The sequence below is a fragment of the Nelumbo lutea genome, chromosome 7 (assembly GCF_056320005.1).
Source record: "Nelumbo lutea isolate HS-2025 chromosome 7, American lotus-T2T, whole genome shotgun sequence".
Classification (NCBI taxonomy): domain Eukaryota; kingdom Viridiplantae; phylum Streptophyta; class Magnoliopsida; order Proteales; family Nelumbonaceae; genus Nelumbo; species Nelumbo lutea.
The window spans coordinates 34,153,256-34,225,344 of NC_142690.1; the positions used below are offsets into that span (position 1 = coordinate 34,153,256).

The window sequence follows — 72,089 nt, forward strand, 5'->3', positions numbered from 1 at the left end:
CCCTGAGTTTTCTGACAATTGACAAAATCCTCCTTGACATTAACTTTCATTAACAAAAAATTGAAAAAGACTATTTTACCCATTATTCTCCTCCAAATTTTCAAAATGAAACATTAACTTCATTAGATTCAAACCTCTACGGTTCAACAACATCAACTGATAGAATCGTTGCTATAGTTGTCACTGGCTACGTTCATTGAGAGAACGGAATCGCGTCTTGAATATGAACAAACCCTAAAATAGAGTTTGTTCTAATTTCAAACCATCACCCACTAGACAAATTCTAAATCGTGGTTGTAGATCATCAGTGTTACCCAACCACAACATACACTTAGCCTAAACAAATGGGTCAACACGGCCATCTAATCTCACTGCATCTACTACCAAGAGTGTTTCCACTAGCAGCACTTCTAGAGGAAAGGAATGTAACAAGGTTTCTCGAGGTTGAACTGTGCCTCGTGGAATCAATGTCCTTGCAAGGGTTTTGCAGGATACAAATAGAGAATTATGGCATTTGCAAGACCCCAGTTTGCCATTGTCGATAAATACTGGCTCAAGAACAACAACCTCTTCCAAACTCATTCCATCTAAGAAATCGGGAAGTGATAGTCCCATATCGTCTCCTCAAACAATCCAAGTGGCAGTAGCAAGGCATTGTCACCAGCTCTTTGGGGGCACATTAGGCTTGCATCCCCTAGTAAGCTTATGACAAATTCAACCTCTTCTCCATTAAAGAGAATGTCGGTTTGTCACAGATGAGGAATGTAGCAACAACCCCATTGAGTGGTCATTACATTAGCACGTCTTCAATTCTTAGTTTTCTATTGATGTTAGGAGAGGGAAGATGGGGGAAAACTGGATTGTTGATACACATCTCTTGAGGCTTTTGTATAACCGCCTAGAGGTGTAAATTAAACGGTCATGCCAGGCCAGCACGGCATGGCCTGTGGGTGACCCGTGCAAAGTATGGGCTATGTCGTTCTGGCCCATAGGACATCCTGGTCGTGCTGCCTTCCCTAGGGATAACTTGGGGTTTGACCTGGCACAGCCCACGACCCAAGCCCGTGCAGGCCCATGTTGTGTCAATGCCAGGCCACGGGCCTAGGCCGGGCCAGGCTGCAAGCTGTGCCGCGTGCCTAGGTTGTGCCAGGTTGGGCAACAGGTCAAGCCTTGGGTGTAGGCCAAACTGGGCCAAACAGGTTTTCTACCTATTTTTTGTTTCTTTTTTGAAAATTTTGATTTTTTTTTCTTTCTTTGCTAAGTAAAAGAGTAAAACTAAAATATTTAACTTTCCTTTAGTCTTTGGGAACTATTTGAAAAAATAAGAAATGAGAAATCTAACAAATAAATTAAAAAATACTTAACCAAATAAGAATGGAGTAATAAATTGGAAGAAAAATAGGAATTTTATTTCATTTAAATTTGAATGATACAAATTACAGAGCATGCAATGGTTGGATACATGGATGAAAGAAATATGAAAATTAGAAAATGGAATAAATTAATAAAATATAAAAATACGATATAGTTACTAATTGAAAATACAAAATTACATTGTTAAAAAATAGCAAATAAATTAAATAAAATTAAAAAAAATTACAATAATTTGAAAAAATGTTATACAACTATTGTTCATGAATCATGACTTTTATCATCTGCTTCAAGTGAAATATCGGGCTTAGTGTCATGCCCTCATTTGTCTTGTAATATGTCTTCAACATCCAGCAAATCTTTAAAGTAGATGCACATCTCTATACTTTCATCATTCACACAGCTTCTCTTGTTGTCCAACACCCTAGTACCTGCACTAAAACGGGACTCTGATGGAACTATAGAGACCGAAGGGGCTAGTAGATCACGTGCCATGGCGATGAGAACTGGATAATTTTTTGAATGTTCACTCCACCAGGCTAAAATATCAAATTTATTTGTTCCCCCACCTAAAGTAGAAAAAAAAATGCTTGTAAATAAAAATTAAGTTCAATAAATGAACTTGTTGTTGAGTTAGTAGATTTCTTCCTTCTACTTATTAAATAAAAAAGTTTTTCTCTTCTACTACTAGGCTCAAGTTAAGAAGTAGAAGATGCAACTATACAAATTGTAGAATTATTTTCTATTACTTCAAATTCATGTAAACTGTACATTTTAAATAATAAACTATTAATTTCTTCTTTTTTATTTTCAATCTCAACATTCATATTTTTACAATATATTTCAAGTAAAATATCTAAACCATCTTTCCTAATCCTATGATCTAATATTGTAGCTAAGCAATAAAGAGAAGAAATGCTCTCCCAATATTTTTTAAAGTTATTTTCCATTATTTCAACAATACTTTTAAATTGTGGATTAGTTCTATACTTTGCAAAACAATCACTAATCATTATTAATTGATAAGGTAAATTACAAATAGTTGGATAATAAATGTCAGATAATTCATTAGTTGCATCATAAAAATGTTATAAAAAAATCTCTTATACAAATTTCCATTTCTCAGTCTTCCTCAAATATAATATCATTAGGTATTTTTGCATTATAAAATTCAGTAAGAACTTATTTATTAGAAATACAACTTTCTAACATAGCATAGGTAGAATTCCATTTATGTTTAACATCTAATATAAAATGTTTATATTTTAAACCATAATTTTGACATAAATATTTAAATTCTTGTTTTCTTGCTCTAGAACTTTTAATATATATATATATATATATATATATATATATATATATGAGTAGAAATAATATTTAAAGCATCCTGAATACATAAATTTAAGATGTGACATGCACATCTAATATGAAATAATTTACCATTTAACATGGTTTTAATTGAGATTTTAAAAGATTTATTGCATAATCATTATTATTAGCATTATCAAAACTATTAGAAAATAATTTATTCTCAATTCCATAAGCATGTAAAGTATTTAAAATGCTTGCAGCAATAGCTGGGTTAGTATGTGTCGATTTAAGCCTAGTAAAACTTAAAATTCTTTTATTTAAAAGTCATTATTCATCAATAAAATGATCAGTAACACAAATATAACTTATGTTAAATTTAAAAGTCCAAACATAAAAAATAATTGCAACTTTAGAATTAAGATTCGATAACATATAAATTAAATTTTGTTTATATGAATAAAAAATTTAAAGCATCTAATCGAATAGTATTCCTACAAACTTTTTTATATTGTGGATTTACAGAATTACGTAACCATTTGTCAAGTTTAATATCTTTAGCTAACAAAAATGGTTGTTCAATATGTACAATGTATTTTGTTAATTATTGCCTCATTTATTCTTGAGAATATTTAAATGTACCAACCCCCCGCCCCCCTCCCAATTTGTGTTTGTGTTGTTTCACTCTCTTCTTCTTCTTTCTCATGGATGAGCAAATGTCTGACCAAATGGTCAATGCCACCCTTGCTACAATAGTTAAAGTATTTCCTATATTTTTGGCAAATAGCTCTTTTTCCCTTCCCCTCAACTTCCTCTACTTTAAATATTTTCCAAACCGAGCTAATCAACTTAGAGCCCTCTTTTTCTTTCCCCTAGTATCAATACTAGGAGTAGAAGTTCCATCAATATTAATAGCATCCATTTCAATGCTAACACTATCATGATATAACTGAATATCGTCGACATTGAACATGTTGGGGAATTGGTTACGAGAGGAGCAGGCCATTTTTTTTAATTATAAAAATAAAAATTAATTTAATTGGACTTACCTGGATTGGTGGTTCGGAATCCCAACTTGATTTCAATGATTGAAGCCTTTCAACTTCAAGAGTCCAAGCCTCCCAAATTTCTAATTGACTTCAGATACTTGAGATGGTTGAGCAAGCCTTCTTCTTGTTGAATCTTCAATAAAGTTAAGAATTGGAGAATCAATCAATCAGAGTTCAAATCACTTCAGACTTCAGATAATGTACGAGAAAAGATTTTAAGAGAATTGTTGAATTGGTATGATCAGAATGGTGGAGGATATGGATATTTATATGAATTAAAAATAATTCAATTGCCTAAAATACCCTAAAAACTAGCCATTTTTTAGTTGTTGGAAGGGGTATTTTGGTCATTGTAAAGTTATTTATCACTTTACCCAAAACGCCCCCATAAAATAGTTGGTATATAGCTATTGGATGCATTTGTGTCATTTTTCTCCCCCTCCCCTAACCAAAATACATAAATACTCTTTATAGTTGTTTATAGCTATTGGGGGGTATTTCTGTAAAATAAACCCAAAAAGCTAGAACTAGCCATTGGGAGGTATTTCTGTAAAAAAAAAAAAAAAAAAAAAACCCAAAAATCTATAACTAGCCGCTGGGGGTTTTTGGGTGGGCCGAGTATGGGCCCACTGCCATACCAGTCCGTGGACTCCGAACCCCAGGCCTAGCACGACACATACCATCATGCCATGCTTGGCATGGCCCGCATGCCATTGTGCCATGATGCATCATGCAAATCCAAAGTCGGGCTGGGCCGCGGGCGGTATGGCCCAATTTACACCTCTATAACCGCCATTTTGCAATGGCACTTTGTAAATGCAAGAATACATGCTACCTTGTTGTTGCAAAGGCAATATACCCTTTCTATCCTTCAGAATTTTGTTACATGGAAGACAATGATCTAAATAAAGGTAGAAAGATATTTTTGGAATTTTTGAAAAAAAAAAAGTATCGGTCACGTGATTTCACATGTGACAAAGTGTGATGCAAAGTTAATGGCAGGGGAGGTTTTAGGCAATTGCCAAAAAACTTAGGAGTACCCAAAGACAATATTTAAACAATAAGGATAGAATTAGTCAATTAACTAAACTATAAAAATAATTTAAGAAAGTTTCCCTTAATTAAATAAGTTAATACTTTTCACACTATTATTTAATGTTTATACAAATGCAGGGAAGTATTACCTTGTAGATTCTAGATTTGCTAGCGTCGCTAGGTCTCTTACTCCCTATCACCAAAGTGATATCATTTGAGCAAGATTTAGCACCAAGTTGATAGAGTTAAGAAAAAGGAGGATTTATTCAACTTTATCCATTCTTCACCATGCAATGTCATCAATCAATGTTTTGGGGATGAAGGGAAAGTTTTCCACCTTAAAGAATATGCCACCTTATGAATTGAAGTTTCAATTGTACATAGTGGCAGCCTACTTTATCACTTACTATTTCATCAAGAGTAAAGCACGATGTGATTCAGAATTAGAAAGATGGGAAGCTGATAACCTAATAGTTTGTTAAGATGAAACTAGTTCAAATGATGAAGCAAATGAACCAGGAAGCTCTACAGGTACCCTGAGAGATGTCTACCCTCATAGAGAATATTACCAATGCCTTGTGGTAGGATTACTAATGTCGTCGTCAGCATTAATGTTCCACATGTTATATGTGTTTTAATGATATTACCTTTGGAACTTTTATCTTAATTATTTATTTATTTTGTTGAGAAAGTTTGAACACTTGTTAGTGAACAAAAGTTTGAACACTTATTGTAATGGCTATTATTATTAGCACTGAGATTACATGTGGACCTTCCAGGTTTAAGTATGCTTAAATTTCATGGAGAACTCCATTATGGTTCTATAATATATGTGCATATCTCATATACATGATGGTTTTCAAATTGTAATATGAAGCTTCCAAATGATTCAATTAAGACTCTTATTTATTATTGTGGAAGGGGGTCAAACCTACACATGGCAAGGATTGAATTAAATTATGGCAGATGGTTTTTTCGTTGCCCACTGAGAACAGACCATAAAGAATCATTTGTATGGGTTGATCAATACTTAGGGCAGCCATCACCAATAAGAAAGAATAAGCAAACTATCATCTCATCTAATGGCATCAATGGCCATGAAGCCACAAAGAACCTAGTTGAATTGGTTTGTTGTGTGTGTAATGTACTTTATTTCATATTTTGGATACTACTTGGAGTTATCCTCTTCATCTTCAAGTAACCCAAATAGATAATTACTTGACACATGCAATCAACTAAAATAGCAACAACAGTAATGGCCATTTTTATTTTTTAATCCCTTTTTGACAATATGTTACTATATTTTGTTTTTAGAAACATTTTTATTTTTTTTTAATTTTCAATAAATTTGTATGTGTATATATATATATATATATTTAAATCTAGATTTTCCTAAAAAATCTAGGGTTTTAATCATTATTTCAATGTATAATAGCTTTTTAATAATATTTGTAATAAAATACATGTATTTTATTGAATAATATTGAAAGGATTTCAATATTTTTGGGATGTCCTAAATCTATGGTTGTTGGATTAGAATAATGTTTATGCATCGTATGCACATGCATTGCATGGAACAATGTCAACAAAAAAACGATAAAGAGAAATGCCATGCACTTCAAATGCATTTTTAGGAAAACATCTCTTGTTTGATTAGTCATTTTTCCAAAAAAAAACGTTTTTTCATACCATGCCTTGAAAATTGAGGAAGGTGTGGTTTGAGAAAATGTCTTTTTTATATTTTCAGTTTTTTCTACGCTAACTTGGCATTGAAAAACGCCTATGTGGCAACAACATCAATGGTACCAAATAGAAAAGTTGAGTTTTCTAAGAAAACATCATGCTTATGTAGCACCATTTTCTGAGAAAATGTCTCTCAAGAAACAACATTGGTTCTAAACGGATCGAGGGTTAAGGGCGAAACCCCCCCCCCCAGGATGGCTCACGCGCGTTAACGATTTTCAAATTTTTTAATTTTTGAACGGGCGCGCCAAACAATTCTGAATTTTCGAACGTGCGCTCCAAAGTGTATTTTCGTCGGGAGTGCGCAGCTAACTTTGCGAGGAGCCATTGGATGGTTCCGATCTTGGCCATTGATGCGCGGGTACAGTGGCTTTAAATAGTGGAGGGATGCCCAGTCACTTTCCTCTGTTATCCTTCAGCGTTTGTTCCTTGAGCTCGCGTCCAAGCCGGCCAGCTCGCGTCACTCGTCCGTAGTTCGGTCACTCGTCCGTAGTTTCGGTAGTCCTCAGCCTTCTTTGTTTTCGATGTCTAGTTTTAGTAGCACGGATAGCCCTCTGGGGGGGTCAGACGCTGGTTCTACGAACCGAGCTGCTGCCCCCGATGGCCTTAGTGAGTCCGAGGCGGGGCCCAAGGTAGAGCTCAAGGAAGAGGTCGAGTTTGAGCCCGCAGGCCAAGTCACCTCAGGTAGTTTGGCATCCACCTCTCGTCGAGGTCAGGTGCCAGACAAGTTCGGACCCTCTACTATGACGTTCGAAAGTCTTTGGTCCCTTATCGTCCAGTACAACCTGCCCGGGGAGTACACTTACTTTTTACCCTCTAGCAACTTTCCTTGGGAGCACGATCCAGATGAGATCGTGATATTCCGGGAGCAGTTTGTTGTCGGGTTGCGCCTTCCCTTCCATCCCCTAATCGTCGAGGTTATGAACCACTTCGACATTACTATAGGTCAGCTTCACCCGAACTCTATCCGCAACCTTGTCAGGACCATCTCCCTTTTCTGTGAGCACTGCCTTCCTTTGGACTTAGAAATTTTTTCCGCTATTCTCATGCTTAAGAAACAAGTGGGTCCCCTGCCCGAGCGTAGGAGGGCAAACTACTTGTCACCTTGCTCGAGCTTCAAGCTCTTACACGATCTCCCAAACAAGGTCCCGGCGTGGAAGCAGGACTACTTCGTGGTTCAGAGTGCTACGGGGTGGCCGTTTCCTACTAAGTGGGGTTTGGCCGCTCCTGACCCTGGTGTTGTTTTAGATGAAGATACAGTGAAGTGCCTCCGGGACTAGGCCCGGCTAGGGCTAAAATGCGAAGCCTATCTGACGAAGGATAAACTCATTCAGGCCGATCTGAGTTCGGGTAGGTTTCTTACTCAGATAAAGATACTTTTGTTTCTGTTTTTATTCCCATCTTCTGACGCCGAGCTCCTTTTTGCAGGTGTTATGGAGGCAAACAAGACTCGAGGTGCGAACTTGTTTGCTGGCATGAAGTGGAAGAAGCGAGCTGCTAAGCGAGTTCACACCGAACCTTCCTAGGTGGCAGAGCCCGAGGTACCGAGGACGGAGCCTCTTGAGGAGCCCGAGGTGCCCCCTTCAGTTCAGGAGGCGGCAGGGGCTCCCTATGCCCGGGCTGCACCTTCGGGCTCAGGGAGCCACAGTGGGATTGGGAGTGTGCTGACGCCGGGCTACGCTCTCCGAAAAAGCAAGGCTGGCACTTTTCCTGAGGAGGTCGCGCAGTGGGCCGATCTCCCTACCAATCTCATAGGTGCTCGGGCTGCAACTCACGCCATGGCGGTAAGTCGGAGTGGTTTTTTTTTCTGAGCTGATTTGTCCTCGTTCTGGCAGGTGAACTCCTCTATCCACGCCTTGGCGATCCAGGCGGAGAGACGCTTGAGACGGGTAGAAGCTGCCGAGGCTAAGCTATCGAGGTCTCAAAGAGACAAAGAGGCCTTAGGAATGGTGGTGAGGCATATGGCCGATCTAAAGTTGGACCTGGAGCACCAGGTCGAGTACCTTCAGGAAGACATTAGGGAGAAGACGCAGATCTTTTCTCAGGCTATTGAGGAGGCGAAGGCATAAGCCGTTGAGGATTATATCGCCTCGCCACGCTTTGATGACATGATGGTGGGCTCGTACAGACAGGGTTTCAAGTTGAGCCAATGGATGATAAGGAACACGTACCTCAACCTCGATACCAGCACCATAACCACCTCGCGCACCACTGAGGAGATGGCTTCTGTAGCTGATGACGATGCGGATTCTGAAGATGAAGCGGGTCCTTCAGGTGTTGTCGAAGTCCCTTCTGAAGGCGAGGAAGATTGACCTCTAGGCTTGTGAGCTCGTTTGTGTTTTCTGTTTTTTTTTTAAACACTATAAAGCAAACATTTAGCAATGAAGTATTTTTTCTGTTCAAATATGTTGTGCAAGTATTCTCCATTTGCCGAAACGACTATACCCAAGCTGCTAGACATGCTCCGAGGCGAGTTAACATAGTAAGGCTATGTGCCCGATCTATTCTCCGCCCCAGATTGCTTTCATCGATGATGTGTCGAGGTCATCTTTGGCTCGGTATTCTGCCCCTTTTGGTGGTCCTTGTTAGCTCAGCATTCTGGGCCTTAGGGTGCCGAGGTTTTTGCTAGCTCAACAATGGCTCATGGTCTGCTTAGTTTGTTAACTTATAAGTAAAACCGTCTTAAGTTGACGATGTTCCATGCCCGGGGTATCCGCTTACCTTCCAAGGTCTCGAGCTCGTACGCTCCCCCGAGTACTCTCTTCACTCGGTAGGGTCCTTCCCAGTTTGCCCGAGTTTGCCAACGTCAGGCTCAGGTACCATGATTTTGCGGAGGACCAGGTCGCCAACGTGAAAGTTTCGTATCTTAACTCTAGCGTTGTAGTACCGAGTTACCCTTTGCTGGTTTGCTGCGGTTCTGATGTATGCGAGGTCCCTTACCTCGTCAAATAGGTCGAGGTTGGTACATAGCTCATCGTTATTAGTATTGTCACTGTATGCTTCTAACCGAAGTGAGGGGATTTCGATTTCGGCTAGGATGACTGCCTCCGTGCCATAGGTGAGGTTGAAGGGAGTTTCTCCAGTGGCGATCTTCTCTATAGTCGGTATGCCCATAGGACGCTGGGCAGCTCGTCTGCCCATAACCCTTTAGCTCGGTGTAGCCTGGCTTTTAGTCCGCGGAGGATAGCTCTGTTTGTGACTTCTGCCTGACCGTTTGCTTGTGTGTGCACAACTGACGTGAAGTTTTGCCGGATCCCCATGCCTTGGCACCACTCTTGGAATTTGATGTCTTCGAACTGCTTTCCGTTATCGGAGATCAGCACCCGAGGTAGCCCAAAGCGGCACATTATGTTCTTCCAGAAGAAGTTCTGGACGTTTCGAGTTGTGATGGTTACGAGAGTCTCGGCTTCAACCCACTTGGTGAAGTAGTCTACTGCAATTATTAGGAAATTCCTTCCTCCTGTTGCTGGCGGGAATGCCCCGAGTAGGTCGATACCCCATTGTGCAAAGGGCCATGGGCTGGTGAGGTACTTGAGGTCGGCGGCAGGCTAATGGTGAATATTGGCGTGCTTCTAGCACTTCTGCTTTCATTGTTGGCCAATAGTACCCCTGTCATAGTGCCTTATGAGCAACGACCCTGCCCCCAAGTGTCCGCCACATAGGCCTTCATGAATGTCGCGGAGTACGAGCTCGGCTTCGGGAGGTCGCAAACAGCGCAGGTAGGGGAGTGTGTAGGATCTTCCGTATAGCCGTCCGTCTATCATGATGTACTTGGCTGCCTGACGCTCTACCCTCCTAGCAGCGTTGCATCCCGCGGGGAGGGTTCCATGTAGCAGGAAGCTCGCGAGTGGATCAATCCAGCTCGGTTCTGCTTGGGCGACAGGAGCGACCTCCTCTGCCCCCTGGAGAATGCTAGGCCGAGGTAACTCCTCTATGTACACATTTCTCATGGTGTTGTCACTGGTGCTAGCTATCCGGGATAGGGTGTCGGCCTCAGTGTTCTCTGACCTCAGGATTTGCTTAATGAAGTGTGGCTGGAAGCTAAGCAGTGCCTCTCTTACCTTTGCCAAGTAGGCGATCATAGTCGGCTCGTGGGCTTCGTATTCCCTTGTAACTTGGTTGACTACGAACTGGGAATCGCTGCAGATAACTATGTGTTTTCCCTTCACCTCTTGCGCCAGAGCTAGCCTTGCTATCAACGCCTCGTATTCTGCCTCATTGTTGGATGCCGCAAACTCAAAGCGTAGTGCGTACTCTAGTTTCGTGCCACTCGGACCGTTGATAACTACACCGGCTCCGCTGCCTTGCTAGTTTGAGGAGCCATTTACGTGAAGGATCCAGGAAAGATACCGAACTGGGTGCGACCTCACGGGGCTCGGACTCAGCCGACCTGGGATCACCGAGCTCACCCGAACTGGGAGCCCTGTGCTCAACCGAGCCAAGGTCCTCGGAGCAGAACGTGCATTCTGCAACGAAATCTTCCAAGGCTTGGGCTTTGATGGCGGTCCAGGGCTTGTACTGGAGGTCGTACTCAGTGAGTTTGATGGCCCACTTTGTCAATCATCCAGAGACCTCGGGCCTGAGTAATACTTGCCTCAGGTGTTTGTCGGTGAGGACAGTGATGGTATGAGCTTGGAAATACGGGTGGAGTTTACTGGCCGCAATGACCAGCGCATAGGCCAGTTTTTCTATCTCTGGATATCTCGTTTCTGCTCTTTGCAATATCTTACTAACATAGTAGATGGGTCGTTGGACCCGATCTGCTTCCTTTATTAGTACCGAACTGACCACTTTGTCGTTTGCCAAAAGGTATAGTTCTAAAACATCGCCCTCTTCGGGCCGGGTCAACACTGGAATGCTAGCGAGGTATTTCTTGAGCTCATCAAATGCAAGCTGGCAGTTCGGGTTCTACTCGAACCCTTTGCCTTTTATTGCATTGAAGAAGGGCAGGCAACGGTCTACTGACTTAGACATGAAGTGACTTAGAGCGGCTATCCTGCCATTTAGCCTCTGAACCTCTTTTACTTTTCGGGGTGGTCTCATATCTATGATGGCCTTTATTTTGTCTGGGTTGGCCTCAATACCGCGCCGGTTGACGATGTACCCTAGGAACTTACCCGAGGTGACACCGAAGACACACTTGTTTGGGTTTAGTTTCATACTAAATTTACGCAAAATTTGGAAGACAGAGTGCAAGTCTTGTATTGATTCATGTGAAAACTGTGTCTTGACGACCATGTCGTCTACATAACATTCTATCTTCGTGCCAATTAAGGGCTGAAATAGCTTATTCACGAGTCAATGGAAAGTCGCCCCAGCATTTTTCAATCCGAAGGGCATGACCTAGTAGCAGTACAGGCCGAACTCGGTTATGAAGGTGGTTTTTTTCTCGTCGGACGGGTCCATCCTGATTTGGTTGTAGCCCGAGTAGGCATCCAGGAAGCTTAGCAACTCATGTCCCGAGGTCGCGTCCACTAGGCGGTTAATCCTGGGGAGGGGGAAGCAATCTTTCAGGCAAGCTCAGTTTAGGTCGGTGTAGTCGGCGCACATGCGCCACTTGCCGTTTGCCTTTTTACCAGAACTAGGTTGGCTACCCAGCTCGGGTAATGAACTTCCCTTACGAAGTCTACTGCGAGGAGCTTCTCGACCTCCTCATCGACCACCCTCTAGCGTTCTGGGGCTAAGTTGCGTTTCTTCTGTCTAACGGGTTTGACTACAGGGTCAATACTGAGCTTGTGAGTTATGAGCATAGGGTCTATGTCGGGCATTTCTGCTGCGGACCAAGCGAAAACATCTAAGTTACAGAGTAAGAAGCGTACCAGTTCGAATCGCAGGGGTTCTTCAAGGGATGCTCCGACCTGAAGTAGTCTGGCGGGGTCCTCTACCGAGACAGAAATGGGAACAGTTTCCTCTGTTGGTGCAGCTCGCTCCTCCTTCTGTTCCGTAGGTCACTCCAGTTCGAGGTCGCTGGTTATCTTGGCCTTTCCCTTGAGGGCGGCAACGTAGCACTTGCGGGACTCAAGCTGGTCGCCCCGCACTACCCCGATGCTGAAGTCCGTTGGGAACTTCATGGCCAAATAGTAAGTGGACACCACAACTTTTAAAGCGTGGGTGATCGGCAAACCTACTATGGCGTTGTAGGGGAAGGGGGTCACGACCACCAGAAAATCGTGATTGAGTCTTACCGTGCTAGGCCACGTGCCGACTTCCACAGGTATTGTGACCTTTCCCAGAGGTCTGACCTCTTCTCCACTGAAGCCGACCAGCGGGGTGTTTGTGGGCTTTAAGTCACTCTCTCGGAGCTGGAGCTTGTCGAAGGCCGCTTTAAAGAGGATGCCTGCCGAACTGTCGGAGTCAATGAGTACCCGTCGGACTTCGAAGTCGTTGATCTTCATCTTTATGACAAATGCATCATCGTGGGGGTAGTGGACCCGTGCACATCGTCTTTGGTGAAGAATATAGGGTCTTCCATCCTAGGCCGCTTCGAGGGATTTCGTTCTTCTCTGGCGGCTTCCCGGGTTGACGCGCGAGTTGCTGCCAAGGTGCACCCTGCCACGACCGATCCTCCAACGATCACGTGGATTGTTCCCCAAACTGGTCTTTCCTCTGGGGGCTGCTTCTGTGGTTCTGCTGGCCAGCTGCTGGACTCGAGAGCTTCTTTTTTGTGCTCTCCCTACCGACCTGGCTTATTACTATTATTATTATTATTATTGTGTTGTACAAAATTTCGTAGATATCCGCGACGGATAAGTTCCTCTATCTCGTCGTGGAGATTATTACAATGTTCGATGCTATGACCGTGATCCCTATGGAAAATGCAGTACAAGTTTTTATTCCTCTCGTTCGGGTTTCCCTTCAGACGAGGTGGCCACTTCATATATGGGGCATCTTTAGTCGTCATTAAGATCTCGCCCCGCTTCACGTTTAAGGGTGTGTAGTCCATTCGAGCTGCTAAGGGAGCTCGGAACAGCTGGCTTGGCTTCGTCTCCCGAGCTGGGTCTTTCCTTCTTCTGTCATCTGGGTTGGAGGGCTCGCCTTCCCTCTTCCTTTTCTCGATCCCGTTTTCAGTCCTTTGGTTGATCTCCTCCTCTGTTCTCATGAATTTGTTTGTGAGCCTGAGGAATTCAGCCACGGTCGTGAGCTGGCTAACTACCATGTGCCACTTGAACTCCTTGTGCCTCACTCCTCTCTTGGCTGCTGCGAGCTACACTGCAGGGTCCAGTCGTGGTATCTGCAAGCATGCGTCATTGAACCGCTTGATGTAGCCCCGGATTGACTCTCCTTCTCTCTGGACTACTTCGAAGATGCTCTCCTCAGTTCTGGGGCACCGCTTGCTGGTAACGAAGTGCGCGGTGAAGACCTGCATGAACTGGGTCCAGTTTCTTATTGACCTGGGGGCCAGATTCCTGTACCAGGTGCAAGCCACCCCCTGAAGGTGGTAGTGAAGGCCACGCACATGCAGGATTCACTGGCCCTTGCCAGGTTCATTTGGGACTGGAAGGCATCAACGTGGTCATTGGGGTCGAAGGACCCATCATACTTGTCTAGAGAGGGGAGTTTGAAATCTCTAGGCATGGGGACTGCAAGGAGTTCTGATGAGAGGGGAGAAGGGACTGAGAGAATAGGGGCAGCTTTTACCTCGTCCGAGCTTGTCTCTTCTTTACCTCGGAGCTCAGGTAGGATGCGGGTGGAAGTTTGGCAACTTCGCTGGCGCCTTCATTTCTGCTTAGAGGGCCTAGTATTGGCGTTGCTGGCTTCGGTAGTGCCGAGCTCGATGGGCCCGGACTGTTGGTAGTCTACTGACTTGAGTGGTAGCTCAAACTTGGAGTGCCGAGGTGCTGACTTTGCTGGCAAGGAGGTTCTCGATCCACCAGCGAGCTACGAGGCGGGGGTGATCGATATTTCCCTCCTGCCCGGGGATGAGGCCTGGCTCTTGGAGGGGTTCTAAAGTTGGGAGGCTTCTCCTCGGTGAAAGCGTCCGCCCTGAGGGGAGGGCTTAACCGACTTCGAAGCAAGGTGCCGAGGTGGAAGCTGTGGTTGGTTCAGAGGCAGTTGGGGGAACTGCTGTTGATAGTGATATTGAGAGATGTGGTGGAACTGCGGCATTTGGGCTTACATTGCCCGCATGCACTGCATCAAGTCATCAAACAGGTTTTGGCTAGTCGCCAGAGGGACAGCAGTTGGTTCGGAAAAGGTTGTCTTGATAGGGAGAAGGACGATGAACTGTCCTATGCACACATTGGTGGGCTGGGGGTGTTCCCCTACAGCATTCAGGTTGTGCCTACTGTTGCTGGGAGAAGCCATGGAAGCTAAGGTTTCTTTGAGAGAGAGAGAGAGAGAGAGATAAAAGTTAGGGGAGGCTTTTTGAAGTCTTCCCACAAACGGAACCAATTGATGATGCGCGATCCGGTCTGTCCTAACTGCCGGTTACCTCGCTTCTAACGAGATCGGAGGTGCCTGAAACAAGGAAGAAAATGGAGGCTTCCGGGTAGGAACCCAGTTGGAACACTCCGAAGCTCAAGTTAGTGTTCTTCATAAGGCAAGGGAAATGAGGAATTCTAAGACATGAAAACGCAAGAATCACATACCCTCTTCTTTATGAGATGGGGGCCTTTTATAATCACCCTATGTGCTCACTTCCATGCCTCTGCTAGTTCGGGCATCATTACCTCTTCCAGATCAGATCACTTCCGTCTGTCAACTACCAGTTCGGGTATCATAACCTCCACTGCTAGTTGCCAGTTCGGGTGTCATAACCTCCACTACCAATTGCCAGGGCCGCCTCTATCCGTCTAGGATGGCGGTGGCAGGTGGCCGTTGGATGGCGACTGTCATGTGCCAGTCCTCTGATCGGTTAGGTGCGCCGCCTCCATGTACGGTCTCCTGGGCGTCAGGTACGGTTGCTCAGTTAGGCGATTTGGAGCCGAAGTGGTCTTTTAATGTGAAGTCTCGAGTTCGGATAGGAGTATGGCCCAAACTGCCCCTAGGTGGGTAGTTCGGGTTTTCTGCCTTTGGTGCTCTTTGTAAGGCTCAGGACCTCGAAGGGAGAGCTTGGGGCTCTTTAGTTCGGAGCTCAGTTTATGGGCCTGCTGTCATGCCAAGCTAGCATTTCCACCAGGTCACTCTCAGTTGCTTCCACGTGTCGCATGGCCAAGGGGTCGGGTCAAATCTTCCTCCATCAATTAGGAAGACGACAAAGAACAATTCTCCAAGCTGACGCAAGACACTGACAAGTCCAGCCATGGTGACGCCTTCAAGTAGTGCTTTGGAATCATCTTTATCGGCAACTTTGTACAGCTCCGGATCAACGATGTTGTTCTTATTTCTTATCTGGTACCTTGTAATGGGCATTTCGTCCAAGTATCACAAACTAACAATGCGATGAATCCTTATTGAAACTAGCGGAAATGGCGACGTTGTACTCGGCAGCTCTCCCAGTGGCGGTTAATTTCACCGCTATATTTCCGCCATTAACCACCGTTGGGAGCAGTTACAGGGGAGAGATCGGGAGAGAGAGAAATAGGGGAGAGATCGGGAGAGGAACTTACGAAGAGGGGCCAAGATTTGGCGACTAGAAGAAAAGAAAGAAGAAAGGTTTCCAATGGCAGAGTTGGTTGGGCGGAAGGAAGATGACGAAGTTGAAGCCGTGAAGTGTCAGATTGGGGAGTGGGGACAAGTTAGGGAAGAAGATGATGAACAGTGCTTTTTGGGTGCTGGGGTATTTTAGGCATTATAGAAATTTATCAGGGACAGGTTCGTCCTATTTTTTTGAAGTCACTATTTCAAAAAAAGTACTTCTTCTCCACTCTTTCACCAAACACCCATAAATACTTAAAAACCACTTAATGTGTAGTACCATGTCTTAAAAGAAGTACTTGTTAAACAGTAGGGATAATTTAAGAAATTTGCCCAACATTTTTGGCTGATGTGGCATGTAACCGAACCAAACAGTTTTTCATGTGAAACGGCCCCAAAAAGTTTTTTTAACCATTAGATGTTTTTTAGAAATTGAAGCACCTATAAAATGCATCGATGCCAAACATCAGCTAGTTTTCAAGCATTTCCATAATCGCTGAAAGCAGGTGTACGTTTCGATTTGTTGTCATCCCAAGCTTGTATCTTGTTTTAGATGCACATTCTCATACGTAGAGGTGTAAATCAGGCCATGCCGCCCGCAGCCTAGCACGACAATTCGCGGGCCATGCTAGGCCCGGCACGACACGGCCCATATATATTTTATACATATTATATATATATATATATATATATATATATATATATATATATATATATATATATAAATTATAATTATATAATAATATATAGTATATAATATATTAATAAAATAAATATTTTTTTATTTTATTATACTAATTTATTTAATTATTTTATATCTAAGCAATTGTATACATAAAATTTATATAAAATCCAGCCAGGCCTGTGACACAGCATGGGCCTACAAGGGCCTAGGCCGTGGGCCATGCCAGGCTAACTCCCAAATTTTTTAGGAGGGAAGGCAGCATGACCCGTAAGGACCCACGGGCCATCACGACACGACATTGGAATCCAAAAGCTCTGATGTTGCAATTAATGTCAAACCCCTTTACTCACTTCACGTGTTACTCGCACGTGTCGGATTCAGTCAGAGTTGGGCCCGTTCGAACAGCCTTTACAACCTTTCATCGGGAATATCCCGTACTTCTGTGCTTTATTTGAAGAGATATTGGTTGCCTCTCAAACTCAACGAAAGAACGCCGTCCCGAATCCCAACGGCTACTTTATAAAACGGCTAGTTTTTTAACCTTTTTTCCCTTCTCTTTTTTGTCTACGTTAATTTTCTCTCTCCCTGCCCTCTTCGTTACAGCACTCATTACTCTTCATGCTTTTTCACTTACTCTGTTATCATCGTCCCTTCAAGAAAAGTTTGTTTCAGTCTAATCTTCCGGCGTGAAAGGTGGTTTTCTCATCACATACGTTAGTTTTCCGGTAGCTCGAGAAAAAGGGTTTAAAGGATTTCAGCAGAGGACGCCCTTGACTGACAGTCCCAGCTCGAACAATGTGGAACAGCGGTAAGAATTATCCGGTGAAAGAATTACCAGCACCGCCGCGGACGTGGAAATCGGCTCCATGTTCGCCGATGCCACCAGGAGATTCTCCTTATGTGCGGGCGAAACAAGTTCAGGTAAGAAGGCTACCTTCCTCTGTTTTAATGGCCGGGTATGCGTTTCTTTTGAGATTTTGTTAGTTCTTTTGTTTCTTTCGAGGGTTTTAATCGAATGAAATGCTTTTGTTGTTATTGGTCTGTGTTCTTTGAATTCCATCTTGTTCTTTGGTCTCAGGTATTTTGCGTTTTAAGCAATTTCGTAAAGGATTCCTCTTTTACACTTCAAGCAATCTTTTCCATTTAACAATCTTCTTTATAATCTCCGTGGCAATTTTTGGCGCCTAGGATTTCTGGGTTTCCCGGTTAGATGGTGAAGAAATTTAAGCTGTTCTATAATGTCGAAAACATCCTTTCTTGTTTCTTTTCGTCTCTTTTGTTGAAAACTTAGGTTGTGTAACATCCGTTTCTTGCTATTTTTGTTCAGTACATCGTTTCTAATTTCTGTCCTTGTTGCGAATTACTTAATCAAACTGATTGTTTCTTGCAACTTTTGTGGATTTTCTGATTGATAGTCTTAAGCTGTGTCTGATTTACTATTCTGTACTTTCTATAGGTGATGAGAAATTCCATATTATTTAATTGTTTCTTTGTCAGTGACAATTCACTGTCTTTTCTGCAATTCATGAGAAATCCCATAATGGAAGAATATTATCCATTTCAATTCTTTAGTATTATGCCAGCTTTTCTTTAATCATCTTTTCATTTATCTTATTAATTTGCAAATTCCAACCCAACTGCAGTTGATAGATAGAGATCCGAACAGGGCCATTTCCCTGTTCTGGTATGCAATTAATGCTGGTGATCGTGTTGATAGTGCCTTGAAAGACATGGCAATTGTGATGAAACAGTTGAATAGAAGTGATGAGGCAATTGAAGCAATAAAGTCATTCCGTCATCTTTGCTCCGAACGAACTCAAGAATCTCTTGATAATGTACTTAACGACCTCTACAAGGTAAAATCTTATCTCTTGATAATGCAATTACTTGAAGTTAATAAGAATTCGCCAAGTTTTAGACACTGAACTTTATGCCAAGTTGTGTTCATCAACAGTGCATATTCCAGTTCTCATTATTTTCTTCGTGATTCTAACATATCATGTTAGTGTTTCATATTATTCTGCTGATTGGTTAGCTGGACCAAGGGATGCAATTAGAGAAAAGAAGAAGCTTAATTTGTGAGGTTTTGGGAAGAGGTAGCATAAAAAATATGAAATCACACCAACAATCCGACGGTAAAGAATTTGAAGAATATGGTTTAACTATATAATTTTTTTTTTTTTTTTTGACATTACTGCTGTTGTTTGCAGGAGCAAATGTGAGGTAGAAAAGTTTTAAGGTTTTAATTTAGTAATTAATTTGGAAATTAATGTATTATGATATATATATATATATATATATATATATATATATATATATATATATATATATATATATATATATATATATAAAACTGTAGATAAACAGGTATTTTGGGGTCTAGAAGGTCATGAATCATGATAGATCTGTCAATTTGGCAGTGTCAGTAGAAGGATGCTTTTGGACTAAAGATATAATTTGATGATATGAAAATTGTAAGGTCATTCATGTCTGCCATATTTTCTATTTATTTGATTTTCTTTTTTGAAATTTGGGACTGATAATCTTCATGTAATATAGAACACAGGATTTGTTATAAGTGTTCCCTCTCTGATCTATATGATAGATATTATTTCTCCATACTGGGGTCTAGTTCTTTTTCTTTGTTTTCCACAGACATGTCTTTAATGGTGTCTGCAGTTTCAGACTCCCAATAATACAAGTAGGTTCATACTTATAGTGGACTGGCACCAATGAATATTTAGTTTCTTCATATGGGAACAATTTCCTTTAATGGCAAAGTTTCTCTATGAGTTTGTTGTACATCTTTCTCTGTACACATATCTACGAAACACTTTAGACATCTCTGTATATTTGTGTTTGCAGAGGTGTGGCAGGTTTAGAGACCAAATTGAACTGCTTTGGCAGAAGTTAAAGCTCATTGAAGAAGGCATAGCATTTGGTGGAAAGAAAACCAAGATAGCAAGATCTCAAGGAAAGAAGTTCCATGTCACCATTGAACAAGAGAAATCAAGGTGAGCATACCTCCACTTCTCAGTGAAAAGAGCCCGAATTTCCTCTCTTACATTCCTCTCACTTTCTCCTATTAAAACAGGTTGTTAGGGAACCTGGCCTGGGCTTACCTGCAAGAGAAAGATTACCAAACTGCAGAAGAACTTTATAGGTAAATCCTTACATAGACTTTTTTCTAGTTTTTCTACCAATCTAACTGAGCTCAAGTGGTTCTGGTTATGGATTGATGATACTGCTTATATTTGATTCAACAACTATTCTGAGAGCTATTGACATATCAGTACCATCAATTGTAAGAGAAGACATAGTTTTAACTCTGCAGTACACATAAAAGAGGGAATGGGGCAAATCTGAAAATGCTACAAATATTTCTTTGCCTGGATGCAGGAGAGCTCTTTCTATAGAACCAGATAAGAACAAGCAGTGCAACCTTTCCATCTGCTTGATGCATAGGGGAGAAATTACCAAAGCCAAGTCTCTCCTTCAGGCCATAGCACCCTCATCCGCAGATCGAGGACTGGCAGATCCTTACATTAAATCCTTTGATCGTGCTTTGGAGATACTTGCTGAGATCGAATCACAACCAACAACTGATGCAACTGAGCAAACCAAAGAGATAAAGGAGAGTTCGTTCACATCTCCCATTAACAAAATCTCAAGCTCACGGGCTTCATCTGTAAATGCAATTCAGAGTCATGGTTTTGGCTTCCCAATTCCTCGAAGGTTGGAAGACAGCAGCAACAAAGATTTGGTTCAGTTAGAAGCACAGAAGAGAGAATCAGTTTCTTCTGGGAACCATAAAAGTGAACTTTATTCTCAAAATCTGTTTGATGAGGCTGATCCCTCTGGCTTTGACAACGGAAGATTGAATACTGAGATGAAAGCTGAAGAGTCCTCATGCAATACAAAAAAGGACTGTCAGTCTTCTCAGCAGCCTTTCTTTGCCAATAAATGGAGGAAAGGAGCTCATTCAGAGAAAATACATAGAACGTCTGATTACTTTACTTCACAGAAAGGCATTAGCGAGAGAAGAAGAGTTGAGGGAGGTTCTGCAACAAAGAACACCAAACATAATGGAAGCATATTTAGTTCCCAAGTCTCTATTAATGAAAATCTAATGCATGGCTGGACAGAAAAAATAAGTGGTTCACATTCTTCCAGTGGTGGAGTAATGGCACCCCAACAACTTAAAGGAGGTCTACCAGTAGACGTTTGTGGGGGGCATTCCAAGATAACACCACCAAAAAGAGAAAGTGGTCCATGTTCATCTGCCAATGGAGATTGGAGATGTAGATCAAGGGGGAATATTGTGAAGAAAAATCAGACGATAGATGGCATTTCATGGTATTCTAATGGAGATTCAAGAACAAGATCTCAGGAAGGCAATGAACAGAAGAAACTGGGAGTGGGAGAAAGCACTAGTATCTCAAGTCCCAAAATACTTGGGGAATCACCAAGTATACTCGTTGGCAATTCACATGCTATGTCACAAGAAAAGCTTAATGGAGTAACTACAGCTTGCATCAATGGAAACTGGGATCAGAGGTCTGAAATTACAGTCTCTGATAGCATGAGATGGTCAGATAAGATCGAGAACAAAAATGTTAGAATAAACATCCATGAAGCAGATAATATTCCAGTTTCCGTTACAGGAAATGCAAATCCAACGCAAGAGTACTCTGCCTTCAAGACTGGGAAGAGTTGGGCAGATATGGTTGATGAAGAAGAAGAAGAAGAGTTGTCAGCTGCAGGAACTGACTTTCTGATTGAGAAACAGGCGTACCTTTCCCGTGATTCATCAGTTTCTTTTCAGACTCCAAACAAATGGGCTGATGGATGGAACAATGATGAAAACCTTAATCTGAACATCACTGGCTCCACCCCTCCTCATCCTACTGCCACACGTTCACAGTTGGGTTTTTATTCACAGAAACATCCATTTTCCCAGAACAACACTGAGATTTTCGAGTGGAAACTCGGAATGGTTGATCTAAACGAGGAAGAAAATGGAAGGCACATAAACAGTGCTTCATTTGGGAATTCAAAAGCTCGACGGTGTCTGTCTTTTGATGAGCAACCAAAGCTGGATCCAGTAGATTACTACTGCTGTTCCTCCACACCAATGGCAAGCAAGGCATTGGGTACTGAGGATTATAATTGCTCAACAACTGGGTCTACTTGCGGGAAGAATTTAAAGCCAATGGTGAGAACAGCTCGACGAAAAAGGCTTCAGGTATTCAGGGACATCACCCTTCTTCCAGATAGCCCAAGAGCTTAGTATCCTACATGAGGCACATAAAAGTATCCATGATATATTTTGAGTTCTTCAATTTTTTTTTTTTTTAATATTTGATGGAGGTGTCTATAGTTTTACAGAATTAAGTTTGGGTGTCTATAATCTATCTGAATCTTTAGTTGTGTGAATTTCTTTCTTTTTTCAGACATAGCTTATGGTTGCACTTAAAAGTTGTATGAAATACCCATTGGGTTTACTATAAGGTTTACAGTGAACCCTCCGCAATCTAGTAGTTCAAGGGGAGCCCTTAAAAGTTTGGGAGGGTCTGTTTGATAATATAGCTGAAGCTTCAAAAACTTAGAATTCATTTGGTTTCCAGGAATAGGTGCCTAGAATCAGAATTGGAATGGTCTTACTGTTTATTTGGCATAGGAATGGGAGTGGGATTAATGGCCATTCCAGGACACCCCCTAGGGTATGGGATTTTCATTCTAAAGTTTGTCAAAAAGTAAAGAACTCAAGACAAAAATTCCTCCAAGTCCTACTATTAATAAATCAATAATAGCATAGATATTAATTAATTAATTAATTAATTAATAATAAAATATTAGTAAAATACTTCTCAGATAATAATACTATAATAAAATATTAATAAATTAATAACAAAAAAATAAAGATATTGTTTATTTAATAATAACCATAAGAATAATTAAGAACAAATAAAATATTAGTACATTATAATTAAATTAAGTTTGTCAAAAAGTAAAGAACTCAAGACAAAAATTCCTCCAAGTCCTACTATTAATAAATCAATAATAGCATAGATATTAATTAATTAATTAATTAATAATAAAATATTAGTAAAATACTTCTCAGATAATAATACTATAATAAAATATTAATAAATTAATAACAAAAAAATAAAGATATTGTTTATTTAATAATAACCATAAGAATAATTAAGAACAAATAAAATATTAGTACATTATAATTAAATTAATAATAAATTACTAAAATATTATCTATTAAATAAGAATAAATTAATTTTAAAATAATAAACAAAAATAATAGAATATTAATAAGCTAATAAGAAAATTATAACTTATGAATATTAAAGTAATAATAATATATTAACATATTAATAAAATATTTAAAATTTAATGATAAAGACTAAGATATTAATTATTAAATACTAATGAAATATCATAACAAAATCATAAAAAGAAATAATATTATTTATTAAATAATAATAATAAATAACTGGAAATAAAATATTAACATAATAACTAAAGTAATAATAAAATACTAACATATAAATTATTTAATAATAATAAATTCATTTTAACATAATAAACAAAAATAATAGAAATTAATAAACTAATAAGAAATAATAAAATAATAAATAGACTAATACAAAATTGAAATTTTTCAATTGATTCTGATTCCAATTCCCAATGAACCAAATAGTAACAATCAGAATCTGATTCTGGTTCTTGATTAAGCCAAACAAGCGCTAGGAATAGGTGATTCTAATTCTGATTCTAGTCCTATCTACGAACCAAACAGACCCTTATTATTAGCTTCTTAATGACATTTAGTAACAACTGGTTGCAAGCTCTTCCAATTGGTTAGTTGTTAAGGATTGCTGGTTCTAGTAGAGACTTGGGGCAAAGCATTGACATCCAAAAGTTCAAGGGAGTGGGTTAGGTTACAAAACAAAGTTTTGGAGGGATAAGGGTCACTACCCCCAATAATTGGTTAGTTGTTAAGGATTGCTGGTTCTAGTAGAGACTAGGGGCAAAGCATTGACATCCAAAAGTTCAAGGGAGTGGGTTAGGTTACAAAACAAAGTTTTGGAGGGATAAGGGTCACTACCCCCAAAGTACAAGATAGTTGTCTTGATTTACCCTTAAAAATAAGAGAAATTGTTAAATAATAGCTCAAGTTGCTAAATCAAAAAACTTAGTACTTTGTCTTTTAGTGAATAAGATTTTAAGGACATTGTTAAATAATGTTGTTTAATAATAGTTGAATAGTTGGTTTTAAGGGTCTGTTTGGTTTCCAAGAATAGGTGCCTAAAATCAGAATTGTAATGACCCATTTCAAATCCTACTATTTGTTTGGCAGGAATCGAACCCCGATTCCCATTCTTGGGGGACTGAGGGGGGAATGGCCATTCCAACCCCCCCCCCCCCCAAGGGATGACATTCCCATTCCAAATTTGTCAATATTTAAAGAATTCATGACAAAAAGGCCCCCAAAATCCTAATATTAATAAAATTTTAAAATATTAATAAATAAAAAAACAAACAAAGATATTAAATTATTAATTATTAAATATAATAATACAGTATAAATAAAATATTAATACAATATAATTGAAGCAATATTAAATAATTAAAAATTAAATAGTAACATATTATGAAAGGAACAATAAGATGATGATGATAATAATAATAATAATAATAATAATAATAAGAGTATATTAATAATTAAAATATTCATAAAATAATAATACTATAATAAACTAATAACAAAAGGCAAGGATATTATTTATTTAATAATAATCATAAAAATAATTAAGTATAATAAATATTAATATATTATAATAAAAATAATAATAAAATACTAACATATTATTTCTTATATAAGAATAAGTTCATTTGAAAATCATAAAAAAAAATAGTAGAATATTAACAAGGTAATGAGAAAATAATAATAAAAATAAAATATTATTAAATTAATAATAATATAATGATATATTAATAAAATATTTATAAATTAATGATAAATACCAAGATATTAATTATTCAATACTAATAAAATAAATAATAATAAGCAAAAATATTATTTATTAAATAATTATAATTAAGTAGAAATAAAATATTAATATAATATAATTAAAGTAATAATGAAATACTAATATATTAGTTATTGAATAATAATAACTTAATTTTAAAATAATAAACAAAAACAATAAAAATAATACACTAATAAGAAAATACTAATAACATATAGTAAAATATAATAAAATAATAAATTATTAATAAAATATAGTAATAAAAATATTTTATGTAATAATAAAATAATAATAACAAAGTACTAATAAAATAATAATAAAATGACAAATAAACTAATAAAAATTTGAAAAATTTTAGTTGATTCTGGTTCCAACTTCTAATGAATCAAATAGCAACAATCTAAATCTAATTCTGATTCCTTATAGGCATCAAGAATATGTAATTCCAATTCGAATTCTAGGGGATATTGATTCTGATTATGGTCCTATTCATGCACCAATGGCTGGTTGGTAAGATCTCCTCTAGGTTGTAACAAAGACTTCATGATGAAGAGAAAGAAAGCCCAAGGAATCACTCCAATGGTCATAGAAGCTCTACAGTTTATAGGAACTTCATACAACAAACTTGTAAAAGAGCTTTCAAGATATCTTTATTAACTTCAAAGGAAGAAAATACATATATTTATAGAATGACTTGTGTAGCCTGGTATACTGTTCATCATAATTACAAAAATGCCTCTTCTTGTCTTGCCCATCAAGAAACACAATAGCCTTATCTACCTACTAATGCATGTAAATTGAAAATTAAAAGATAAGCCCTCTTGAACTAGAAGAACAAGATGTTATGGCCTAGGTCCACATTGGTCAAAATAACAAAAAATCGCCCCTAACCAAATCAGTCCATGTCCCAAGAGTCTTCCCCATGCCAAATCGACCCTATTTCTTGGCCTTCTTCTTACGAGAATAGGTCTTATAATGCTTGGACTAATCCCCATCATCTCTCACTGACTTCAACTCAATAGGATCGAGTTAAAGGCATGATACTACTCATAAAGATTTGGATTAAGATGGTAGAAGTTTTCAGCTATAATCCATGTAAATTTTGAAAGAGGTCGATTCTTTCAGTTTATAAGAAACTTTTTACAACTCCCATTTGCTATAGAAATCAACTTCTCAACAAGAATGTCTTCAAGCACATTTAGGGGTGTACAATCGATCGGTCCGGTTCAAACCGAGGACCTAACTGACTATTCAATTTTACCATTTCCTCTAACTGAATTATATTTTAGAACCGAACCGACCCTAACCGAATTCAGTTTGGTTTGGTTCAGTTTTTGGTTCGGTTGGACCCCGGTTCCACATAAATGACAAGCATTTAATAAGTTTTATTAATGAAAAGTTAAAATCGCCCCAAAACCCAATGATTTTAATTAATTAACTATTAACTATTATTAATTAAAAGTTAGAATGACCCCAAAGTCCAATGGTTTTAATTAATTAACTATTATTAATTAAAAGCTAAAATAGGCCCAAAGCCCTATGCCAATGGGGAATTGGCCAATTGGCCAATTTCAAAAATAATTAATGATTAATGAACAATTAATGACTAGTAAACAATTAATAATGAGTTTAGGTTTTAATTAACTATTATTAATTGTTCATTGGGAAATATAACAATTAATTAGCATAAAGTATTAAATAAAACATTAATGTTTAATATACTTAACTAAATAATAGCAAAAATTTGGTTTTCAGTTTGGTTTGGTTGAAAATTTCAATCAAACCGAACCAAAACTGAAAACTGACTTTTTTTAAAAATAAAAATCAAACCAAACCAATAGCTGAATTAACCAAACTGAATTAGCTTATTCGGTTTGGTTTGATTCAGTTTTCAGTTTATCAACCGAATTTGAACACCCCTAGGCACATTAGTAGAAGGAAGCGGAGGTAACTTAGGCAATGGGACTATGGGATAATCACTATGGCGATGATACTAAAAGATGACCATCTAGTGATCATTATGTGCAAAAGTTCCAACACTTAGAGGTTGAAATTCAAAATTTTGTAGAAACCCTAATGCTAAAATCGCATATGATGAAAAAACCCAGTTTTTCTTTTTGAATTGTTTGAGATTGTAAAACCAAGAAAGATCAAATCTTTGGGTCAAGAATGAGTACAGTACCTAATTGTAGTGTCCATAAATGTAGAAAATTGAAGTGGTGTTCACACCCAAGATTGGATCTTCCCAAAATACTTTAACTACTTGAAGATGGCGCAACTATTGGTTTGTAGTTTTAGAAAACTTTTCCTGAATTTACAATAGCATAGGTCTGACCTTTATCACTAATTTGGTAATAGATTTTACCCTAAATATTTCTAGAACAATGCTAGATAAGTTGGCTAATAGATCCGGTTGGATGGGGTTCAAAACCCTAACAAGATTTGTCTCACTAGGCTGGATCCATTCAGCAATTTAAGAGAGAATATGCACCATCCAATCCCCATATCTTTCATCCTATTTATGGAGGGTTACAAGAGTCCTCTCCTTGTGTATTTAGGAATTCTAACATAATTAGGATAAAGCTTGAGAGAATCGTACTCTCCAAATCCAACGCAAAAACTAGAACTTCTCTATCTAGTCATATTAGTTAAATCCTAGTCCTACTAGACTATCTAGTTGATAGTTTGACTAGGATTCTTATGTGAGACTTTTAATTAAGCATTAGCACCTTAATAATTTTCGAAATTATTTTTTCATTGGGAGATTCCAACTTGTATAGTATATATATAGGACCTACAACATAACAAATAAACACTTAAAATCTCTTGGGACCTTATCATCTTAAAGGCCCAAAGTCAATTGGTACAACCCATTATGTAATAATCAAATCGATAGATCCCAATTAATCAGTTACAATTAAGGTCTTTGCTAACAATACTTAACACCACATTAAGGGAATAACTTTTCCCTCTTTATCTTGATGACATGGTGTCCAACTTCTAACACCAGTGGATCCTTCATTAAGGATTCAAATAATCCTAATACTAGCATATTCATGAATCTAAAGAGGAATTGTACAAAGTGTTCTCTAGATCTTAACATAATAGCAGATCATGTTACATTAATCATCAATTGGCATACCACTCTTGAATATCCCAACACACCTATGTATTTGACCCTAAAAGGATCTCACTAGTTGGCACATCAAAGATAGAAAAGTCTAATATTTAATCCAATATCAATATAAAGCCTAGGCATTGAAAGCAACACTCAGTTGTTCCACCTATCAAAAAGTCCAGAAACATTCTAGGTTTGGTCCATTCCCATGTCACTTGGCAACTCTAGGGCATAGGCATTAGAACCGGTTTTCTTAGCGATCCTATACAGACTTGCATTCCTAGAGTGAAGCCCTTGGAAAAGCAATCAAGACTTATACACACCATAACCATATCACCCTCCTAAAAATCAAGTAGGTGCCTATGTAAATCAGATGTAGCTTTGTATGCATTATTGCTAAGACCTCTTAGGCTAAATTCCAATGACTATCTCAAAAGGACTTTATTTTTGTTGACCTATTAACTTAACTATTGTCAACAAATTCAGCCATAGGTAGGATGAGATCCCACTTTGAAGTATGGTCACCAACTAAGCAGTGCAACAAATCATCAAGGCTTAATATTATTATCAAAAACAATAGTAACAGGAGCACTACGTAAATAGACAACTTCTCTAAAGAATAAGTTTGCCACACAAATGTCTTACTACAAGGAATAAAGTGGGCCATTTTAGAAAACCTAGCTTTCTACCACAACATAAATTGAATCTTGACCCCTTGTTGTCTTTGTTGGAAGGGTTACAAATTAGATTAAGGATGGTCGAACCATGCTTGATGACTGAGCGAATTTTCAAAAATTTTCTAACCAAACTTAGGAACTAATTTTCCAATAATTTTGAAATTTGAATTTTTTGATCGATCTGAACTAAACCAGATTTGAAACGAAAATCAAAATTGATTATACCTGATATGGAGTCCACAAATCGCAACTTCCATAGTGGTAGTTCATTCGCAATATTAGTCCCAAAAACCGGCCTCCAACTGAAAATGGTGCAATGTATGGAAGAAGTCGATTCAACAACACTATTTCAACAAAAATTGCTATCCAACTTACTTGAATCGAATGAGATTTGTGAGCCTGATTTCCCTAGTGTTTTTCTTGCAAAAACATAGAGGAAAAACTAATAAAAATTAGTTCTTGCAAACCTAGGTCGTGCTAGGTTTTCGAGGAGACAAAAAAGAAGATTAGAGAGTAAGTGGGGAAACAAATATAGTTTGTCGATTCTCTCTTAATCCTTTTATAGAGCATTCTCCTAACCTATTTGGGAAATGATCCTAGTTTTGACCCAAATCACATGACAAGTTATCACTTTACTAATCACATTACTAATGGGCCTTAGGCACATTTACTTCAAGGGCTCACATCCCTAAGTGATGCATGGCCACTTTGGTCCTGAATATAGTATAGCATGGGACCTCACAAAGGTCTCACACAAGTCTATAAGGGTTCAGCCCTACCCTTGAAAGAGATTAGGTTGAATTCACTACTCAGGACAATGAACCCCTGACCCAATTAGCTTGGGCTCAATTTGGGTCCAATATTTATTCCGAAACTAGCTGGGACCGCACAGGATTTGTTAAGTTAAAGATAAATGAGTAAATTACAAAGACCCCCTGTACTATGGGATCTATGACAAAGACCCCCTATACTTTGTTTCGCAATAAAGACTCCCTTGTACTATGACCGTAAGACAAAGACCCCCTTCTGTTAGCTTTCCGTTGAAATCCATCATTGCAATATTTTTTAATCTCTAGATTACCCTTGTAATAACTATCCAGACAATTGGGAGAAAAACACTGTTCATCTTCCCCAACCTCACGATACACGAATAGAATAGCAGTGGTAATCCCTTCTACCTTAGATTCCTTCACATTTCTCTCTCTCTCTCTCTCCTGATTTCTCTTCTTCCCCTTCCCCTTTCTCTCCTCTCCTTTCTTCTTCCCACTTTCCTCTATTTTTCGTTCCTCTCGACCATAGCCACCACAACTCATTGCAGCGGCTAATGGTAACAAAGTTGACCAACAAACAAGAAAATGCAATTTCTTCTATAAGAGCCATCTTAACCTTATTATTCGACCATGATAAATCCAAGACCTCACTACTATGCCATGGAACTCATGTAGAGGTTTCTTAGATAACCGAAAGATTCTTCGAGGTAAAATGACACAAACTGATTATGACATTCTACCTATACTACTAAGCTTAGCCAATCTTTCTTTATCAGGCATGGGATGATATGGGATGTTTTGATGCAAGAACCCATTGCCAAGAGGTCTAGAAGAGAACAAATGGGGATAAAGGAAGGGATGATGTGGGATGTTGTAATAAGAATGGTGTTGGTGATTGGTTTCAATAGAACTGATGAAGAGAGAGAAGGGAGTAAGAAGAGGAATTTGCAAAGGAGTTGTTGGTAATGGAAGAGAGGTTTATGCGTATTGATGAGATTGTGGTAGAGGTGTTTACCGTAATAACTTCCATAGGCTTTCTTGAACAGTTTCTACCCCTATGCATGCGTCTCTCGTAGTACTTTGAATCTGGGCATGCTTCTTTCAAGCATCTCCATTTCTTTCCATCCGTTCTGCATCGCTTTCCTGCCAAAACTCATCTAGAAACAGTCCCAACAAATACCTACCCATTTTTACCAAATAAATAAATATATATATATAAGAAAGATGCACTAAAAAATCAACTCAAGTTAAGGGTAGTATGGGGTTAAAAAATATTATAATGGCAGATTTCAACAGAAAGCTAACGGAAGGGAGTCTTTGTCTTACGGTTATAGTACGGGGGGTTCTTTGTCGTGAAACAAAGTACAGGGGGTACTTGTAAGAGTATACAATTGTTTTATATAATAATTAATAATTATTTATGTTTATATATTGCTTTTAATAATTTTTTACAATAAAAAAATAACAATAATTAATTTTAGATAGGGTTGTTTATCAAACTTAGAGATGGAAAATTTTCCCATTTCCCCGATCCCTGTGGGGATCTGCCCCGAATGGGGCGGGGATGGGGATGATTTTCCCCCTACGGGAACGGAGCATGTATGTGTATATGAACACATACATCTATATGTTAATATTTTTAAAAATATGGTCGAACATGTTTGAATCTTTTCTAATATGATTGTAAGTTTTAATTATTTTATTTTTATTTTTTAAATAAAATAAAAAACAAAAATATAATAGTTGATGTAGGTACATTGTGGTCACTCAGACCATTAGAATACAGAGGGTGTCAAACCAATACTACATGAATGTCTGCGATGAGTCCACAACTCATCGTACACCTGCGATGAACTATTGACCCTAAATAGGTTGCGATGAACTTTGGCCCTACACAGACTTGCGATGAGTTTTGGACTCGCATGGATTTGCGATGAGCTTAAAGCCACCACAAAACCGCGACGAGCACAGACTCACCGTAGGTCATAAACAAATGATAGAAACACATGCGTCATTAATAACATGTGTAATGGGACACCCCATGGGCCTAATAAGGACGTGCAAGCTAAATAGTGACATCACATATGCCACATCGGTTTAAAAGGGTCACAAAATTAAGTAGCACGTGTGGATTATGAGAATCCTCAAACAAAAGGAAAGTTCGTCCTTAAGATATCTCATAAGACACGTGGCGAAACCCTAGTAGTGCTCCCTAACAACTAATAGCGTATCTGAGATTCCCTTTCCTAATGGGATTCAAATGCTTTTGGCTCCTTCCTTTTAGGATCTCGGGATCTCTTCCAATAAATAGGGGTCCAACTCATAATGAGATCATCATTCTATCATCCCATTTGCCCTAAGCCTTTAGCCTACCTCCTACACTCGGTCTTCCTTTGTCCTTTAAGGAGACCCCCATACGTAGAAACTTTATTTTTTTTAATTTCAAATCTTTTGAATTAATCGAGCAAACCAATATAACCTGAGTGACCAACCCCCCAACCTGACCATGTCGATTTGGTTGGCCAAACAACCTACAACTGAACTGAACCAACCCGTGAATAAAAGTTTAATCTCCAATAATTATTAAAAAATTATAACAAAAATACACAATAAATTAAATTTAAAAATCTAAATAATAGCAGTTTAAACTCCAATACTTATTGAAAATTTTATATTAAATAACACAATAAAAATGGATTTATAAATAATTTTTTGAAAATATTTATCACAAAAAAAATAATTAATTACTAAAATACAATAAATATTAATTTTAGTATAGATAAATATATAATAAATAGAGATCAAGTTTTTTTAACTATTATTAATAAACAATAATTTTTTGAAAGTTATTTTCTAGAATTATTAATTGGTACAAATAAATTAGTTATTTACAATATTATTTATTTATTGAAATAATATCTTTATTTAAATTTTAAAATATTAATTACTTGTTGAATTTAATAATCCATAAAATAATAGTACTATTAATACATAATTTTGTTATTTTAACTATTTCAAATCTTGTTATGCTAAATATTTCGTTATTTAAAATATTTAGTTATTTAACTAAATATTTAAAATCTTAATCTATTTATTATAATTGAAAGTTATTCAGTAACTATTTAAAATATATTATTAATTGATTTAAAATATTGATTTTAATATTTTGTTATTTAAGATATTTAGTTATTGAATTATTTAAATAATATTTCGTTTTTATGTTAGATTTTTATTATTTAAATAACATTTAGATTGAATAATCCAAAAAATCATAATTTATATTGTTTGTCTATTTATTATAATTGAAAGTTATTCAGTAACTATTTAAAATATATTATCAATTGATTTAAAATATTAATTTTAATATTTTGTTATTTAATATATTTAGTTATTGAAATATTTAAATAATATTTCATTTTTATGTTAGATTTTTATTATTTAAATAACATTTAGATTGAATAATCCAAAAAATCATAATTTATATTGTTTGTACATAATTTCATAATGAATTCTGTAAAAATATATAATTATTAATAATATGAATATTATTAAATCGATTCTAATTATTTTTGTCTTTTTAATAAATATTTTAAAGTTATTATATAATTTTGTTAGAATATTTAAATAATTCTTAAATCTTTTAATTCAAACTTTCTTTAGATAGATGTAGATAAAAAGTGGGGAAGAAGATGAATAAAATTTAGAGAGAAATTAGGAGAGAAACTTTCTAATAAATTAGAGATAACTTAGGAGAAAGTTGGGGATAATGGGGGAGGTTATTTATGAGAAATTTTAGGATATTAGGTTATTTAGGTTATTGGAATGTGTGTGTGTGTGTGTGTGTGTGTGTGTGTGAGTGAGTGAGAGAGAGAGAGAGAGAGAGAGAGAGAGAGAGAGAGATTTTAGGAAGATTTTATTTTGGGAAAGTAGAGCTTCTAATTGGTAATTTCGAAAATGAGATGGATTAAAAATATTAAAAAATAAAAAAAAAAGGTACTCAAGGTAATCAATGTATCCTTGGATTCAATCACCCTGTGAAAAATTAAGGATAACGAACTTATATAAGATAAAGCCTATCAGGTAATCAACCCTATAATGGTCTCTTACACTTAACCAGAATTTAAAAAATTAAGAAAATTAGTCAATGGTTACACAAAACCAGGACTAATTCGTTGGTTCGTAGGTCGGATCAGCTAGGTGGACAGTTTTGGCCCTTTTTTTAAGAGAACAAGGTTAGTGGTAGGATCGAACTAGTATATAGTCTGACTCGCTAACCAGTTTGGTTCACCTATAATGGTCTCTTACACTTAACCGGAATTTAAAAAATTAAGAAAATTAGTCAATGGTTACACAAAACCAGGACTAATTCGTTGGTTCTTAGGTTGGATCAGCTAGGTGGACAGTTTTGGCCCTTTTTTTAAGAGAACAAGGATAGTGGTAGGATCGAACTAGTATATAGTCTCACTAGCTAACCAGTTTGGTTCACCTTTCTAAATATCAGTAGTGTGTATATGTTTTTTTATATATAGAATAAATAATATGGTTTGAAATATATAGAATAAACAATATATAGATCTAATTTATAACTTTTTTAGTTTTTATCTTTTATAAATAAAAAAGCTAAAAATTACATTTTGAGGAAAAAAGGGTTTTCTTGGTAAAATGGGTGAGCCAATGTGTCTTTGGCCCATGAAGAACATACAATTATTAATTAATTAAGTATTCATTTATTAAATAATTAATTAATTAATAATTACTATACTATTACTTTTTAATAATTTGTTTGTGAAATTAAATAATTTCGTTTAATTGTCAATATTATTTTTCATTGATAATTAACTATTATTAATTTATTTGAATTATTATTTTGTTTAAATAATTAAATTATTTTTTTATGATTAGTTTTAATTAATTAAACAATAGTCAATATTTTTATTTATATTTTAGAAATTATTATCTTTTTATTAATTTACTTATAAAATTATTAATAATTTATTTGATAGTTTAATTATTATTAAATAGCAATCATTAATTATTAAATATTATTTTAGTAAATATTTACTTGTTTATTAATTTTTATATATTTATTAAATATTTATTAGTTTATTAATTCTTAATATATTTATTGTTTTATAATATTTTCTAATCAATTTATAGCCACGGTTAACTATTATCTATGGCTATAATTATAAGTAGCTTTTACCCACAAATAAAGAGCTTTAGCTACAAACAAAACAATCGTAGCTATAGGTCTATTCTACTTTTATAACTTATAGCCACAGATACTTTAAAACCATGGCTATAAGTATCTTTTAGCCACATACGAAGAGCTTTTAATCACAAGCAAAATGTCCATAGCTAAAGTTCATCTTTTTGCCACGAACATGAAGTTGTTTGTAGTGACCATGTCCATAGCTATGGTTTTTACGACGGTAGCTAAAACGCAATAGTTATAGCCCCATTTTCTTGTAGTGAGATCTCGGCCTATAATTATCAAAATACTGTCCACAAAGAAGGACCTCTCCCTAGATTGTAACATGCAATGCTACACTCTGGTCAGATGAATCTCGAGATTAAAACCTTTTGTAAACCTTTTTCATAAAATAATATTTTAAAATATATAAATATATTTTACAAATCAAATTTCAAATACAATTGAAATTCACTGCCAATAGTTTAAGTTTCCATTAGAGAGAGTGTAAACCCTAATATTCATTTTGTCTGACCAAAGGGTCGATCCTATCACTATGATCACTCACTCAAGTGATTTTTCAAACTGTCCCAACATGCCCAGGTATTTGACCCTCGATGGATTTCACTGGTTGACATATCAAAGACAGATCAATCTAACACCTAGTGCAGTATCATAATCAAGTCTAGGTAAAGTGCAACTTTTCAGTTTTGTACATCTATCTCTAAGGTCCAAAGCATAACTAGAAATTGATTCGAGTTCAATGCTTCTTGCAAACACCCACTACCTGTGCTTAGGATCTAACCCTACCTGCTAAGACAAGCTACTCCAACTATTTGGCAACACACTAGTGTTAGCCTTGTCATGATAAACTCTCCAAGTCTATCCAATGGCTGAGAACATTCTTAACTAGCATGAGTCTCTTAAATGTCTAGTTTAAAGAATAACTCATAGAAAACATACTAATATGAACATAAAACGATAATGTACTTTATTCATTTACAGATAAATGTTTATGTACATCAATCTTATTAGAGCTAAAGGCATACACTATCTAACAGTCATAGGTACATTTAGGATAAAATTCATAGAGAGGTCTTGCCAAGGCTTATGTGGAACCGGTAAACATGTCTACAAACTTGTATTCTTCTTTCTCCATTTTTTCTATTTGACAAATTTTACATTGTTTGATAACATGACCAACATTAGCCTTAAAGCTAGGCCAATAAAAGCAATATTCAACCATAGCTATGGCCTTAACATGACCAAAATGCTCGACAACTCCACTTGCATGTAACTCTCAATATATATATATATATAATCATGTAGTAAAGTATCAAGAAGGCACAACCAAGTTCCCTTGAACAAATAACCATTATGGATAGAAAAAACAAGATATATAAATTGGTGTCCAACCTGTAAAGAACGACAAATGATGCTCAAGTCCTTACAAGCTAGCATAAACTTGCTTCAGATGATTGAATCCCACATGACATAGAATGAACTATAAGCACCACTTAACTCAACACATTGGCTACTCAATTCTTCGCACCAACTATATACTTAATCACAAAGTTATATTCTACTAAGAATTTAGCCCATTTTTATGACTACTATGATGCTTCTAATGTGTTGAGATATTTGATTGTTTGATGATCTAAATATAAAACAAAATCTTAGGGAATTAAATTATGATGCCAATGTTGAAGACATTGCACAACAACATAGAATTCATTGTCATATGTTCAGTATTTTTTGTTTAATTTCATTATTAAAAAACATAGGATGTCCTTTTCACATAAGCACACCACCTATTCCAATTTGGGACGCTTCACAAAACACCTTAAAATATTTTGGAAAAGATAGGTAGTTGTAACACAGGGTCTTAGTCATCCTTTGCTTAATAATATCATAGGCTTTAGTTGCAGCCTTGCACCAAATAAATTCCCCCTTTTTCGTAGCTTTTATAGTTGGTGTCATAATAGTGTTGAAGTTTGTTATAGAATGTTTGTAAAAGAATAAATAAAAGTAGTTAATCCATGAAAGCTTCTCACTTCGTGGATGTTAGTGGGGATGGACCAGTCAAGTATAGCTTTCACCTTGTTATGATCAACCTTGACACCTTTAAAAGATATAGCAAATCCTAAAAAGAAAACACTATGTGCCATAAAAGAGTATTTATTTAAGTTGATGTAGAGATTTTCTTGGAATAAGACCCATCACTTGATGAAGATGGTCAAGATGATTATTAGGAGTATGGTTGTATATAAGAACGTCATCAAAGAATTAAAAAAAAAACCAAAAAAACTTACCAATAAAATGACGAAGTACCTTAATCATAAATCTCATGAAAGTTCTAGGAGCATTAATTAATCCAAAAGAACACTCATATAATACAATGGGTGCTCTACAATAATAGGGAGAAGTCCTATTTTTCCTCTAAAAACATTAGGGACTTCCTCATTGTTTTTCCTCTAAAAACATTAGAAACTTCCTCATTGTTTTTCCTCTAAAAACATTAGGGACTTCCTCCTCCTTAGGATGAGACACATGTCCCTACAATTGAGACTTTTTCACAACCAATAACTATTTTTAGTGGACAAATTCAAAAGAGATAAACCAAAAACAAAATTTTGTTTCATAATAAAACAATAACAATGATAATAATAATAATAAAAAAGAGGGTATTGATAGTGTGTGCATGTTAGTCCACATAAAACAAATATGCCATCAATTATGTGGTTATTTCTGTTGACCTATGTATGGTCCTACACGTCGAGGATGATATTGAAGGGATAGAATATCCATCACATATAGGATATATTTCATATAAAATATATTTTGCAAAAACAAATCTCAATGATTGAAATCGGCTGCCAGCAGTCTTGGTTTCCATTAATGAGAGTGCATCCTCGATCGTTACCTTTGTCCGACAAAGGGGTTGATCATGTCACTATGATCACCCACTCAGATGAATTCTCAGACTGTCCCAACATACCCAGGTTTTGACCCCCGCTAAGGATCTCACTGATTGATACATCAAAGACAGCCCAATCTGACACCTAGTGTAGTACCAAAATCGAGTCTAGGGGTCGGGTGTAACTTTCCAGTTTTTTCCATCAATCTCCAAGGTCCAAGGAAATACTGGAAATCTAGTCCAGATCAAAGATTCAATTAATCCTACACTATATGTGCCTAGGGTCTCACCCTAGCAGCTACGACAGGCCACCCCAACCGACTTGGTGGCACCACAGTGTCAGCCTTGTCAGGATAGGTCTCCTCAGACCGACCCACTGGCTGTGAACATTCTAAACTAACACGAGTCTCATTAAGTGTCCAGTTTAAGGGTATTACACAGAAACATACCAAGGGAACATGAATCAAATATGCATTTTTATTCATTTACAATAAACTCATAAAGTACATCATTTTGATTGAAGCTAAGGACATAAAAAACTATCTAATAGCTCCCACTTGCACTTAGGTCCAATCAGGTACTAGCCGAAGTCCCATGCTTTCCACGTATTTCTCAAACACTTTCTGTGATAGTGGCTTTGTCAATGGGTCTGCTACATTTTTCGTTGACGCTACCTTCTGAATCAGGACGTCCCCTCTACCAACAATCTCCCTTAGTACATGGTACTTCCTCTCGATGTGCTTTGACTTCGAGTGGGCTCATGACTCCTTAGCCTGAGCAATAGCTCCATTATTGTCACACAACAATGGGATGGGTGATGTGTTGGACGGAACTACTCCCAACTCGTGAACGAACTTCTTCATCCACACGGCTTCTTTGGCAGCCTCACTTGCGGCAATGTACTCGGCCTCGGTCGTGGAGTCTGCAGTGGACCCCTGTTTGCTGCTTTTCCAACAAACAGCACACAATCCTATCGTGAAAACATATCTGGATGTAGACTTTCTATAATCTGGATCCGACTAGAAATCGGCATCTGTATACCCTTGGATCTGTAGTGAGTTACCATCGAATACTAGACAAAACTCTTTTGTCCTTCGAAGGTACTTAAGTATGTTTTTCACAGTAGTCCAATGCTCCTACCCTGGGTTGGCCTGAAATCTGCTTACTACACTCACTGTCTAAGCAATGTCAGGACGAGTGCACAGCATGGCATACATGATGCTCCCTACGGCAGAGGCATAGGGAATGTCTCTCATGCCATCAATCTCCTCAGAAGTCTTGGGAGACATCTTCTTGGAGAGAGTGACTCCATGCCAGAAAGGAACATTTCCTTTCTTGGAGTTTTCCATACTGTATATTTTGACTATTTTGTCAATGTAAGCAAATTGGGATAATCCTATTATCTGCTTCGATCTATCTCTATAGAGTCGAAGACCCAGTATATAGGAGGCTTCTCCAAGATCTTTCATGGAGAATTGCTGTGAAAACCATACTTTCACCGTAGTTAACATTCCTACATCATTCCCAATGAGTAGAATGTCATCTACATACAGAACCAAGAAGGTAACCTTATCTCCACTGTACTTCCTATAAACACAGGGTTCATCTGGATTCTGCTCGAAGTCAAACGATTTGACAGCAGAGTCAAAACGGATGTTCCAACTTCTAGAAGTTTGCTTAAGTTCATAAATGGATCTATTAAGTTTACATACCATGTTTTCCTGACCCACAGCAATGAAGCCTTGCGGTTGCTGCATATAGATATCTTCAGTAAGATCTCCATTCAGGAAAGCAGTTTTGACATTCATCTGCCAAATCTCATAATCATGGTATGCTGCTACAGCTAACAGGATCCTAATAGATTTAAGCATGGCCACAGGCGAAAAGGTTTCCTCATAATCGATGCCCTCTTTCTGAGTGTACCCTTTCGCCACCAGACGAGCTTTGAAGGTCTCAACCCTACCATCGGGGCCCTTCTTCCTCTTGTAAATCCATTTGCAACCAATTGCTTTTACCCCGGAGGGTGGATCTACTAGAGTCCAGACTCCATTGGTCTCCATTGAGTCCATCTCTGCTCTCATGGCCTCCACCCACTTCTAGGAATCTATGTCCAACATAGCTTCCTCGTAAGTCACGGGATCCTCCTCACTAGTGAAGGTTTCCACCAGGTAACTATCCTGGTCATAACCATAACAGACTGGTGGCCTGGATACCCGAGTGGATCTTCTAGGTTGGTCACTACCTGGAACTTGTGGGACATCTCCCACTACTCCTGAGCTCTCCTCATCAAGAACAATTTCCTGACGATGGGTGTCCAGGATGTAATCGGTCTCCAAGAATTGTGCATTTCGACTGCAGAACACTTTCTGCTCACTTGGGTCATAGAAAAGGTAACCTACTAAGCCTTTTGGGTAGCCTACAAATAGGCAACGGCTGGTCTTGGATTCTAACTTGTCTGCACTCGTTCTTTTAATGTGTGCTGGACAACCCCAAATCTTCAAGTGTCTGACACTTGGTTTCTTTCCGGTCCAAAGTTCATATGGAGTATTCGGAACCGATTTGGTTGGAACCCGATTCAGCATGTAAATCGCAGTCTCTAATGCGTAACCCCAAAAGGATGTGGGTAACTCTGAGTGTATGAGAAGCGACGGGACCATATCCAATAAGGTCCTATTCCTCCTCTCTGAAATACCGTTAAGTTGTGGTGTAACAGGAGGAGCTAATTGTGATACTATCCCATTGTCCTTTAAGTAGTCCCTAAATTCGTCAGAGAGATACTCACCACATCGATCTGATCGAAGGGGGCCTTAATTTCTCTCCCTAACTATTTCTCGACCTCTTGTCTAAACTCTTTGAACTTTTCAAAGGATTCAGACTTGTGTCTCATTAGGTACATGTAACCATATTGTGAGAAATCATCTGTGAAGGTGATGAAATACACGTGTTGATTCCGTATCCTAACACTCAGGGGACCACATACATCAGTATGTATTAGGTCAAGTGTGCCTGTACATCTTTCAGGCTTACCGTTAAATGGTCGTTTCGTCATCTTGCCTTGTAGGCAAGGCTCACAGGTGGGAAGATCTTCTACAGTTAGAAAATCTAAAGGACTATCCTTTACCAACCTTGTGATTCGGTCAACACCGATGTGGCCAAGTCGGTAATGCCACAGACACGTGGGATTAACTGTATCACGGGCTCTCTTCTTGGGGATTTCAGCCGACGTAGTTTCGGTTATGTTAGTTTCTAGAGAATGATGTAGAACATAGAGACCGTTCTCTAGTTCCCTGTATGCGATGAATCTGTTATTTCTTTTAATAGTAATCGTATTACTAAAGAAGACAGAGTAACCTTCTGCACACAGTTTTGAGACAGAAATCAAATTTCTCCTTAAATTTTGTACATAAAGACAACCTCTCAGTACAATTTTTCCTTCTCTAAAAATTAACTCCACGGTTCCAACGGCCGCGACTGCAACAGTTGCAGTAGTCCCCAAGTAGAGAGTGACTTCTCCTTCACTCAGCCTTCTGTTTACCTTGAACCCCTGCAGTGAGTTACACGCATGAGTTGAAGCCCCAGAGTCAATACACCAGGATGCAGAAGCTACCAATAAATTGGTTTCTATAACACAAGTTTCGAAATTACCTTTCTTGGATTCCAAGTAGGCAAGACAATTCCTTTTCCAATGGCCGGTCTTCTTGTAGAAGTGACAGGCATCTGATGCTTTGTCTTTCTTCTGCTTCTTACCCTTAGTGGCTTTCTTTTGATGCTTCTTTGCCTTCCTCTTTCTCTTGCCTGTCTTGCTAGCTTCAACAAGCATAGCTACAGGCTCATCTTTTTTAATCAGTTCTTCGGCTCTTTGCAACGTATTGTTGAGCTCTTGCAAACTGACATTCAGCTTGTTCATGTTATAGTTCATGATGAACGGATTAAAGAAAGGAGGCAAGAATTAAGGATAGCATCTATCTGGGTCGCAAAGTCCAGCCCGGATCCAAGAGCCTCCAGTTCGTTGATGTATCCCATCATCCGAAGACAATGGTCGTGAACTTGTTGGCCCTTGGACATTTGTGCAATCATGAACTATTTCAAGACCTTTTGTCGAGTAGAACGATTCTGCTCTTCATACATCGTCCTAAGACTGTCCAATATTTCCTTGGCAAGTTCGATTTGATCGAACTGCCTCTGTATTGGGTTGTCCAATGAGGCAATGATGTAACACCGGGTAAGGGAGTTTTTCTCCTCCCATTCCTGATAGTCTCTCCTTTGGGCCTTAGAAGCCCTGTCACCCGGACGTTCTGGGGCAGGATTCTTTGCCACTTTGTCCAGCTTTTCAGAAGCTAGGACCAGCATAAGGTTTTTGTATCAGTCGGCATAGTTTGGGCCCTTAAGCTTGTTGTCGTCAAGAAGCTTTGCAAAAGATTCGTTTGTCATTTTCTGATAAAAGAGTAAACATCAGTCCACAACCTAATTTGATTCATGTTCATTTCATAGATATGGATTTTAATCTTCGTTCCATTTCCATTTATTCATCTCTGTGATTTCCCTCCTTTCTTAGTGACGGAGACTACGGGTTGTCTCTGGAAATGTGAAAATCACATAGGGTGCATGGAGCCAACTGTTTCAGCTGCATAACCCCACCACCTTTCTATGAAGGATCATATCCACTCATCATATGAGTTTTCCCTTTGGCCTCTGTTAGACAAGGTTCAGAGCCATTTTTAGGTAAACCTTTCTGTTCAGTGAGTGCTTACCCATCATATTCGTGAACGCCAAGGTACCGTGAGAGAGTTCCCATTTTCTGGTGAAGCCCCTCCCACATCAGTCTATAACGCCCCTATCATCTTATGAAACACTCAGACAAGCCCAACAGCAAATGGATAGCCCATTTTCTGGTGCGTTTTCTCATTACTGAATGACCCATCTTCATGCTAATGATGGAAGGCCTTTAGAGAGTTCATCATATGAATCTCCCTACCACTTGCACTCATATTAGCTGGAGGGAACAAATAATTATGCCCTAGTTTGATTTAGGTCAAACCAAAGTGTCTCCCACTGACTTTCATAAAGCCAGATTTCGATGGGCCTTAAATCGGCTAGGGTTCCGCACGTAACCTCTTGATGAGATGTGAGGCCCACCACTGAGGGAAGTCATCCAATGACCAAAAGGGACATCATGGCAATGATGTGCATTCAGCCATGATGTACGTAAGAGCCACTGTCGAATGATCATGGGCCAAGCACTTATGGCCCATGTACGCAGCACATCACACATCCAAACATCTCATGCAGGGATAAATTGATCCAATCAATTAAATATCTGTAAGGCCCATTGGAAGCTCATTTTAAATCCACAATATTAACCATTAATATTATCTAGGTATATGGGCTGAAATAGGGTTACCCAGTTCGACCCATATAGCTTTATCCTTTGAAGTGGGCTTTTAGTGAGAGTGTTATTTTGCAAAAACAAATCTCAACGATTGAAATCGACTACCGGCAGTCTTGGTTTCCATTAGTGAGAGTGCATCTGTCCGACAAAGGGGTTGATCCTGTCACTGTGATCACTCATTCAAATGATATATATATATATATATATATATACTTTTATATTTCATATAAAATATATTTTGCAAAAATAAATTTCAACGATTGAAATCGGCTACCGGCAGTCTTGGTTTCCATTAGTGAGAGTGCATCTGTCCGACAAATGGGTTGATTCTGTCACTATGATCACCCACTCAAATGAATTCTCAGACTGTCCCAACATACCCAGGTTTTGACCCCCGCTAAGGATCTCACTGATTGGTGCATCAAAGACAGCCCAATCTGACACCTAGTGTAGTATCATAATCGAGTCTAGGGGTCGGGTGTAACTTTCTAGTTTTGTCCATCAATCTCCAAAGTCCAAGGCAATACTGAAAATCTGGTCCAGTTCAAAAATCAATTAATCCTACACTATATATGCCTAAGGTCTCACCCTGGCAGCTGAGACATACCACTCCAACCGACTTGGTGGCACCACAGTGTTAGCCTTGTCAGGATAGGTCTCCCCAGACTGACCCACTAGCTGTGAACATGAATCAAATATGCACTTTTATTAAGTGTTCAGTTTAAGGATACACAAAAACATACCAAGGGAACATGAATCAAATATGCATTTTTATTCATTTACAATAAATTCATAAAGTACATCATTTTGATTGAAGTTAAGGGCATACAAAACTGTCTAACAGATATCAACGGCCATAGACCACTCGGTCTAATAGAGCGAGCATACCAAATCTGAATCCAATGGAGCGACATAGATCTTCCAAAGAAATTTGTAGGTGAAGATTCCGGCTCCAGCACCTCGTCAAAGAAATTTGAATCCAATCTGAATCCAATGGAGCGACATTGAGAGTTGGGTGCCAGAGCTCCGTGGCAGAGTTCCACCATCGGTGCCCATAACTAAATCTCACCCATCCAAAAATAGAAGGTGCTATTTCCCTATGTTTTACTACGAGGGTTCAACATTTTTCAATCATATAAGTTCTAAAAGCTTAGTTTGGAAGAAGAATAAATACAAAATAATACAAAATAATACAAAATACAAGCTTTTGCATTCTATATATTTGTATTTGTACTCCTCCCAAACTAAGCCAAAGGAGAAAATACCATCTACATCACTTCCAACAATATTGAAAATCGTAAAAGTTCAAAAGCGTTAAGAAGCTCAGACTTGGAAACATATCTTCGTCCTTTAATGAGGTGTGGCCAGCATTGGTGTGATTGCCACCAGACCATAGAATGGGTGGGGTTGGTCACAGAGATCGAATGGGTTAAGTTGCAATTGGATTATGCTACCAACCCTGTCCCAATAGGCTGCTGCACTCTGCAGCCTTACATTGGGAATAGGATTTGGAATATGCTACCCACAAGTTCCCACACCCACGCATAGAACACTACCATCATGTATTTGGAACATTTCTCGATATCGGAAGATATCCCCAATGCGTAGTTGTCATGTCTTGTGAGTAGAGATGTGGGAACATCACGTGGGTGGCAGATTCGAGCTCTGAAAATAGACATGTTCACGTGAACATGGCTTCAGGCCTGACTTTCCACATGTAGGGCTTGAACCCAGTCAAATATTTACGAAAGACAAGCCCAACCACCGGCCCATGAACAGATTAGATCGGGAACATTTTCCATTGTCATTGATGGGGAGATGTTCCCGTTGTACTTGTACAGCTGCAATGGCTGGTTTGGACATTGTTGGCACCCTCAATAGGTAGCCGATCCAAACTTGAAGCGAACTCCCCACATGGGAGTTCGCCCATAATGGACCATGTGGTGGTTACTCCGTTTTTTATTTTCTCTCTCAAACTATTGTAAATGATATTACTGCAAAGATTTGATGAACAGATCAGTTAAATGATGGATCAGCTATAAGGCTTAATTGAGTTGAGATACCGTTTGCAGTTCACACCCTAGGGGCGTCAGTTGGACTGGATTTGGTCTAATCCCGTCTGGTCCAATGTGAGTTTATAAATGGATTTGATCCAATTCGGTCCAGTCCAATGTGAATCCATTATAAATAGGTTTGGTCCAATCCGGTCCAGTCCAATGAATATTTTGGACCGGTCTAGGGACTGTTCAATCTGTTCAAATTCCTATTAATTTAGATTAGTTTCAACTCAAACCTGGTCCATTGACACCTATATTCTTATCTTTATCATGTGCAATCCAATATGTCATATTGGTCCATCCAGTCCATCCAAATTCAATATGTCTTATTGGTCTGTCAAATCCGCCCAAATGGATTTTGATTTGGACTTTGGACGGAGTCCAAATCAAAACCGGTCCATTGATACCCTACCCATTACCTCACTTGAGTCCTCCATATGAGATATGACAGAGTTTATACTGCAAATTCGAAATAGGCGGGTGCTCTTTCACTTGACCACCACCAAGGAAAAACATAGCCAAAGGCTCAGTCTTGGAAAGGGTACAAATACAAATTTGTACGGTGCAAAACATTGTATTTGCATTGTACATTTTTGTATCTGTACTCCTTCCAAACTGAGCTGAGCCAAAGACGGTTTCAGCAAGTGTATAGACAGACTATAGCTCATAATTTCCCTTCTGATTTTTCTGTGAACTAAAAATTCTCCAAATCCCCAGTGCTTTGAAGCTTGTAACGAAAAAATTGAACAAAAGGGAAATTAAACAACCAGCCTTTCTGCTTTTCTTTTATAAACAACTAAAGTATTTATAAGTGAGTTAGTTACCCAAAATTCCCTACAACTTTAGGGAAGTCTGTTGTTAATCCCCAGAAAAGAAAAAAATAAAACTCACTTTGGAGACCGTACGCATCCTCCAGGAAGAAGGAACTTGAACTTGTCGGAATTCTTTATCACGTAAGCAGGGAGATGAATTGCAGAAACTGATCGCGGGATCGAACCCATCTTCTTAATCAGCTCTCTGAAGGTGTATTCTTCTGGTAACATATCAAACAGATCATCGCCTCGGCAGATGATTTCCTGAATTCTTGAGTAATCGAGAAAATCTCGTCGCCTCACCCGATCAGCATGGCTGTAAGCAGTCATCTTGAACACGAATTCCTTGATGTGCCGAAAGCAAAAGCTGCAATGCCAGCCAGCATCAGAAAGTATAACATCAGTCTGCCTGCTATGCCTGTAACGTGTTCTAGGCCCAAATACATGGCTCGTTGCTCGCCAGCTGCTAAAATCCACAAGGTATTCGTAGGAGTACAAGTAATTCCTCAGCTCAAGATGCAGAACTGGTGGGATCCCATCACACCATTGCAGGAGTTTCATGGTGTTTGCACTTGGGATTTCATCGGTATCAGACATTATAAGAAGATCGCCATTAGAGATGCCTGCCTGCTTCAGTAATGCATTCATGGCTACACGTTGCTCCCCCTCGAGTATAAAAGGGTCCTCGTAAGAGCTGCGACTGGCTTTCCGACCTGAGAATACACCATAGACAATCTTCTCCTCTGCAAAATTGAATCTGGCCTGGTTCTGAGCGAAGAAGAGAGGCTTTGCGATGCCGGTGAAAGTGGTGTTCGACTCTAGGATGACGAATTTTGTGACATAAGGGAGAAGCTCGTGCCATCTGATCTCAAGTATGTCAAGCTCATTGCTGAAGATAATGGCGTCGAAGACGCGCCGCGGCTGGGAGCGGAGGGACCAGCCGTGGAGGTGGCAGAGGTGTTCCATTGAGACATTCTCGGCGTAGTAATGGGGGAGGCGGATGAATGGCTCAGGAGGCGTGTCCCAGAGTGGACGGAAGAAGTAAGAAATCTTCTGGCCATGGCTGAAGATACCAAGCACAATAATGGGTACAAGTATGAGGAAGAAGATGAGAAGACACTTCGGGGATGCTCTTCTGGAGCTGAACCTGTTGGATCTTCCGCTTCCGGCCATGGTGGAAGATGGCCAATGATGGGTGGATTCAAAATGCCCAATTCCAGTAATTGTTCTACATGAGTTGGGAGCTTGCTAGAATTCAAATTTTGATCAGTATAGCTTAAACCAAAACCAGAGATCCAGAATTACTTGGGCAGAAGGAATCAAAGCAAAGGATGACAGATTGATCTCAAATCGAAATGGGTCTGGTCTGGTAGGAGTAGGACCCACCAAGCAAATTAGCCCCGGTTTTGTGTCTCACTATGAACAACCAATCAGACAATTGTGTTTGTCATGATTAATTATCACAGTGGAAACATACAAAACACAAAGATCTACGGAATACAGACAGACAGCTATTCAAGAAATCAAGTTGAGATTGCAGAAGAACTCAAGAGAGGGAAGATGGGAAGATGTATACACGGATAGAGAGGGAAGATGGGAGATATCCGAGCCTGAGAGAACTAGTTGGAGTAAGCACAACCGTCCGATCAGTATCGTTAGTAACTTGAGTGGTCACCGGAGATCAAAATTCACCTGTTGCCACTTGCCAAAAAGAGGACTGAAAAGGCAAAGCATGCATTAAATGAATATGCACAAAAGCTATCTAAATTTAGCCGTTTCGTCTCCAGATTTGGTGGGTCTGCGCTCGATATCTTGCTCTTTATGGATTGATTGAATCGCAGTTACTCGCTGCTCTTCCTCTGAGAATAGAAAGAGACTATGCGAAGCAGACTATTCCGCTATAGGAAGATTCTGTGTTACGCGACGCAAGTTAAGAATGTGTATAAACCGATTTTAAGCTTTTTGTTTAGAATCTTTACGAATATGGAGGCATATGAAGGGTGATGACGGGAAGATATGTTATTTATTAAGGCAGGCTAGGGATATTTCCTTCTTCCGGTCACCGCCCAACGCTTGTCAACAATGCAGAAGGCAGGAATGTTTACAGACTGGAGATTCAATGGGTCCCTTCACAATAAAGGGCTGAAATGTCTGTAGGTTGCCACGTGGTAAATTATAGACGGTCGGGATTTATTGTCGGCTGGGTAAGCGTAAGAAATTGAAACCATTTGATTAAAGTGTAGCCAGCAGTTTAGCTACATTAGATGCGCAGCAGCTGCAGACAATATGGGCCCACAAATGAAACGTTAAAAATGACTTTTTCTGGAGTGGGGCTAATGTAGCAGTGCGTATCATGTGCAGCTGCTTGATAGCATTTCTTCGGTTTTAAATTGGAGAATGCCAGTGCCAGCGGTGGTGCGGTTTCATGGCAGCCATGCAAGCGTGCTGCATATCGGTTGCCTTTTGTTTCGTATGGTAGAATTTGGCGGTGTTTGGAATAAAGGACGTTTATTGAATAAAGGCTGCCACATAGGAGTTATTTATGTGATTATTTATGGTTGGGGAAATTTTCTTTTTTTATTATTATTTTTTTTTGTTTTGCAAATAAATCAAATACAAACATTTAGTCAATAAATGCCTATAGTTTCAAACACATACTTTATAATTTGACCACGGTTTCATTACTCAAGAGTAAAACAATAAAAACTTATAAACAAATTCAAAGAATCAAAATACAAAATTTAATTAGTTTGTCAATAAAGTAAAATAAACTATAAAAAGAATGGTCAAAAATAAAGTCAATTTCATGGTTCATGGAAATAATAATAAAAACAACATAATTTATAGAAAGAAAGTTAATATAGTTCACCAATATTCACGAGCTTTAAACAAATCTTTTTAGGAAGATCTTCCAAAAGTTCAAGACATCAAAAGACCGATGAACTTTGACAGAGAGATTTTCAAAGATCAAAGACCGTTTGATTGCAATATTTTTCAAAGATCTTTTCAAAAGCTAAAAAGACCAAAAGACCGCTTGACAAACACACTTGTGCATCCTTCTTACGTACATGTGAAATGTCATGCATAGGACCCAGTAACACATTCAAACATATAAATAGTACTTGCGGGTCCCACTTATATTTACTTTTGCAAAATATTAAAGTGGGCCCCACTCATGTATTTCCCTATTCAAATCATTGAAGTAAATTAGATTTATATGAAAGCTACAAGAAATCCTAACCCACTTAAACTAAAAATATTAAGGATTGGATCTGAAATTTCAAGTTGCAGGTAAGAGTCTATTTAAAACTTCGAATTTCCCTAAAAACTACAATCAATAGATAAACAAATGATTTCCCTTAATATCCATGTAACAAATCATTATTACAGCAAATTAGATTTAGATATAAAACTAAAAGTAATCCCAACCCACTTAAACCAAAAGCGTCAAGGATTGAATCTAAAATTTCAAGCTGCAAGTAAAAATTGGACAACTATACCCACTTAAGCACACATGTATTCAATCAAAAACCCCACTTACAATCAACTAAAACCGAATAAAATGGTTATTCAATTGGAAGACAGTCAAATACAGATCATTGCTGAATCTGGATCATAACCATTACACAAAATCAACACTATCCAAGAGCTCCCACGGGAAGGTGGCTGTCGTCATTGCATCTACACAGGATTGGTTTCAATGTTGCCAAGAGGTTCGACTTGGAAGAGGTTAAGTACAATTTCGCAACACAAGCTGAAGGTAAATCTGAAGATTTAGGAGAAATGCTAGGTAGTTGTGGGTGATCATGCTCTATTTTAGATATGGAAACTTTTTGTGAAAATCACCTCCTGAATGACCAAGAAAGGTGAACTGTAGTTATTGGGACATGTTGTTGAAGCTCATTAGATGATATGCAGTTGCAGGTCATGAAAGCACTTGAGAGTATGTTCTGTTTCTTTTGATTGAATGGCTTCAACAATACTTCTCTTATAAATTCATCTCTCGAGCATATTAGGTCATCCTTTGTTGTTTAATGCCTTACATTCTGGAAATGCTAACACATATGAATTTATGTCAAATACAATATATGTATTCTTAATGGAGAAACAACCACTACAGATATAAACTTAAAGTTGATAAACAAGAAAATAGGGCCTCAAACCTAACTACTCAAAGAATATATACATATACTGTATATCCTTTACAATCCTTTCTAGTCTATTTTCTGTATATCCTTCATATCTGTTATCATTTACACATAAGTTGAAGCAAAGATAAGGTACACAAAAGATCCTTAGATTGATGAAATTGAACAAATCAAAAAAGGAGCCTTAGATTGATGAAATTGAATAAATAAAAAAAGTCCCACATTATACTCATGTGGATACACCTTGTATTTTGTAGAGCTGCAGAGAACTATCACCTGACTTTCTTTTTCCCTCACCAATTCAAAAATCATTAGGGGGAACACTAACCAAATGGAACTATTTGTATAGTTGCAAAGAACTATCAATAGCTCATAATCATTTCAATTAAATACTTTTCTGTGGCTGAACATTCTGCCAATTTGGTGTGAATCTAGATAAGCTACAACCAAGGTACCTCCCTGCCATTTGTGATCTCAAGAACTGAACTAAACCTTATTACAGGGTACCTCCCTGCAATTTTCCCTTTTAATAGGTTAGAATAGCAACATAGTGATGAGAAATTGAGAACATTTTACCACCCACCTAACTAGGTACACACGTTGTCAACAACATATACTTTTTATGTGAGAATGATGTTATTTAAATTACAAAAGTTAAATGGATCTAACAACTATTAATAGTGGGAGTTAATTATGAATAAGTGAAGTCAATAGGAGGATTGTCAATCTATTACTAGATTGTCTTTATGGAAGCCCACCAATTGCTTGTTTGTTCATGAATTCAAGTTCCTTTCTAAAAACATTCCCGTTTTAATTTTAGAGAGTTTCCTGTCTAGAGATGATGACGACACCATGACAAAACATATGCAATTCAATCAGATACAGTCATACAGAAACAAATGTTCCTGTTGTTTCAACAATTTGGATGGCTTTCAATTTTATGCAAAAATTTCTTGCAACAATTACCACGGCATGCTGATTAAAAAAGGAAAAATACAATTACCATGAAATGTGAATTCACAGCCCATCATTCCAATTTGTTCTGGCTTTCAAAGTTTTAGCAACTGGCCCCTCTTCCATTCACTTTAGTGAAAAGAAAGTTAACAAATGAGCTAGCAGATTCACTCACTAGAGGAGTGGTCAAGTCCTATTTTCGTTGTCTAGCTTTGTCTTTTGTTGAGGAGACCTAAAGGCTTTAATTATTCACAAGATCATTTACTCTGTACCACCAATTCAGGAATGGTGGTAAAATCCACATCACACAAAGACACAGAGAAGAAGAAGAGGCGAGGTGACAACTCTAATTTGTTGGGTTATTCGAATAATAACTATTTCATGTATCAAAACAAGAAAAAGAAACAGCATACCTGGTGAAAGGAATAATCAAGTGGCTGCTTGATTTCAAATGCAGTCTACAAAATGAACAATGGAATCATAAAATAAAACATGAAAATAACAAATTTTGAAAAATCTAATAACTACGAGTTTTGTAGTTGGATTATTCTAGGTAACCAGTGACAACTCTAATTTCTGACCTTGGACCATACACACAATGATTAGATCTTGTAAAATGAAAAGATAGTTTCGATCGCTTGATGACTTTGGTGATTAGAAACCTAGAAACCTTAATGAACAGGAAAATGCACGAAGAATGCTAAAGTGAGAATCCTGAAGCATAGTGATCAATCTAAAAATAGAGGTATGAATAGAGATTCAGATCAAAGAAGAAAGGAAAAAATAACTGAAGAAAAAGTAGGAAGAAAGAAAAGGAAGGAGTGCTCCATACCTGGTGTGGATATTCGTTCATTTAGGAGGCATATGCGCTTTGAGCAGAATGTGAGAGTGAAATGAAGGTTTAAGAAATGACCCTTATCGAGATCCCATAAGCTCGTAAAGACCAAAAGCTTCAAATGAAGCTTCCGGATTTTGGACAATTTTGAGCTTTCTTGAGCTTTTCGGGGGGATATCTTTTTAGCTTTTTGTCTTTTGTTTGCCAAACGGGAAAAGCTCGTTATAGGTCTTCTGAGCTTTGAAAAGCCTGAAAGATCCCTTAGAAAGACTAGCCCAACACCTCCAAAGTCAATTAAGTTTTTAAATGATTAAAATAATATTAAATTATTCTAATTGCCTAATCATTGTTGTTGAGCCATCAATAAAAATTTGGCATTGCTCCACGGGAACATTTTTTGTGTTCCTGACGTTTCTATGGAACAAGAATACGTTTGGTACAAAAATAACATGAAATAATTTGTTCTTGATGTTCATGTGGAATAGGAAAACTTGTTCTCGAGGAATGAGATTTTGTCATTTCTTAGGAACATGGAACTTAGAAACATGTTGTTCCCATGCATTTATTTAAGGTTCCGTTTGGTTAAGTGGGATGGGATGAAAAAAATGAAATATTCTAAATTATAGATGGGGATAAAAATATTCATTTTTCTCTCATTTGTTTTGAGGGAAATAGGGGAATGGGATGAGAAAAAGTGGGATGCAAGATCTCAAAATTGTGGAATCGGGGTCGCACCAAAACCGTACGACCTTCGTGGAAAAAACTCGAGAAAACTTAAGTTTCTTCATCTTCATCCTCTTCCCCTCCGTTGCTACACCACCACTGTTGCTGGTAATCGCCGCCGCTGCTAGTAACCACCAACACTACTAATAACCACTGTCGTTATTGGTAACCACCGTTGAAGATGTTTTCTCCATGGTAGAATCTAGATCGACGCAAACACAGATCGGAGCTTCAGTCATGGAGTTCTTTGTCACTTCCTCCATCTTCGCCTTCTCTCTTCTCCCTCACCTTCTTCTCTCTTCTCTCTCGTAATAGTGTTTTCCTATTATTTTCCCATGTATAAAATCAAACAATGGAAAGGTAATTTTTTACACTTTCGCATCCCACCCAAATCTTTTCACAAACCAAACAAAGTCTAAAAAAACTGACCATGTGTGCAACCTCATTCACATGAAATGGGGTATTATAGTTAAATCACAAAAAAAAAAAAAAAATCAAAATATCAAGAGATTGATATGCCTTAACCTCTAGCGGATCACCTTCTTCCTTCTTCCTCTTTCTCTATTGACATCGCCTTCTTTTCCCCTTATTAGACAAATGATTTTTTTAAATAATGTCTAATAACCATTTATCTCTTGCTCCACACACAACCTTCTTTCACCAATGACACTAGGATGCACCTTCTTCATCTTCTATCACTTCTAGCAATCCATCTAGGTAACACCCAATGTATTTTATATTTTTCTTGTTTACCATTTCCAAAATTATTTTCCATTTCAATTCCATCTTCCTATTGTTTCCTCCTTCATCGAATGGTTATTCCACCTCTGTTCTAGTTAGTGTTTTGATATAATTACTTATTTAATTGATTATCAAAACATTGCTTTTGTTTCTATAGAACAGATATCTATTCCTGACAAATAAATTGCCAAACACCTTGGTTATTCCTCCTGAGCAGGAAACAAAATTCTTACTCTACAATAGGAATTTTCTCGAGAACAGAAATAGGGAGGAACAATGCCAAATGGGACCTAGCATAAATTAAGAGGGTTTTCTATAATGTGGTCGAGAAATTGGGTGATCACACCTATGGTGTGGTTGAGACCGCACTACGCCATATCAAAATAGGCATTATATACTATGGTCAAAATTTGGTAACTTGAACCACACCACACTTGTATAGGCGTTCTACAAGGTGTTGTGGTCTAGGTCACACCTTATATTTTGATTTCGTGTATCTCAAATGCACAATGTGAAGTGATCTACCTTGTCAATCAAGAGTAACATTTTTTTATGTTTTTAAGCAAAATGCATATCAATAATATGAATTAATTTAACATGTGATAAAAAATTAATAGTAATAATTAAAAAATTAAAAAGTTAAAAATTAATATTGATTAAAAAGTTAATAATAATAAAAATAATGATTATAAATTTATAAGACAAATTTCTTAAATTACCCCTACTATTTAGCTAATTGACAAACTATACCCTAATTGTTTAACTATTGTCCTAAACTAGCTAATTGACAAATTATACTTTTACTATTTAACTATTGTCTTAAACCACCCCTAAGTTTCTGAAAATTGTCATCCCCATTAAATCAAATGGTAACAAAAATGATAAAGTGTCAATTTTGCCTTTAGGCTCTTCCTTATTTAACCTAATTTGAAATCTCCCCTTCCTTCTGTTCTGTTCTGTCCGGTTGTTATGTCCCCGACCCCGAAACGGGAATATTGCATGCTGACAACTCCTCCGATTTCTTTTCTGCCTCTCCTCAGACCCTTTTTTTCTAATTCTCTCTCATTCTCTCTCTCTCTCTCTCTCTGTTTTCTCAACTCTCTCTCCATCTCTCTCTACGTTACCCCCAAGTGCCTATCCAAACATCATTTGCACTTTTGCAGCGACAAGTTCAGACAAAACCAATAGAGATCGAACCCCTGATCTCACTTCCCCTCCATTTTTCGTCCTCATAGCAAACAATAATCTTGGGTGACCTCCATTCTCCTCTGCCAAGATTGCTGTCGAGAAATCCCTTGCTACCTCTTCATCCTCTTCCTCCTTCGCTACCCTGTCAACCGATCCTGTTTCTCATCCTCTTGTAAAACTTCCAAACCAAACGCCGTGTCTGCATCCAAAACACTTTTGGCTTGTAACTGGTGGCGTTGATGGAGCTGCTACTTGATGAATTCTTATGGTTGTTTCTCTTGATCAACGACAAACAGTAACTATCAGCTTCTTACTTTAATCCAAAAGAAGGGAGGTTGAAATAGCACACTAGATCCATCGAGAAGAAAGATGCAGGAAATAGCACACCAGATCCACCGTCTCCATCAAATGAGCCGTTCATGTCACTCAATATACAATTCCACCGAGAAGAAAGATGCAGGGAAAGCAGGGTCTTTGTTTTTGATTCGGTTCGTCAATGCCAAAAGTCCGATGAGGTTTTAGTCAATAGCTGGTGATGAACCGATGATGAGAAGAGGTTTTAGTCATTGGATTTACATAATATTTTCTGGGTTGTCCAATAGGTTCTGAGATATGAACTCTTGGGATACATGGCGGTGGTGGTGCTATGGTAGTTTGAAACTTTGAATACATCCATCCATACGCTACTCAGCGAAGCTCATTGAATCCTTTTTTTCACCCTAATAAATGGTTATGGGGTTGTGTTTTGTGTGCCAAAAGTCTGGGCGTTCGAGGGGTTCGGGAGGTTTGAGAGCTTGTGATTAATAATGGGAAGGTCGTAAATCGCCGAAGGGTTTTCGACGTTTAAGGGATTCTGGGCGTTCGAGAGATTAGGGCGTGTTTGGAGCCGCATAAATCTCGTGGTCGGTCCCGTCCACGGGATTTGGTCGTGTTCTGCTCCTGTCCACACCTCAACATAGTGTGGACAGATACCATTTACATCCCAATTTCTCGTCCACTCGTGGTTAGCCATCATCCACACTTGATTTTTGATTCCTTACTTTACATTTTCTTTGAAAGTCTATTTTATTATTTGTTTCACACTTTAATAATTTTTTTAATAAAATATTAATTAATTTACTTATTTTTTTAATTTTTTAAAATTTTATTTAAAATATATTTTTTAAAATTTTAATTATTTTATTATTGTTTTTATAAAAAAATCATATTTATTGATTAGTATTATTTCATTGACTACCGGAGACCTATGTGATGCAGGGGATTTATTAAGAGAAAACTAAATAATGAAAAGGGTCATACACTAAAATACCCCTTATAGTTTTATGGATTTACTAAAATCTACCCAATAGTTAGCATTTTACTAAAACACCACTTATAATTTGCAATGGATTTAATCAATCTTCCATTAGAAAATGATAGCATTGACTCTAATGTTCATTTAAACAAATTTAATCAAAAGAAAATAAAAATAAAAATATCATTTTTGCCCTTAATAAAACATGGGCAACCACTCTATTTGCTACATTTGTTCAATTTTATTTTTATACAAAAAAAAGTGTTAGGGGTATTTTTGGAATAAAAAATCATAGACCTAAGGGCAAAACAAACACTCCTTAATGAAATTGTGGGCCTAAGGTCCCGACCTTGATTCTGAAATTAGCCCCCATCCCCGATCCCTGACGAGGATGGGTTCCCCATGGGGACTCGAATCCCCAAAATGTTTTTAGATAATAATATTTTTTTAAATAAATTTATTTAAAATAAATAAAAATTTAAAATTATAAATAATGTTTAAAATATATTTTGATATATATATATATATATATATATATATGTATATATAATATAAATAATATAATAGCATATTTAATATAAATAACATTTAATACACACATACACACACATATATAATTGGGGTTGGGGTGGGGCAGGGACCTCAATCCCCATCCCCGACCCTGACCTTGATCGAGGATTCCTACTAATCCTTGTCCTTGCCCCCGCCCCACCAAAACAATCCACATCCCCAGCCCCATTGGGTCGGGGAAGTCAAGTCCTCGTTGGGGATGGAGAAAATTTCCATCCCTAAGAGTATAATCTAATAAATGACCCTAATAGAAACACATAAGAGTATACAGTTGTTTTATATTTTTAACTTTTTAAATAATTAATAATTATTCATATTTTATGTACTACTTTTAATAAATTTTTTATAATACAAAACTAACAATAATTAATTTTAGTTAGGTTTATTTATCAAACTGATGAAATCAACCAACCCAATTAATTCAACCCGAGTTAGTCGGTTTTCTTGTATTTTAGGTTGGCTTTGGTTAAAAAATCTCCCAATTCTACCAAGTTGGATCAATTCCACTTTGGTCATTTGTAAACTTACCAAAATTGAACAACCTAATGGATATATATTAATATTTTATATTTTAAATATAATTTTTAATATGAAAAACTGAGAATTTTCCCATATTTCTTAGTCTAAAATGTTTTATATCATAAATCTAATTTTTAAATTTATTATTTAATAATTACACTGTAATTCTTAAAATTAAATTATATTTTAAGTTTAAATCTTTTGAGCAAACTAACCAAACCACAAAATCGACCCAAACCAATACAACTTGAGCAGGTCCGTTTTCACAAAAGGTTAGTCGGTTTCAACTGACAAACTATCTAACCTAACTAGGTCAATTTGGTTGGTCAAATAGCCTACGACCACACCGAATCAACTCATGAACACTCATAATTTCAGCTAAATTAATAGTCTTATCTCTAATAAATAACAATAGTTTAATCTCCCATAATTATTGAAAATTTATAGCAAAAATACATAATTATTGAAAATATATTGGTAATGAAAACTATAATAATTATAGAAATTACAAAAATACAATAAGTACTAAAAATATATTAACTTAGTCAATAAATAGTATAATCCCAAATAATAGTTTAATCTCTACTAAATATTAATCACTAACTTATAACAAAAACACAATAAGTACAATAAATTAAATTTAAAATTTTCAATAATAGTAATTTAGTCTCCAATTATTGAAAGTTTTCTATTAAATAACTTAACAAAATATATTTATACATACTTATTGAAAATACATTTATCACAAAAGACAATAAATATTAATTTTAGTATATATAATTATATAATAAATATAGATTAAGAGTTTAAAATTATTATTAATAAATATTAAATTTTTAAAGTTATTTTCTCACATTATTACTTGATATAAGTGAAATTAATTATTTACAATATCATGTAAAAATATTAAATTATTATTGATTTCAATATTATGTTATAATTATTTTTCAACTTTTTTGAATTTTTTAAATTTATTACATAATTTATTTATTTTAACTATTTAAAATCAAGTTATGTTAAATATTTTGTTATTTTAAATATTTAGTTATTTAAATACTTAAATAATATGTAAAATATTTAAATTTTAAAATATTAATTATTATTGAATTTAATTTTCCATAAAATCATAATTTATACTATGACTACATAATTTCATTATTAAATTTGTAATATATTAAATTATTATTAATTTAAATATTATGTTATAATTATTTTTCTACTTTGAATAAATTTTTTAACCTTATTAAGTAAATTTATTATTTTAACTATTTAAAATCTAGTTATGACAAATACTTAGTTATTTAAATATTTAAGTAATCTATAAAATATTTAAAAATTTATTTAAATCTATTACATATTATTAAATATTTAAAAAACATTTAAATTGATAGTCCAGGAAAACATAATTTAAATTGTTAGTACATAATTTTGTGATATATTTTGTAAAAATATAAAATTATTTTTTGTGTTTTTAATAAATATGTTAAAATTATTTTATAATTTTGCTAGAATATTTAAATAATTCTTAAATCTTTTAATCCAAACTTTCTTTAGATAGATATAGATAAAAAGCATGAGAGAGGATAGGTAGGAATTAGAGATAATTTATGAGAGAAACTCTCTACTAAATTAGAGATAATTTAGAAGATAATTAGGAAGTAGAGATAATTTTGGAGAAAGTGGGGGATAGGGGGTAGTTTAGGAGTAATTTTAAGAGAAGAGATTATTTAGGTTGTTGGGAAAGTGCATCTCATTGGTTGTTTAAAAAATGACATGGAATTAAAAAAAATAAAAAATACAATAAAATGAGAAAATAGATAAATAGCTTCTCTTAAAGGAGAGGCATGCTAACATAGCAAAATTCAATATATTTATCATATAAAATGTAAAAATTAGATGTGTATGATTAACTGTGTAGATCAAGGTTTTCAAACCGCCGTTGACCTAGATGGCCGGACCATTTAGCCCGGGAACCGTCCAGGAAAGCGGTTATGTTTTAGCCCAAACCCAGTTTTTGGCCAAAAACAGTTGAAAATGTCAACAACTCATTAATCGAGCAGTCAAACTGTCAACCCATTCAACGGTTTTTTACTATTTTTTTTATTTTTAATTTGTTTGTCATAATGAGTTGTTTGTTTGAATCGGATGGTCGGACCATCGACTCAAAAGCCGATGGCTAGAACGATTTTGTTTTTGGGTTGGTCCCTGCTACAGGGTGTAGTGTAGACCAGTCCACACCCACCAATTTTTAAAGGACGCCTACGTTCAATAAAGGAACCTAATGTCTAGTAGTAACTAGGTGTAAATGTGTAATGAACGAGCTTGTTGTTATTACAAATATTGGGCATAATGGGGTGAAAAATAGGAATGTTGGAAACTTGATTCTTTGGTGTCAAGGTGTAGCATCCAATTTTTGCTCAATCCACAATCAAAACCTCCAATTTACTCCAAACATCTAATCAAACCCTTTTGATCCCTTCGAAACGCCAAAAAACCCAAAGAACTAGAATTTTGTCCCTCTCTCAAATTCATGGTTATATTTGATTGACACCAATCTGATGGCCTCGATCAAATCCTATCTATAGATAAAAAATACTTGCCCATAAAGTCTTAACCCAAAATTCTCCCATTTACCCCTCATCCCAATTTTATCGAAATACCCTCCATTCCAAATCTCCAAAATATCCTTCACTAAATATCCAAAATACATTTGACAAAATTACCTAGACACACCCCTTCTTTCCAAATTCCAAAAATCTCCTCTTTCATGCCAAATGACCAAAATACCTTTCATTCTAAATCATTGAAACATACCTGTCGTTTGACAAATTATCAAAATATCTTTTACTTATAAAATTCCCAAAATGCCTTTCATTTCCTAAATGACCAAAACGCCATCATTGAAACATACCCTCCAATTTCCCAAACTACCCTAATACCCCATCATTCCCAAATTTACAAAGTTCCCAAAATACCCCATAACCGAATTACCCCCCAATACCCCATCATTCAAAATTTCACAATTACCCTTCATTTGCCCTAATTCCCAAAATACCCCTCACTTGAACCAATAAAAATTACTAAAACACCCTTTCAAAATAATTCCTAAGGCTGAGTTTGGAAAGAGCACAAATGCAAATCTATAAAGTGCAAAACCTTATATTTTGTATTATTTTGTATATATTTATGAATACATATTGTACTGCTTCCAAACTGAGCCTAAAATACCTTCACACCAATCATCAAAATAAACCGCATTACCCGTGACATTAAAAGCTTGAAGTCAAATTTTTCACAGTTCCCCATCTTGTACTACCAAAATTTCCCCCTCAAAGCCTAAGAATTTCTAAAATACACCCCTCAAGAAAAACTAATTCTCCCAATTAAAAGTTTGGAATAGGGTGGATTCGAGCCGAGCCGAGCCGAATAGTATCAGGTTCGAGACTATTCTACAAGGATCGAGCTCGAATTCAGCTCGAGTCAAGAGTTTATAAGTTCGACTCATTTTATATTTTATAAAAATATTTAAATAATATTTTATAAAAATAAAAAAATATTTTTTATTTTATATTTATAAACCGAATTTGAACAGCTCGTAAAAAAAAGATCGGCTCGTTGCCACCCTAATTTGGAACCCCCTTAAGTCTTAAACCTCCTCAAAACCCCACTCCGATCCAGACCACTCCTGAACCTTGTCCTTAACCCCCCCACCCCTCGGTTGGGCATCACGGTAAATTTTTCAGTTTCTTTTTCCCCCAAAGAGAGGAGCCCTGTTAGAAAGAAGAGGGGTTCCCGGGAAAGATAGGAGGGGTCTCTTGTTGTTTTTCTTCTCGAACAGGAGAGAGAGGCTCATCGGAGAAGAGAAAAGAAAGGAGACAAGGGAGTTCTCTTCGAAGAGAGAAGAGAGAAAAAGGAGGGGCCTCTTGTTGTTTTTCTTCTTGAATAGGAGAGAGAGAATCGCTTTGTAGAAAAAAGAAGGAGACGAGAGAGGTCTCTTCGAAGAGAAAGAGGGGGGAAAGATGAACTGAAGTTCGAAAGGGGGAGAAAACTCTGTTCGCTGGTCCTACTCCCTAGTATGCGCGTCAAGCTCCGAAGAAGAGTTCTCCAAATTGACGGTTGAGCAGGAGAAGGAACCCTTGTCTTCTCCATTTCTATATTTGGCGGAACGTTTCGCCATTGGTGATTCTGTCTTCACTGTCCTCTTGCTCGAAGTCCAGTTGGAACGCCTTACCTAAAAAAATCCTAGAACGTTGAACCCTAGAATGCCTAACCAACAGCGGGTTTTCCCGACATTCACACTTGGGTTAGTTTTTTTTTTCTTCTATTATCTGAATTAAAAAATAAAATAAATAAGAGATAAAAAGGGGAAATGCTGGAGTTGAATTCCATGGCACTTTGAGGGTTGAATTGTTTACTGTTTAGATGGTCCTGATAGGTCCCAGTCAAAGCTATTTAAGAGATTTGTAAAATAATATTCTGCTTGAGGTGAGAATGAACCTTGTAATTTTATTTGAATTCTGAACTGTTTATCTTGCTAAATGATGGAGTTTAAATACAAAAAGGACTCAACTACTTCCCTAAACAAAAGGAGTGGAATGGCTAATTGACAATAAAATAGCTAACAATAATGGGATTATCCTCTCTAACCTATTGACCGATTCCTATGCAAACAAAATAACAGCAATAACAACTAATGTAAATCTTTAAGTTGTAATCTGTAAGCCCATGGTCCAGGTCACTCGTTGCTTTGCATGTCCCATGCAAAGTGATGCATGCTCAATCCCCGCACCTTGGATTCCTGATAGGCACTCGAGTTGATCTTCTTGGCTTATCATTGCCCCCTTCTTTCAGTGGAACCTTGTCCTCAAGGTTCAAGTTGATATACTTGTTTCGCTTTCGTCATAATTTCCTTCAAGCAATGGCAACTGCGGTCCTTTGCATTTGTGCCCCGGTTCAAATTTCTCATCGCAATTAAAACAAAGGCCTTGATCACGCCTCCTTTGCATCTCAGTCCAAGTGAGTCGTTTCATTGGTGAAGCAGACTTCAGTTTCATTGGAGAAGAATCGATAGTGGTCATATTGAATGGACGTGTAGCCTTCTCTTGACGGTTCAACTGCTCATCTCGCATCCTAGCCAAACTGATGGTTTCCTTCAAGGATTTTGGCTTAAACATCCGAATCCCACTTGCTATTTCAATTTTAAGACCTCCCATAAAGGTGCCCACTAATGCCTTTTGAGTCCACCCCTGCACTCTATTTCCCAATCTCTCAAATTCCCTTTGGTACTCATGTAAGGATCCCGTTTGTTTTATTTTTGATAAAGACTCGTCAAAGTCTTCACAATCCGTTGGACCAAAATGAGACCATAATTCCTCTACAAAAATATCCCACGACACCTCATTCCCTTCCTCATGATAAGCCCTGTGTAACCACTACCACCATTGATTTGCTTCTCCTTCCAGACGAAAGGAAGCCAAAGACACCTTTTGTGTTTCCAAAGTGCCCTGGTATTCAAAGAATTGGTCGACACGCGTGAACCATTCAGTCGGGTCATCACCAAAATACTTGGGAAATTCGTGCTTAGCCAACTTAGAGGAGAACATTGGTCGTCCCCTTCTGTGTTTTCACGAGAACGCCCGTTGGAGGACTGTCCGCTGCATTCGTTGACATTGCTAGAGGTTGGTTCTTGCCTTGTAAGAAAAACTTCGGAGATCTTGCTAATAGCAGTCTCTAGCTGATGTAGTTTGTCATTAACATCCAGCTCCATTCTGCTCAAATTAGCTTGAAGTCCCCCAAGAATCGCTTCTAAATTCTCGATTCTTTCTTTGTTCGTAGCCATAATGTATAGCTCTGATACCACTGATAGGTCCCAGTCAAAGCTATTTAAGAGATTTGTAAAATAATATTCTGCTTGAGGTGAGAATGAACCTTGTAATTTTATTTGAATTCTTAACTGTCTATCTTGCTAAGTGATGGAGTTTAAATACAAAAAGAACTCAACTACTTCCCTAAACAAAAGGAGTGAAATGGCTAATTGACAATAAAATAGCTAACAATAATGGGATTATCCTCTCTAATTTATTGACCGATTCCTATGCAAACAAAATAACAACAATAACAACTAATGTAAATCTTTAAGTCGTAATTTGTAAGCCCATGGTCCAGGTCACTCGTTGCTTTGCATGTCTCATGCAAAGTGATGCATGCTCAATCCCCGTACCTTGGATTCCTGATAAGCACTCGAGTTGATCTTCTTGGCTTATCACCTCCTCTATTTGGGGTGGTACTAAAAAGTTTGATTGAAAGTTGTGTTGCAAAACTAAAACATGACTGCTTATCAGACAAAAGAAGAAGAAGAAAATGGTTTAAATTGCTTCTTGTTGAACCATTTTCTATATGTAATACTTTATTATGCCCTGCAGTTGGGAGAAAGCAACAATAATGGCATCAAATTCTGAGGTAACGGAGCCTTAATGAACTCTTGTTTCTTCTTATTTCCTTTGTCTTTGGGTTTGTGGAAATGATTACAATTCTTCAACTCCTTGAAACATTTGAAGAAACCAGCACAGGAGTCGTTCCCTTTCTTTTCATTACCAAACAACCAGAACCAATCTGGATTGGGATTTCTCTTTGGGTCTAATGAAAAGCCTCTTCCACCACCACCTCCTTCTGTTGAAGTTCTTACCTCTGAGGTAATTTCTTTCCCCATTTAATTGTTTTATGTTTTTCAATTTCTTCATTATCTTTTTTTATGTTAGAATGTTTTCTCCTCTAACATGGAAAGATCAATGATAGAATGTAAATAATAATGATCATTAATTATATTTTGACAAACAGATGATGCTGAAATCTGATCCTATATATTAATGGGACTTTGTTATCTGCATTTGAACTACTGATTTCTACAATCATAGTATTTTCTTTCTAATTGCTTTCATTGCATTTATTTTGAATATATCTACTCTTATCTCTTAATGTGCTATTCATTTTCTTGGTCTATCGGAAGCCCAAGTTTCTTGGGAATAATCAGATTAATAATTGAACCAGACCAACTCTAGTAAGGCAAATATCTTCATGTATTTTTGTCTTGGGAAATATTTGGAGAGTGGTCATGCCATAGTTGTCAAGGCGCGTATATAGAGGTGTAAAGTGGGCCGTGCCGTCCTCCCCAGTGGAAAATTTGGGGGTTGGCCCGACATGGCCCACGGCCCAAGGCTGCATTGTTTTTTTTTATTTTTTTATTTTTTTTGAAAATTTTGATTTCTTTTCTAAGTAAAATTGTAAAACTAAAATATTTAACTTTCCTATGAACTCTGGGAATTAGGAACTATTTAAAAAATTAAGAAATGAGAAATCTAAGTTATTTAATACATAAATGAAAAAAAAAATACTTAACCAAATTGAAATAAGAATGATGGAATAACAAATTGGAAGAAAACTAGGAATTTCATTTCATTTAAATTTGAATGGCACAAATTAGTGAATTACAAATACAATGATTGGATCATTGCATACTTGGATGAATGAAATATAAAAATGGAATAAATTAATAAAATATAAAAAATACAATATGGTTACAAATTGAAAATACAAAATTGCATTGTTAAAAAATTACAAAAATATATCAAATAAATTAAATAAAATTTAAAAAATTTACAATAATTTGAAAAAATGAAAAATTCTACAAGTAGTCAAATTCATGAATCATATTCATGACTTTCATCATCTGCTTCAGGTGAAATGTTCGGTGTTGTATCATGCCCTCATTTGTCTTGTAATCTATCTTTTACATCTAGCCAATCCTTGAAGCAGATGCACATCTCTATGCTCTCATCGTTCATGCAACTTCTTTTGTCATCCAACACCTTGGTACTTGCACTAAAACAAGACTCCGATGGAACTGTAGACACTGGAGGGGTTAGTAGATCACATGCTATGGCGGCGAGAACCGGATAATTTTTTGAGTGTTCACTCCACCAGGCTAAAATATCAAAATTATTTGATACTTCACTTAAATTAGAAAAATTTGCTTGCAAATAAAAATTAAGTTCAGTAAATGAACTTGTTGTAGAACTAGCAGATTTTTGCCTTCTACTTATTAAATAAAAATGCTTTTCTCTTCTACTATTGGGTTCAAGGTCAGAAGTAGAAGAAGAAGATGAACTACAACTTCAGATTCATACAAACTGTACATTTCAAATAATAAATTATTAATTTCTCCTTTTTTATTTCTTATATCAATATTCATATTTTCATAATATGTTTCAAGTAAAATATCTAAACCATCTTTCCTAATTCTAGGGTCTAATATTGTAGTTAAACATTAAAGGGGAGAAATGTTCTCCCAATATTTTTTAAATTTATTTTCCATAATTTCAATAATACATTGAAATCGTGGATTATTTCTATATTTAGCAAAACAATTACTAATTACCATTAATTGATATGGTAAATTACAACTAGTTGGATAATAAATTCCAGATAATTCATTTGTTGTATCATAAAATGTTTTAAAAAATCTCTTATACAGACTACAATTTCCCAATCTTCCTCAAATATCATATCATTAGGCATTTTTGAATTATAAAAATCAGAAAGAATTTGTTTATGACATATACAACTTTCTATCATAGCATAGGTAGAATTCCACCTATGCTTTAAATCTAATATAAAATGTTTATATTTTAAACCATAATTTTGGCATAAATATTTAAATTCTTATTTTCTTGCCCCTGAACCTTATATATATAATATAACTTGCTAAGTATATCATACATGTAGAACAATCATTTATATTAGCTGAAGATCCAAAGCTAGAAAAATGGTTGCGTAGTTCTGTAAACCCACAATATAAAAAAAGAAAAAAAAGTTTATAGGAATACTATAAGAATTGATGCTTTAAAAAATTTTTATTCATATAAACAAAATTTAATTTCTTTGTTAGCAAATCTTAATTCTAAAATTGCAATTACTTCGGATGTTTGGACATCCAAATTTAATATTAGTTATATTTGTGTTACCGATATGATATATATATCTATATATATACAATTTTTTTGAAATATGAGTAGAAATAGTATTCAAGGCATCTTGAATACATAAATTTAAGATGTGACATGCACATCTAATGTGAAATAATTTACCATTTAAGCATGATTTTAATTGAAATTTTAAAATATTTATAATCATTATTGCTGTCATTATCAAAACTAATAGAAAACAATTCATAAGCATGCAAAGTATTTAAAATACTTGCTGCAATAGCTGAGCCACTATGTGGCCATTCAGGCCTAGTAAAACTTAAAATTCTCTTATTCAAAAGCCAATTTTCATTAATGAAATGGTCGGTAACACAAATATAACTAATATTAAATTTGGATGTCCAAACATCTGAAGTAATTGCAATTTTAGAATTAAGATTTGCTAACAAAGAAATTAAATTTTGTTTATAAGAATAAAAAATTTTTAAAGCATCAGTTCTTATAGTATTCCTAGAAACTTTTTTTTTTCTTTTTTTATATTGTGGGTTTACAGAACTACACAACCATTTTTCTAGCTTTGGATCTTTAGCTAATATAAATGGTTGTTCTACATGTATGATATACTTAGCAAGTTCTTGTCTCATTTTTTCTTGTGAATATCTAAAAGTACCAAAACTAGTCTCCCTCCCAATCTGTGTTTGGGTTGTTTCTCTCCCTTCATCTTCCTCTCGCTCATGTGTGAGTAGATGTCTGCTCAAATGACCTGTACCACCCTTGCTACAATAACAATAACTAAAGTCTTTCCTACATTTTTGGCAAGCGGCCCTTTTCCCCTTCTCAATATCCTCTACTTTGAAAACTTTCCAAACCGGGCTTCTTAGCTTAGAAGCCCTCTTTTTTCCCCTAGTATCACTACTACCGGGGGTGAAAGTTCCACTTCCATGGTGAACATGTTGGAGAATCGGTTTTGAGAAGAGCCAACCATTTTTTTAATTTTAAAAAGATAAAAATTAATCTAATTCGACTCACCCGGATTGCTGTTTCAAAATCCCAATTTGATTTCAACGGTTGAAGCCTTTCAACGTCCAAGCCTCCCGAATTGAGATACTTGAGCTGGTTGAGCAAGCCTTCTTCTTGTTGAAAGTCGAAACTTTGATAAAGTTGAGACTTGAGAATTGGAGAATGCAGAATTAGACAATCAACTAATCAAAATTTCTCAGATTGTAGATAATTGAGAATGTATGAGTATAAGAGAGAGAGAGAAGAGATTAAGAGAATTGTTGAATTGGTGTGATGAGAATGGTGGAGGATAGGGCTATTTATAGGAATTGAACATAATTCAATTGCCTAAAATACCCAAAAAACTATATGTTATTTAGTTGTTTGGAGGGGTATTTTGGTCATTGTAACTTTACCCAAAATGCCCCCCTAAACTAGTTGTTGTATAGCTGTTGGGGGGTATTTCTATAAACCCCCCAAAAGTGTCGGCCCATGGGCCTCGAACCCCCGACCTAGCACTTGGCATGGCCCGTGGGTCTTCGTGCCAAGCCAGGCCAGGACGGTCCAAAATCGTGCCGGGTTATGGGCGCTTTTTGGGTTTCACCTCGCCTAGATGCCATATGATATATATATCAGACATGATGCACCGAATCATTGTTTTTATTTATTTCATAAGATAATATGATTTTACATTAATTTCTTATCTTGTCAAGGTTTCTGATAAATCATATTTGATGTTGAGTTCGAGGTGTATGATATTTGAAGTCAAGTTTGAGGGTTCCAAGTTGTACATCTTTGAACAAGAAAGGGAATTGATCATAGAAGAAGGTATGGAACAAAAACAGGGGCTCCACCCCTTCTTCATTTTGTATTTTGGAATAAAAAACGTTTTCCTCCTTATCAATTGACTAGTAAGCCTGTGAACTTGGTCAGTCTGAATAGTTGACACATTTTCTGAGACTAGGCATTTTACATGCCTCGGCTGTCATAGTTAGTCGACACATGTATCTGGAGTAGTTGACTACTTTTCACAGTTTTAGGCATGCATGCCTCGACTGTCATAGTTAGTTGACACATTTGTTTGGGTAGTCAATTATTTCTCACAATTAGGACCAATTTGCTTGATAGGCAGACCAAATACTTAGAAACGTTGGCACATTTTGCCCAGAGGTTTGGAAACACTTCCATTGGCTTTCATAGATATTTTCTTAACTTCTATAACAAATTTAAGCTTAAGAAAGCCAAGGAACCAAATCCAATAGGATTATGGTTTCTAAGAGTGATTGACTTCAATCTTGTTGAGCATTTATGAAGTGCATCTGATATGTGCCTTAGGATAACTCACCCCTAAAAGCTAGCTGTTAGGGGGGGGAACCCAAGCACATATATACCACACAACAGTATGAAGTATCCCATACTACCGATGTGGGATATCTCACATTAGCATCCTATACTACCAACGTGGGACAAATGGATCGCAACATTCCACCACCCCCCGCAGTCCTGACACCCACGCAGGCTGGCTTTGCACTAGTCCACCTAGTCCTGGGAACACTGCAATACCGACGTCACCACCTGTGCTGCATGATTACAACTGGGAGGCATGGTGTAGGCTCTGATACCATTTGATACGTGCCTTAGGAGAACTCACCCCCAAAAGCTAGCTGTTAGAGAGAGGGAACCCAATCTCATATATACCACACAATAGTATTCCATACTACCGATGTAGGATATCTCACATTAGCATCCCATACTACCAACGTGGGACAAATGGATTGCAACATCATACAATTGATTTACATCAAGATTCTAAAAGAGATAAAAACAAATAAATACAGCTTGATGTTGATTTTTGACACCTTGTTGAGTTGTAGTAGCAGATCAAACTTTAGCAGCTCCAAAGCCCCTTTAAGTTCTTGAGCAACCTTCCTTGGTGCTTGAATTTCTTGGAGCCTCCTTAGCTAGAGAGAGGATGATGTTGGCCAGTTGGTGTAGATTCACAATGAAGCTTAGACAATCACTCAACAAAGGTTCTAGTCCACTTGATCAATTGTACCATTCTAGCTCTTTATGTCTGTTAAGCACATAGAAGCTTACTAAAGATGTTGCACACTTAGATATGGCATTAGTACTCTCAATGTGTTTGTTATCGTCGAAACACATAGGGTCAACAATCTCCCCCTTTTTGATGACAAACCATTGATATAAAATAATAATAAAAAATTAAGCTTAGTATGAGAGTACTATTCTCCTGGATCATGCTACATAAACAGTTAAGCTCATTGATTTTTTTTGATGATTAAAGTTAAAATTTTATTGATTTCAAAAATAGTAAGTAACAGTTACAAGCATCCCAAGGAGAGCACAAGGTGCAGCCTCACACTTAAAGAAAAAGCAGCAAGAGATTTATAACTGTGCCCAAAACAACTGATCCCTCATTACCCCTTGCTTGGCTAAAGAAGCAGCCAAACAATTAGCTTCCCTCCCCACCCATTGTATAATTAGATTCATATGTCGTGTTAGCCATTTGAACTTTTTCATTTCATCTCTATAGTACCATATCACCGAATCCAGATTCTTTATCCAGCCCACCACCACCACCTTAGAGTCCCCTTCTATCACCAAGTTTTCAACATCCATCTCTTTTGCTATCTGGACACCTTGTAATACTGCATATAACTCAGCTTTCAACAAGTCTCCAATCCCCATCGGTGCTGAATAGAGTGTTTTTAGATTTCCTTCCTTATCTCTTATGGCCCCTCCAATTCCAGAAACACTTGGGTTGCCTTGACTGCTTCCATCAATGTTTAGTTTCAAGAAATCATCAAATGGAGGTACCCAAGCCAACCTTGTTCTGGCCTTCTGCTCTGAGCACGAAGCCACCAAGTACCAGTTCCTCCAAATGTCATCAGAGAAGCACTGTTTAAACAGATCCAAAGTTAGTAGCCAATGTATTACTCTATTCATTACACAGTCTAGAACTTGCTGTTTGCTTCTCTCCTCTTGGAAGATCCTAGCATTTTCTTTCTTCTCGCAAGGTTTAGATTACCGCTTCTCTAGTAGTAGTACATCTCCACATTAATCTTCCCCTCCTTTTCGGCCAAGCAAAAGTTGAAGAATCAAACAGCATCTTAATGTCCGTTGGCACATTCCACCAACACCAAAACAAAGAAAAGAATTTGCTAAATGGTTCAATTTCAGCATATATACCATTTAGCTTCTCCTGAATCATAGAGGGGATTCTCTGAGTATTCACCCCTTAACAATGTCATCTCATGGGGAATACTATTCATTCAGTTCCCACTTGGATCCATCATTATTTTGATCATCACTTCCCCTGAATCATTATGTGGACCCCTTTGATTCATATGGGGTATTTTTCTGTACATCTCCCCCTGGATTGTTGCATACATATATATAAGAGGTAGAACTGAAATCCCTCCATTTTCATCATTTGGTAGATGAGATGAAATTCTCCCTTTTACTTTGTGAAGATGTATTTCTGTTACTGACATATTCCTTCATTTCATACATATGGGAGGTATGCTGAAATTCCTCCACTTTCACTTGGGAGTTGAAATTTAAATCTCCCTTCTTATTTGGGAAGATGCATTGCTTTCATTGGCATCTTTTCCCTCATTTCTTGCAACATTTCTGCAACAATCATTTTTCACCAATAAAAAATTTCTCCCCATTTTGTCATCAATAAAAAGGAAGGGGCAGGGGTTTAACATAAGTTCTCATCATGCATCAATTATCAAGCATATGATGAGAGGGAAACTTTTCTGAATGAGGCTTACAGTTGGAAACATTAATGGCTCGACCTCAGCACTAACTGATAGCAAATGCTATTCTCTCAAAAATAAATCATATAGATAGACAAGTTATAGCATGGGAGAGAAGCATAGTTGTATCTATTCAGCAGTTGGTTAACATCATATCACAAATCATAACAACTGAGAACATTCTCATCACAATAATAATATAAACAATTTAAGTTCTAATGAGAAGCAAATCACATATCATATATCAAATACAAATTGTACCATTCATGCATTCATTCAAGGCGCATTTTACCTTTTCTGTCAAGGAGGGAGTGCCTTGACTTTCTTGAGCATTCATATGCTCTGAGCTATATTATGCTCTGGGGGTTTATTTTCAAACTCTCCCTTTTTTAGATGCTTTTTTTTTTTTTTTCATTCTGTGGCATCATTTTCTCTCTCTCTCATAAAAAATTGTCATCTTAAGCATTAAGATGCTCTAGGGGTATAAATTCTGAAGCTCCCCCTTTCGACAGATGCCTTTATCAAATTATGGCATAATTTTCTCTTTCCTTCTCATCAAAACACAGGTACACCATCACAATGAGAGGATATACATCAGACCAGTTGGAGAGTGCCTAGATCATATATTTTCCTACTGATTTTTGAAATATGCTGAGTTCTCATATCTCAGCTCTACCAATCATCTCCTAGCTTGTTTTGGAGACAAATCCCTTTGTTTTGCCCTTGAACTCATAGGCTGAATTCCCCATATTTCTTGTTGGGTTGTAGTAGCAGATCAAACTTTAGCAGATCCAAAGCCTTTAAGTTCTTGAACAACCTTGATGCTTGAATTTCTTTGAACTTAGCTGGAGAGAGAATGATGATGGTGTAAATTAACAATGAAGCACATTTAGCCACTTGGCAGAGCTTCCACTTGATTAATTGTAGTGTTCTAGCTTTTTATATCCATTAAGCACAAAGAAGCATAATAAAGATGCTGCACACTTTGATACACCATTATTACTCTCAATGTGTTTGTTATCATCAAAACACAGTGTGAACAGGTCTGGTGTTAGCAGATCATCCTTTGAGTGTAGGTTAGGAGCAAAAGTCTTCCCAGGAGCCTCTAAGGCGCTTTGATACCAAGTTGTAAGATTTAGGGTTTACTTGAGGAAGAGCCAATTACAAATGAGAGGAGTGTGTTACTATTCATACCCTCAAATTTGATATATATTATGAGAAGAATATTACAAGAAGCCCTCAAATTTGATATATATTATGAGAAGAATATTACAAGAAGCCCTCAAATTTGATATATATTATGAGAAGAATATTACAAGAAAGCCATTACTTGGGTGCCCAAATTCAATTAGGCAAGAAAAAGGCCGAAAGCCCCTTGCCTTATATGTTCTCAACAGACCCATCTTGCTCGAAGGACATCTGCTTTTTTCTTTAAACTAACAGTTGCTTGGATTGGACTACCTTTAAAACTATATAGTTCTACCAAACAAAAATATGAAACCCTATGGTTCTTAATTTCTATATGAAAGCACTGCCTTGTAGACAATATTTTTTCAGTATGCACAAGTCTTTATGCACTTTGATTTCAATGCCTGTGAAGGAAACT

At 36.9% G+C, this 72,089-nt stretch overlaps 3 protein-coding genes and 1 long non-coding RNA gene across 5 annotated transcripts in view; 2 read left to right on the plus strand and 2 right to left on the minus strand.

Moving 5' to 3' along the window:
• Positions 1–17,318: 17,318 nt before the first annotated feature.
• On the plus strand, positions 17,319–22,203 carry LOC148846044 (uncharacterized). Its single transcript, XM_088953409.1, has 5 exons — positions 17,319–17,688; positions 18,411–18,623; positions 19,633–19,781; positions 19,862–19,930; positions 20,167–22,203. The coding sequence occupies exons 1-5, from the start codon at positions 17,563–17,565 to the stop codon at positions 22,055–22,057; spliced, it is 2,448 nt and encodes an 815-aa protein (XP_088809535.1). The 5' UTR covers positions 17,319–17,562; the 3' UTR covers positions 22,058–22,203.
• A 23,489-nt stretch (positions 22,204–45,692) lies between these two features.
• On the minus strand, positions 45,693–47,472 carry LOC148846045 (beta-1,4-N-acetylglucosaminyltransferase family protein). Its single transcript, XM_088953447.1, has one exon. The coding sequence runs from the start codon at positions 46,917–46,919 to the stop codon at positions 45,822–45,824; it is 1,098 nt and encodes a 365-aa protein (XP_088809573.1). The 5' UTR covers positions 46,920–47,472; the 3' UTR covers positions 45,693–45,821.
• A 1,760-nt stretch (positions 47,473–49,232) lies between these two features.
• On the minus strand, positions 49,233–51,815 carry LOC148846046 (uncharacterized). 2 transcript variants are annotated; one of them, XR_016101753.1, is made up of 4 exons: positions 51,681–51,815; positions 51,430–51,518; positions 51,262–51,306; positions 49,233–49,792 (listed from the first exon to the last, which is right to left on the minus strand). It is a non-coding gene; the product is annotated as an uncharacterized LOC148846046 (long non-coding RNA). The 2 variants fall into 2 exon arrangements; XR_016101752.1 differs by having other exon boundaries at positions 49,233–49,801; positions 51,681–51,804.
• Positions 51,816–60,389: 8,574 nt separating this feature from the next.
• Positions 60,390–72,089, plus strand: part of LOC148846047 (Putative methyltransferase family protein) — a 13,618-nt gene continuing 1,918 nt past the window's right edge. Inside the window, exons 1-3 of the mRNA XM_088955912.1 lie at positions 60,390–61,021; positions 63,141–63,177; positions 63,276–63,425. Coding sequence (XP_088812038.1) covers positions 60,981–61,021; positions 63,141–63,177; positions 63,276–63,425 — 228 coding nt within the window. The 5' untranslated portion in view covers positions 60,390–60,980. The remainder of the gene's footprint in view (positions 61,022–63,140; positions 63,178–63,275; positions 63,426–72,089) is intronic.

Bases quoted from the DNA above. Each gene is read 5' to 3' on its own strand.
- LOC148846044 (XM_088953409.1), top strand. From the start codon at position 17,563: ATGTGGAACAGCGGTAAGAATTATCCGGTGAAAGAATTACCAGCACCG. The intron at 17,689-18,410 runs GTAAGAAGGCTA...ACCCAACTGCAG, and splicing joins TGCGGGCGAAACAAGTTCAG to TTGATAGATAGAGATCCGAA. The intron at 19,782-19,861 runs GTGAGCATACCT...CTATTAAAACAG, and splicing joins ATTGAACAAGAGAAATCAAG to GTTGTTAGGGAACCTGGCCT.
- LOC148846045 (XM_088953447.1), bottom strand. From the start codon at position 46,919: ATGGCCGGAAGCGGAAGATCCAACAGGTTCAGCTCCAGAAGAGCATCC.